Source organism: Electrona antarctica (genome assembly GCF_951216825.1).
Source record: "Electrona antarctica genome assembly, chromosome: 4".
Classification (NCBI taxonomy): Eukaryota; Metazoa; Chordata; class Actinopteri; order Myctophiformes; family Myctophidae; genus Electrona; species Electrona antarctica.
The window spans coordinates 38,123,255-38,177,357 of record NC_136809.1 but is presented as its reverse complement, the minus strand read 5'-3'; the positions used below and the strand labels follow the sequence as shown (position 1 = coordinate 38,177,357).

Here is a 54,103-nt window from a genome sequence, read left to right as displayed (position 1 = left end):
CTCAGCAATGTAGAAATACTCTGTTGCAAGTAGAAGTCTGGAATTCAAACTTGACTTGTAAAGTTAGCCTATTAAAGTACAAAATTATTGGTATGAAAATGTAGTTTGAAGTAAGTACGTGCCAAAGTAGAAGGTAGGCTACTCATTGTGCAGAATGTCCCATTTCACAAGTTTTCAAATGAAGGCCTATAATAAAATGTATAAAAACCTTTTGCGACACATTGTGATTGTAGATCTGCTATTCTCAAATGGCCAAAATGTATACACAGGCTGAAATGGTTACTGTGTTTTGTCATAATAATCTAGTAGCCTGTAGTGGAGTAAAAGTACAATATTTTACTCTAATATATGTAGTGGACTAGAAGTACATTTACTGACATTTTACTTCTACTCCAATTTTGAGGTATTTCTACTTTACTGGAGTATACAGTAAAGTAAAAAATCACACCTGTGTGAAGTGAGGTGCGCTCTTATCATCATACATCATCTCATTCCGGCCAATCACAATTTGCGTCCTCACCTTCGACTTCAACGCAATGATTGTGTACACAAACACTCAAAGCTGGCCATTCATTGTCAATGGCATTCAATGTTTGTGTTAAAACAATGTTGCTATGGACATATACTGTAGGAGGGGCTATAGCGCCCCTCACAAATACCTCGTTTTTTTAGTAGCTTACTTGAGTACTTTACACCATTGTAGCACGCAGTCTCTCTCCATACTAGTGTTACATTTAGCTCTACCCTATCTCTGGTCCTAGCATTAGGAGTTCTCCTTGTGCTGCTGCTGGCGTGGTATAGCTCCATGTGACATTCAAAGTTGAACGAAAGTTGCTCTATATGGTAGAATAGGTCAACAAATGACTCTAGTTTTGTGGATTAATTTAATTTATTTATTTATTTTTAATGAGTGGCCCCCAGGCCCCCACCAAATGACAGGAACTATTATATTCATTAAAACCAGACCAGAACTCCCACCATGCACGGGACACAAGCAATCAATTAATACCTTTACAACCACTATAAGTAAGTATATGGCAAGTATTTCCTACAGCTTTAATTCCAAAAATCTGAACTAACCCTTGAACTGAGAAAACAAACAAAAAATAAATGTGGGAGCAGTTTCAGAAATGATTCTCTCGAGGTGACCTTTCCATTATATTTGCATGGCTCCTAGGTTGAGAAACCACCTTCCCCCGGCCCCAACCCTTCTGGGATTCATTGAGGTGTCGTTAGCATGTCTTTTAGAGTGTCAGATTTTATTTTCTATTTTTTTCCCTTTTTTTTGGTAAAATCCCCATGGTATATACCCATAGTCATGCACCAGTCTCCGTCCCATGGCATCCTCAAAGACACACCGAAACATAGGGCAATCCATAGAGTGAAGGGGGTCAAGGCCAGCCATATACCGCTTGCTGACAGCTCACTATCCCCACCTGTGATCAGTCCCCCCCCCCCCCCAGAAACCCTCCCTTAGATGAACTAACAGGCCTATTTTCCTCATGAAACTGAGAAAACAGACAGCACAATAAAGGTCCTTTTCACATGGACCTCCATGGACAGTAGTGGAGGAGCCTAGCGATATTTTGCGCCAATTCGTCTAAAAGCACCACATTTTGCACAGATATAGCCCAGGGCATGCTCTAATGATTAAAGATAGGGCGCCCGAGCAAGCGACCTTTGGGGTCGCCACAGTAGGAAAATCCATATGCCCACCATTAACATCCTATATAAGGCAAACATTTCTAAATTTCATTATGCTTTAAGTAGCATGTGACGTGTCAAACTAGGGAGTTGTCATGATTCTGAATCCATTGCAAGCATTAGTTTTGCACGAAAAGCACTCCTTCGGCTTAAAACGGCTATAGCCGTCATCACAAATGTGATAAGGTCATCACATTTGGGCACCCTTTGGAATGGATTCAGAATCATGAAAAACCCCTAGTTTGACACGTCACATGCTACTTAAAGCATAATGAAATTTTGAAATGTTTGCCTTATTTAGGATGTTAATGGTGGGCATATGGATTTTCCCACTGTGGCGACCCCAAAGGTCGCCGGCTCGCACACCCTATAGCTTTAATCATTAGAGCATGCCCTGGGCTATATGTGTGCAAAATTTGGCGCTTTTAGACGAATTAGCACAAAATCACCCTTATCTCTCTCAAGATACCCATGTACCTGTCTAAATACTTCTTTAATGTCAACGAAGTCCACACCCACAACACCAGAGGGAGTTCAACAAACCATGTGCAACCCAGATTCGACACAAACAAGGGACTAAATTAATTTCGCTCCTATGCCACCAAAATGTGGAACGCCCTACCAACAGTCATTAAGATGTGTGAATCCCTTGACTCCTTCAAAACCACTCTCAAAGGGCACCTACGCTCGGCTGCAATTCAAAACTGGCCCCCTTTTCCCCCTTAATGAATATGTTTCCCCCCCCTTTTTACCTCCTCTATGATTTCCTGTTTTTGGCTATATAGAAGTGTATATTTGTACGTCTCTAAATGTTATGATGAATTGAACATGGCGGACCCTAATTTGTATTGTATTGTATAGTCTTGTATTGAGTTGTACTTATAATGTACTGTAATTCTCCAAACTGTTAATAAATACTTCAATCAATCAATCAAGCTCCTACACTACAGAGAAACGGACGTGACTCAACCTAACAGCGTTGCTCTGTCTGAGAGGTAAATAAAACTATGTGAAAAGGACATTTTATTGTGTGCTGTCTGTTTTCGCAGTTGTATGACATTGTTGAACCATGTACAACAATGACAGTGTTGTGGGCATTCTTGCTTTGTCCTATTTCCTTTGTGGGCTATCTAGAGGGTGGGCTACAAGCTGTAGAAAGCCGACAGACGCTCCTTCAGCACAGGGGGGAAATGCTCAGAGAACTGCTGCCAGGTCTCCTGGCCCATGTGGTCCTTGAAACCGTGCAGGATCTTATGAAACACGTCTCTCAGGTCATCTTTGGGGTCGACATAGAAAGCCACCGCATCGCAGAAGAAGATATAATCCTGCACGACTCCTCCAGGGTTGCGCTCGATCATCATGCAGATTCCTCTGAATGCTGAATCCTTCTCCTCCTCTTCTCGGATGTTCCTCATCGACATGCACCACGGTCTGATGAATTGCTGCAGCTGCGGTGCCACTTCCTGGGGACAGACGTAACCCAGCCTGCCAATGGTAATAGCCGTGTTATCCAACAAGGCCTTGTGGGTATCGGGCCGGTTGATGATCTCCACCAGGTGTGGCAAAACCGTGCTCACATAGGGTTCCATCTCCGCGCCCATCTGTAAGGAGATCTCGCCCATTGCCCATGTGGCATTGTTACACACGTGAATACACTCTGGGTCAAGGTTGCGTCCCAGGATGGTCATGAACTCGGCAATGCAGGACTTGACGTGAGGAAAGCAGGCCTTGGTTAGATCCCCCAGCAGTGCAAAGGAGCTCTGTCTCACCTCAGGCATGGTGTCCTGCATGCACTGGAAGAGCAGGGTCATGATGTTGGACTGAGCCACCAGTTGCTCCATGTGGCCCCTGAGGCCCTCTGCCAAGCTGCTCAGCAGGTCCAGGGCCATGATCATGAAGTCCTTGTCGAGAGCCTCGTACTCGTCTGGGTGCTGGTTGTACATATGAGCCTGGGCAAGTGTCTTCTGAACTATGGTGGTGCAGCGCTGGAACACAGGCTCGCAGTAAGGCAGAAAGCCACTCGCCAGGGCTGTAACTACCGACGAAAGACAGTCCAGTAGAGGGAAGTGATCCTTGTCTCCATCCTTCAGCTCATCCCACTTGGCGATGAGGGGAGGCATCAACTTCTGGATATGCTCAGGCTGGTTTAGATGGTGTCCCACAGAGTTAGCCAGGGTACCTATGACGTCGTACAGCCTGAGTAGGTTCTTGTGCTGGTATTTCCCAAAGGCAAAGACCAATGTGTCCAGGATGAAGCTCAAATAGGGGACCAGCTCTGTGCATGCTTTCTCCTCCAGGGTGGCAAATGCGCAGCAGGCAGCCTCCTGCACACTCTTGTTGCCGTCCAGGATGCGTTTCAGCAGATTGGTCACTAGGGGCTTGAGGTGGGAGTCGGGGGGCTGTGACACCACCCAGTGGGCATAGCGACCCAGGGTCCAGCAGGCGATGGAACGCACCAGGGCCTTCTTGTCACACAGACACTGGACGAGGTGGGGTATTAGCTCAGGCAGGTAGGGAACCATGCCCTGCATGCAGCCTTCTGCGATTGCTCCCAGCACTAGGATCCCAGACTCCTTGATGACCCAGTCGGGGTGGAAGAGTAGATCTTTGAGCTGGGGCAGGAGGTGGAGCAGTAGATCGTCATGGAACACGTTGGCCAGCACATCCAAGGCTTCTGCCGAACACTTACGGACACTCCAGTCGGACAACATGTCATCATCGTCTATGTCCTCGGCTTCCCCACCATCCTCCAACTCATGCTGGAATGTGACGGTGCGTGAATTGTGGAAAGTTGGCTTGATGTCCTGTTCGCTGTCCGGCACGGCATCATCCTCTTCCATGTCACCCTTGAGCATGATGTCAATCTCTGAATACTTGGTCCCATTTACCAGGATAGGAATCAGTTGCATCAGGTGTTCAGAAAGCACCTCCTTACAAATAGGTTGCTTTGCCAGGGTCATCCAGAACTCACAGGCCTCCAGCGCCACATCGTCATCCGGATCATGAGTCCGCTGCAGCATATGCTGGATAATGGGGTGCATGTAGGGGATGATGCGGTCAACGCGGACCTCTAGCAACATGACCAAAGCCCTACACACATTCTTCCTCACCTCTGAATCCTCGTCTGCCGCTAGTGCAAACAGACTCTCTATGAAGGTTTCCATGTTGTCCATCAGGGCCTGATGTCTGCCAACGATGAACTGGTTCACACAGGCTATGGCATAAGACCTGATCTTGGGGCTGCCATTCTTGAAGAACTGGAGAAACCTGGGGATCAACACATTGAGCGGTCTGTTCAGAGCATCGCTGTCCAGCAGTTCTGACGAGTCCTCGCAGATCTTCAGCAGGGCACTAAACGAGCCCTCGCAGGTGTTGTAGTCCTCCGAACCTAGCAGACCGCAGAGCCGGGGCAGCAGTTCGGGCCACGCCTGCAGCTGCCCTTTGGAGGCGATAGTCGTGATCAGGATGCCAACTGTGGAGTGGACAAGAGGGTCGCCGACGTTGTCGAGACATTCCCGCTTGATAAAGTCGGCCACGGTCGGCGGGAAGTCTTGGTATTGGGTCGCAATGTTGTTCTTCAGGATCAGACCACTCAGAGAGCGGGTGGGCACGTCTTCTGTTTTCAGTCGCGTGAGGACAAAAATTAGATAGTTGTTGAAGTCTGGGAACTGGTTGAGCTGTTGGAGTTTCTGTCGGACAGCTCTCTGTGTGGCTGTGTTGGCCGACTGGGAGTCCTTGAGGAGTTGGACAACCTGCTGGAGACCCTGCTCATCTGGCTGCCACTCCATCAGTGCAGTTTCTGTGTAGTTCAAAGTTATCTTTGACGGAGCCACATACTCTTATTGTGCTCCTCTATGACATCAGTCGTCTATGGCGTCAGTGATGTCATGTCAAGAATAACGGAACAGTTATTTGAAGTAGCAAATATATCTAAAATATGCTTTGGTGTTTTACAGTAAATCATAAGACCACTGAAGGAGTGCTCAGTCCTTGGAATCACAATCAACTGTATTTGTTACCATACAAGAATTACTTAAAAGTAGTTAACTGAGCGAGGGGGACTGGCCCTTCCTATAGGGGGTAGCACGGGTCCGCCCAGAACCGAATACCCGAGCCCCAAAATATTCAATGGATCTGTATGGACCAGTGAGGACCCGACAACAATCTTTTTAATCTTCTTACCGGTAACTCATCATTTTAGAGATTGTGTCCTCAAATATATGAGGACGAAATTTGAGGATGGAATGCATCCAGATATTGTGCGCTGTGATTGGCTGGAAGGTGTGTCAGTCTGAGCTGTGACTGGCTGAGCATCACATAAGAGAAGATTTGGGATTATATGACTACACGGTTATTTGTTTTATAAAAAGGTCTATAAGGCAATTCCCACAATGCAACGATGGCAACACAGCTGTTACTAATCTGCAATAATTAAACAAGAGAGTGCATTATAGGCCTAACATGTGAGGGGAAAGTTTGGTTGTTGGCTTGATGTAATCATGGTGTGTTGTTTCCTGCTTTTAGTTTTTTGCTATAAAACATTAAACTTTATTTGAGGTAAAAAACTTGAAATGTCGCACGTCACAAGTCTTTCTCAGGTTCTGACAGTCTAATCTAATTAGACTCTAATAACATTAGTTGATTGCACTTAAATTAGTGCTTCAAACCACTTTGACACCACAATGCAAGTAGATATACACAATATTGAACGGGTGGACGGATGTATAGACCTAGTAGTGATTCTACGAGGGGAATGCCTGTGTTTCACAACATGACAGTTGTGAAACACAGCACAGATACAGCTAGGCATAAAGATGATGTGATAATATAATTAATAAGAATAAAGAATAAACAGATAATTTTAGGCATACTACAGTATTCTGGGCCCTCTGCAATTGGGCCAACTGGGATCTGCGTGTGAGCTATATTAACAGGTTATATAAATGTAGTTAAAGTGTACTAACAGTATATTAACAGTATTAACAGTGGTATTAACCAGTATAGTCAATACGTAGCCTACATGTACAGTAAAAATAATTGTTTCACAGTAGCCTATGTAAGCTAGAGGTATACATACATTTAATTACTACCTATATTCTTATATACATGTTTAATTAACCCATTAAAGCCGGGAAAGCATCTGTCATTTTAGACTTTGGCCACACACGGCGGTTGAAGATGGATGGATGGATGCCGACAGAAACAATATACATGTTATATGGCCAATCTTGTTGCGGTTGGAACAGACACGCAGAAATGGATCCCTGAAGAATTGCAAGGAATCTGTGAGCCGTTCAACAGTACCATGACATCATATTGTTGACATTAGGAAATTAATTAGGGATTTATGTGGACATACAGACGGAGAGATAGAGAGATCACCATACATGGACATGATAGGGACACATTGGGTACAGCAGGTTACTTTCCACCTAGGTGTGGGGTACGGAACCGGAGGAACAAAGGAAACAGGATAGAACATTGAGGAACTGGAAATTGGTTTCTGGAACAGGTTTCATCACACTGTCGGAGCCTGGTATGTCCCCTTAACATCTGCTATGCAATTACAATACCTGTGGTTCTCAAACTTTATTTTCAAGGACCACCATAACAGACCTTACAGGGGCCATTTGGAACACCGTATAGGATAGGAATTTTAGACCAGTTAAGGAATCGGATTGTTAAAAGGGAATCGTTAAGGAACCAGAATTGTTAAAATCCTAAAGGATCCCAAACCTATTCACCACTGGACAGGGTTAGCCACTGTACCAGTCCAAGAAAAGGAGACAGAGCGAGCACATGACCAGGAAGAAGAGGATCCACAGGCGCAAGCCGCCGTTGTTTCGGATGGCCTCTCGTATGCCTTCGTTACCTTCTTTGACATTCTCTGTGGTGCCCACGACTAGCTGGTGGATGCTGTCGATCTCCATCTCCTGCTGAAGGACCTTCTCGGAGAAGATCTCCTGGAGCCGGGAGATCTCCACAACATTCTCCTCGATGTGTCTGCACTCGTCCGCCATGCCGCTCATCTCGCTCACCAACCTCTGGTTCTCCTGCTCATACGTCTGGATCTCCTCGGGAGAGAGCTCGTCCTCCACGCCGCCCTCCTCCTCCCCCCACGGGTTGGCGCTGGGGGGAGACAGAGACGATCCCTTTTCTCTGGCTCCCTCTCCCGCCAATCTCGCCGTCATATGGCACTTCTCCGTCTTACTGCGGTGCTCTGGTTGCAGTCTCGACAGTCTCCTCTTGTCCACCACTCTCTTGTACCTGATCGCTCTTTGCTCCGAGTACAACTTGCACACTCCTTTCAGATACGTCTCGACCATGTCCAGGACAGCTCCCTTGTGCTCCTTCAGCTGTGCTGACGTCACCTGCTTCTCAGATTGAGTGCGTAGCCGTTTGATCGCTTCGGAGCAGGTTCTCATGAAGATCTGAGCGTCTCGGTCGATCTTGTCTCGTTCGCTGTCCGTCATGCCGGTGAGGTCCGACGATGAGATGAGGCTTCTGGCATTCACGTAGTCTTTCCTGTGCTGCAGGAGGAAGTCTTTCAGTTTGGTGATGTTTGCGATCACCACTTTTGCCTCGGGAGAGAATCCACTCTCAGGTCTGCTGCTGCTACGATTCGAAATGTCATCTTTGGGAGAATGATAGCTGACCCCTATCGCCTTATTTAGGACTTTAACCGTTTTTACGCTGGCTTTGAACAGTAACGTTATATCGAGAACCATTTTGTGCGGAGTAGAAACACTAAATAAAACTGTAGACAAAGTTACACATTTCCTGGTGGCACTTCCTTTTATACATTAACAGGCGGCACCATTCATATTGCGTCATAATGTGTCAGTCATGAATAAGCCTGAGCCATCCCAGAGTCTGGGATGGCTCAGGGTTGGGTCTGGGACCCCGACTGGCAAAATGTGTTGGAAATAGGTGGATCATAGGGAGATTAGTGCGACTAGACCCAGTCTAATGACTCCAGACTAGCTCACTCACCGCCAGGAACGTCTTCGGATGTCTTTTTCCCAAAGGCACTCGGCACCAAGATCGTCTTTTGACGATTTGTATTGATTCAGAAAGGTCTCTGATATCCACTGCATAGCAGAGTCCACATCGCTAGGCAATGCTGGGCTCGGCCTAGGTGCCCTGACCATGAAAGATGGCCGCGGCCATAGACTCCTATAATGGCCACGTGGTGGCAGATACGTTTCAGCACCTGACTCAAAGGTGGCAGTCAATGAGTTCTAACAGCACACCACTAGTCTATCCTTTTTAGTCATCTATGATGTCACAACTATGACTATCAGCACTATGAAGTCATCTCCATGTTTGGGCACGGTTTCAGTCCAATCCGACCTCCCCACCACCGGAGTATAAAATTTTAATTCTAACCAGGACTTTGTGCAGAAGTCGACATGGGAGCTCAACAATCAGATGTCCCCGATGAGCTTTTCAATGTGAAGAATGCGTATTACATTGGCGATTATCAACAATGTATCAAAGAGGCTCAGAGGGTGAAGCCTTCAACCCCAGAGAAGGAGATCGAGAGAGACATGTTCTTGTATAGAGCGTACATCGCCCAGAGGAAGTATACCGTGGTCCTGGAAGACATCAAGCCAGGCTTCGCACCCGAGCTGCAGGCCGTGCGGATGTTTGCCGAATATCTGTCCCGGGAAAGCAAGAGGGACGCCATCGTCGCTGATCTGGACGGAGCGATGGCAAAGAGCGAGTACGCGGCCAACACTGCCTTCCTCCTCGCGGCCGCCTCCATCTATTACAAGGAGAGGAACACGGACGCCGCTCTCAGGATGCTCCGGCAGATTTCGGCTGCTCCCTGGTGCGGCGTCGCGGAGGAGTGTGCGGCGATGACCATTCAGGTCCTGCTGAGCCTGGACCGCGTGGACCTGGCAAGGACAGAGCTGAAGCGAATGCGGGAGCGCAATGAAGACGCCACACTGACGCTGTTGGCCACGGCGTGGGTCAACGTCGCCGCGGGCGGAGCAGAGAAGCTTCAGGACGCCTTCTACATCTTCCAGGAGATATCGAACAAGTACGCGTCCACCGTGTCGCTTCTCAACGGGCAGGCAGTCTGTCGCATGGCGCAGGGCAAGTGGGAGGAGGCCGAGGGGGTTCTACAGGAGGCGTTGGACAAGGACGGCAGCCACCCTGACACCCTGGTCAATCTCATAGTGCTGACCCAGCACCTGGGCAGAGCTGCTGAGGTGACCAGTCGGTACCTCTCGCAGTTGAAGGACGCCCACATAGGCCACCCTTTCCTGAGAGACTATTTAGCCATGGAGGATGAGTTTGACAGACTAACACTGCAGTATGCTCCCGCTTCCACGGTATAACAAGCCCATCATGTCTTTGCTGGAATCTCAAAACAATGGGGGTCCACTACTTTACGCGCGGGCGCACACACTGCATCGTTCTCAAAACCTTTCATGCCAAGGACCCCCAAATTGATATATAATTTGGCTGCGGACCCCCATCTGAAAACGTTTTGTGCCCCAGAAGAGAAGATTTAGGTTGAAGATTTAGGTTAAACGAAATGTCTGACATTTTCGATATTTTATTAAAAATAGCAGATATACAAGCTCACATCCCGGCACAAACTGTCGTGCTGAGAGCCTGTAGAATGTAGATGATCTGCTATTTTGAGGGCCGCTAGCCCCTCCTATGCCCAGTTTTCCAGGTTTGTGTGAACACAAACATTGGCTTGTGTTTGGCTGTTCACCCCATAGCGATGATTTGATGGGCTGAGCAAAGTACATGTTGAAGATAAAAGTGAGGGCAGAAAAGTGAAGTGGCCGGAATGACATTTGTGATGATTTGATTGGTTGAGCACGGAATGCGATGTATGATGATGTATGATGATAAGAGTGCCCGTCATTTCACACAGATTTTTTAATAGCCAAAAATGAATTCTCAAATCTGGATGAAATGATTGTGAGCATCCCCCCCAGACGGGTCCATTCGGAACCCCCTAGGAACCGTTATGATCGAGGGAATCGTTAAGAAACCTGAATCGTTACAATCCAAAAGGATCCCAACCGTAGACAGGCCGTAGACAGATATAGTATAATAGTGGGTACTAAGTTGAGCTGGCAGCATGTCAAGTCCAATTGTTTCCACTTTGCCAGATTGAATAGTCAAACTAAAGTGTCTTAAATTTGCAGCTCTGCTGTGAGTTCTGAATGCAAGACCTGCCCACTGTGTACAATGCTGGAACCGTGATTTTAACCCCACATCACATCAGATCAGATCAGACTTCAACCTCCAACGTGCTTTGTCCCGGATACTAATAGAAATCTTACAATGAATGTGTGAAATCTCTGTCCGTCTGTGTGCAGTTCGGGTTCGTATATCTCAAGAACAACCTGTCCGACCGATTTCAAACTAGGCGTGTGTGTCACAGCGACCTGAGGGAGGGCCGTGCTTGGCGTCAAGGCAGTTGTGGTTGTCCGGAACCGGCGGTCCAAACTCCAAACGACACCAAACTCCTCCATATAGTCATATATGAAGATGGGTAGTCCAGAACTCCCGATGCGGCGATGCCTGATGGATCTCCATATGTGCATAAAATGGACACAGGCAGGCAGGCAGGCAGTCAGACAGATACTGAGATCTGGGCATAAAAGGTACACAAAGAAAGGAAAAGAAGCAAGCACTCAGTTGAGTAGTTCAAAGTAATAATGTGACGGGTGCACTGCATAGTTCTGGTAGATACAATCCATCCATAAGAATACCAGCACTCACGTTATATATTTTCCAGTTTTCCCCCAGCAGCAAGCAACACATGGACGTTTCAGCCCGGAGGCCTTCCTCAGCATAACGCCCAAATATGAAGGTCCATGATGTCAGGCTATAGCCCTAGACATAGGTCTACTGTTCATATGAGGTGACCATGGCAACCTGAAATCATCATAAAATAGTGATGCACAGACCGTGTGCCTTATTGGTACCCATTGTAACCATCTGTTTACCCTTTATGCCCATATATGGAGATCTCTGTCTGTCTGTCCGTGCATAGTCTGGATTTTCGGTGGTTAGGTGACCACCGAACTACAACATGACGTCACGAGCCGCGGTGGTTTGCCACCGCCACCGCTCCAGCCCTTTTCTCTGTTTTTACTCACCACCGCTCAACGTTATTTCAGCTCCGGTGGTCACCTCACCACCGAAAATCCAGACTATGAATAGGCCTTAAGGGTCACGGACAGACCGAGATCTCCATATATGGGCATAAAAGGTAAACAAACAGATGGTAGAATGGGTACTGCATCACTCTGTCTTTGTTTGATGATTTCCGGTTGCCATGGTCACCTGATGTAGTAGGGAGTATAGGCTATAGGCTGACATCACGGACCTTCCTATTTGGGTGAGACTCACATGGAACTCCATATTTGGGCATGACTGACATCATATTCACATCCACATCATAGTGACATCACAGTGATGATGATGATGTGAGCACAGTCAGCTCAGCTTTAAAAGCAGTATTGAGAGATATCAGTGACCCTGAAATCACCAGCGTTCATATAATAAACATATTTTTGCAACATACGCTATGCCAGCAATTACGAGAAAGTTGGTGGTAGTGGGAGATGGAGGCTGTGGGAAGACGTGTCTACTCATTGTGTTCAGTAAGAACATCTTCCCAGAGTTCTATGTGCCTACAGTGTTCGAGACCTACATGGCTAACATCGAAGTGAAAAAAAAACAGGTCGAGCTGGCACTCTGGGACACAGCCGGCCAAGAGGACTATGACAGACTACGTCCTCTTTCTTACTCAGATACCGACGTCGTCCTCATGTGCTACTCCATCGACAATCCAGGAAGTCTTGAGAACATCCTTACCAAGTGGGCCCCGGAGGTCAAATACTTCTGCCCTACTGTTCCCGTCATCTTGGTGGGGAATAAAAAGGACCTGCTTGACGACGAGTACACCCGCACTGAGCTGGCCAAAATGAAGCAGAAACCTGTGACGGCGGAGCAGGGGCGTGACGTAGCAGACAGAATCGGCGCCTTTGGACACATGGAGTGCTCTCCCAAAACAAAGGAGGGAGTGAGGGAGGTTTTTGAGATGGCCGCCAGGGCGGCGCTAGAATCTAGAAAAAGGAAAAACAAAACGTGTCGTCTACTGTAAATGGACACGCGAGACCTGCTTCCAAACAAAATAGCCAACAGATTTTAATCTTATATTGTAACTGTATACGTTTATTTCATTGTATGTAACATATTTTTGTATATATTTTTGTATATTTGTGTTTATTTTGTATAATAAGAAATAATAATATTGGAAATGATTGCAACCATTGTCTTTTGTTGTCTTTAAAGATGTTTTTAAATACAGTATGTGCACTGCCATTTGTGTGTAAAGAGGAGGTTAGATTGAAAAAATAATAAACGTAAATATCATGTAAAAAGAAAATCAGTATATGCCTGTGTATGCGTATGTCAGGTTTGTGTGTGTGTGTGATTGATTGATTGATTGATTGATTGAAATATTTATTAACAGTTTGCAGAATTACAGTACATTTCAAGCACAAACTCAATACAAAGACTGTTAACTGTGAGTGGACGACCCAATTAAGCATTACACTTGTTTACAAGAGGGTCCACCTTGTTCAATTCATCAAAACATTTAGAGACGTACAAATATACACATCTATATAGTCAAAGAACAGTGTGTTAAGTGATATAACATTTTAATATTAGTCAATAAGCTACTACTTTAGACTGAAGTAATTAAAGCGGGTCATGTTTGCATGTTTGGAATTGTAAGAGCTATAATCAATAATATATCAGTATTCTGAGATTAACCTGCTGAGGGCCACATTAAGTGAAACTGGGGTCCGCCAGTTGCCCATGTATGCTCACAGTGTGCTCATTTTTATTATCCCATTAAGACCCGAGGATTCTACCAATCATTAGCCTCATAGCAGTGTTGATGCAGATCTATAAGCTCACGAGTTTCAGACAGACACATTTGTAGTGTAAATAAAATCAGCCATTAATTACGATGACCCGCAAAAATAAGTTTTAGTATCTAAATCTAAGTGTAAAGTCGACTAAAATCGTATATTTGGTTGACTAAAACTTCTCAGATGTCAAAAACTATGCTGTCTGAAGTAGTACAGAACCTGTCTAGGTGTCTCTCTGTAAAGCCCAAACTGAACCATTGATTCGCCATGCAACTCAATGGCAGTTGCAAGGAGTTGCATTGGTGCATGTAAGCCATATGATGTCTATTGATTTTAGCAGTCATTTGATGATGTCACAATGAAGGGCATGGCCAAGGCGCCACGGTATTTAATGGGTCCCTAATCAAGAAGCAGGTGTTGTATCCTGTGCGTCTGACACTGTTTATTTATGTATTTATGCTGAGGTGACAGATCAGCTATGATTATTGTTTATTTATGAATTCAACAGTTTTGGCTAGGACAACCTCCTAGCCGTCAGTAACCACGTGGTGCCAAAGTATTGGACTTGGGCACTATAGTGCGGTTGACCTTGTTTTGTTGCGAGTTGCGACCAGTTGCATTGGTGCAACTGGTCGCAACGTTTGGGCTTAACGGTGAACAATAGCACACAACTCGATGAAATGAATACACAGGACCTTAATGGAATCCTATGTCCAGCTTTTGGTGTATGTGCACAAACTTTGTCCTACACAAACATTCCCATTGACAATGAGCTGTCTATTTTACATCATGATGATGTACGATGATATTTAAGACCGCCCCTCACGGGTGTGATATTTCTTTTGCAAACTGCAAACAATGATGGACCACCATGACAGACAAAGTATTCAAAAACAGTTTTAAGTTGTTTATTACAACAATATTCACATACAGTACTGTACACTATAGACAGAAATGAGAGGGGGTCAACATTTTAAACATATTGCAGACAAATTTCTAAATAATTTCGTTTCAACCCATTATTCAGTCCTCTCTCAGTGCAGTTCTGAAATTGGGGCGTGGCCAATTAAAGTGGGACTCTTTTGGCAATTGGTTCATACCGATCGTCCCCATCCCATTTAATTGGGGCCGGTTAGATTTTCAACAGAGAAAACCCCGCCTTCGACAGCGTCACCTGCCCCTGCCTAGCGATTCAGGGTTTTTTGGATGTAGTCCAAAATGTTAGACGCAAAAAGACGTGGTGAAATGAAAAATATATATTTTTGTGTAATACTGTCTACATATTGGATTTTGTATTACTTCCTGTAAACGCAAACACGATGACATAGACCTTAAACGTAGGCGACGTTTAGACTACAATGTAAGTTCAGGGGTGCCTCAGACTTTGATAATATTTGGAATTTATCAATGTCACTTCAGTTTAAACACTTAGAGCCCTCTATAGTATACGATTAGTAAAATGGACCCGAGTTAAACTGTACTCTTGGTGCGTTCTTTTTCAGCCTACAACTTCACCAAAAATAGCAGATCTACAAGCTCACAACAGAGCTTGTGATTTTTGGTGAATGTGGGGCGTTTCCTGCGTTTGGAAACGCAAAGAAGTGAAATCCCCTTCCAGACTGGAAATCTTAGAAACCGCTCCGCCTCGCATATCCATGTACTGTAAACAGGCAATACGGGGGAAACGGCAAAACGCATGACGCCATGGCTCAGCGTATGCTATTACGGTGTAAACAAACAGCTGTGATAGGAAGTAGCACGGAAGTGGTTCTACGCATGAGTGACTGGTGTATCTGGCAGCGCATCTACAGGGTTTTCAATCACTGTTGTGTACACAGCAGTGTGTGTGTGAATGCAGAACAAAAAGTGAGAACGCAACAACACTTTCTCGTTTGCTGTTCTGACCGTTACAGAGTAAACCAAGCCCCCGGAATGGCTGGGTAACGTTGAAGTCGTCTCCCTACTGGTCAAACCCTGGTGCTGCAGGCGGGCTGGGCCCACTTTAACTTATGAATGAATCGTGACGTAGGACATGACATAGAGGTACCACAAGAACAGCGCAAAGGGTACTATGATTGGAGCCAACCAATCATATCAACGCTCAAGGGGGTACTACCCTGAAGACTTCGTCAAGCAACTTCCATTGAAGTGAATAGCGGGGGGCGGGGCTATCGCTCCTCAATCCGCTCTCTAGATATAATATATTATAACTCTATGGTGTAAACGTGGCCTTAAACAGTGCAGAAAAATATGTATCTGAAAACATTTGAGACAAACGGCTTTATTACAAACGGATCTTTATTAGATCCCATAGTCCGAGTGGACGGGGTATTGCATCTGTGATTGGTTGACCAGTGGTTTTCATTTAGCAAATTAGCTGGCCATTTTTTCCATTACTTTAAAACATGTTGCAGACAAACACTTGTCATATCAGTCCAAACTTGTCGTAAACAAACTTGTTCAGTAACAGCCGACCCCCCCCCCCCACACACACATACACACACACACACACACACACACACACACACACACACACACACACACACACACACACACACACACACACACACACACACACACACACACACACACACACACACACACACACACACACACACACACACACACACACACACACACACACACACACACACACACACACTGTTGTTTCCCAAAGGACCTGAGGCCTGAGGCCTACCATTGCGTGGCACATCTATGCACGAAATGTCTATGTTCACAGGCTTCTGTGTGCGGCCTAGAGGGCATCTGAGCATGTGCAACACTACAAGTATTACACCATATGCGTTTGGGAAACCCGGCCATTGTCATCATGGTGTGACGCTGTAGTATTATCAAGTAGGGCGCTAATTTACGACAAAAAAAGTTGAAATATCCTTAAAGTTGAATTACCCCTGAGGTCAAAGGTTTATACACAACTCAGCCCTGGACTGGTGCTGCTGCTTATCGTATCGTTATCTCGGTATGAACATGTGCAGTATCTTTTCAAAATAACCGTGAAACTGAACTGACTTACTATTATTATTTATTTTGAAGAATGCTTAGTTTTCATTGTTGCTACACTTAGAAATAAGTGTGGGAATCCAATAGCACTTACAATTATGAGTGATATTGACTTTTTTAAATTATGCCGTTTTTTGAATAATGCTTAGTTTTCAATTTTGCAACACTCTAATTTTTGTACGCTCTAATTTCACACACTTGTGAGCTTGTGGATTGGCTATTTTTAGAATAGGGATCCTGGGGGTTCAAGTGGTTGACAAAAGTGCAATTTGAAGTATTTTCAAAGTATTTTGGCAACTATATTTGTCACAATGATCGTGACATGTAATTTTCCATATGGTCCCATCGCTAGTCACGGTCATGGTGCTATCTTATCCTAGCGGTGGGGGGCGGGGCCTGGGCCACGCGGCTCTGGAACAGTGTGATGCGATCCAGCAGAGTGAGGGGGATGTCTCTGATGACCAGAGGCAGGTCTTCGTGCTGCAGCGGATAGATGACCACGCTGAGAGCTGCCCGCTCCGCTGAGAACCTGCAGGCAGAGACAGGAACAAACAGAGACCTCAATAGCCCCTAGGAGTGCTTCCACTGCAAATTAATTGGTTCAGAACCCTAAAAGTTGGTTTGGAACTGGAACCAAAACAATTATAATAATACTTGTTCTTGCCATGAACTGGAAAACAAAGTGGGCGTGTCACTATTCTACAGGATGGAAGATGTGGATGTGATATAAACAATGGCAAAAGCAAGTGAAAAATCATCATTAAAAAAAAGAAGAGAATCTGTAACTGCCATTGATGATCGAAATTCCCCCGTGAAATATTCACTTTGAGCGGTCATATTGGACACATTGCTGGCCAGGTCTGGAATCGAACCTGAAACAACTGGAGATTCCTACTCCCCAGGCAGGCCCTCTAACCATTCAGCTATGCCGCCCCAATTACAATGGTTCTGCTTAATAGACACATTTCCAGACAACGTCACACCGTGCAAAGGTGTTGCAGAATGGCAGAGAACATGTGAGCTTGTATGTCAGCTGTTCTCGGCGTGCAATACTGTTGGCAGGGTGAAGTATATATCTGTCTCACTAGGGTGCGTCTCTGCGTCTCACCATCCAACACACAAGAGGAGGTTGAATGAACTGAAACCAGTGCTCCCCAAAACAACAGATTTGGGGATTGTTGATTACATGAAACCGGCACCTGCGTGTGCAGCCTCAATGTTTGTATACAAGAAACCCATCAGTGGAAACACAGGCCGGTTCGTGGCTGGTTCCATGAAAGCACCAACATTAAAAGAAGTACCAACGTTATTTTTGGTGGAAAAGGGGCCACACACACACACTGACCTGTCCAGTAATACTCTCTGTAGTGTGCGACATGCTGCCAGGGTTCCACCCATGAACATGTGGCACACGGTGACGGCGTGGCAGTGCGACATGAAGGTCTCCGTGGCGATGGGGTCAAACGTGCCGCTGCGTGACACCACACAGACGCGCTGCAGCTGGGGGCAACACGAGAGGGCTTCGAAGAACGACGCGTTGGCATTCAGGTGCGGCTGCTCCAACCTGCACATAAACACACATGTTTGTATTACTATACTCGTAAGGACATGTACATTATAGGATGGAGATTTTATGGATGCTATCTTTATTTGTATTATTTGTGTACTTCCGTAAATGTACTAGTCGAGATAATCAAAGGGGCTCATTACTACACTCAAATCTGACTACATCATCAAATTGGACCGTCGCCCACAGCCACGATACTAGAGGGTTACTTATCACTTATCACTTATCACTTATCACTTATCACCGCTTGTGGCAGCGGTGGCCGAACGGATTGCGGAGCGGTCTTGATACCGGAAGGTCGCCAGTTCGAATCAGCGGTCCGACACGTTAAAATTACCACCGCTGAAGTGCCCTTGAGCAAGGCATTGAACCACTACCATGAAATGTTCTATGAGCAGGGCCTGGCTGGAAACAAGTTCTTGAGCTTAGCCCAGATACCCTGGGTAAATATAGTAGCTTTGCTTTACTCGAATGAAATTGAGCCAGCAGGCTCACCTGGAGCCTACAGCATAATGGCTGCGAGTAGGAAACAGAGAGTGAAATTACTGCAGCCGAAGCGAAAACATTGTGAAACAGACTTCCATGGCCAGTTAAGACTGATATGACTTTAGGGGACTTACGTGGCCGGTTAAGACTGAGGTTAGGGTTAGACTTAGTGTTAGTAATAGTCCGACAACGCAACCAACGCCACGTCGGAGGTATCTGTGTTTCCTAATCACATAAGTAACAAGTAAGTGATAAGTAACCTAATGGTGATTATAGGTTGATTGTCATACGAATCCGTTGAGAGGGAGCGACAACAATGCTCTGGTAACACGCACCTATAGAACAAACATGGGTAAATTATCTTTCTACTGCACTGCCACCAAAGTGTGGAATGCCCTGACACCATGCCTTCAAAGATTTGGATCACTGGCTTCCTTCAAAACAGGCCTGAAAATCCATCTTTCCAAATTGGGAGGAAAATCTCACTTCTCTCATAGAAAGGTGATGGCATTCACTGCCTAGAATGTGCATAATACACAGTGATGAAGCCATGCAAAAACATACCAGAACAAGGTCTTTTTTTATCTCACCACAAATGAAAGTGTCTGGCTGCGATCTAGCTGCACTCTAGCTGTGATCTGACTGTGATCTTGCTGTAGTCTTGCTGTGATCTGGCTGTGATCTGGCTGCAATCTGGCTGCAGTCTGGCTGCGATCTGGCTGCAATCTGGCTGCAGTCTGGCTGCAATCTGGCTGCAATCTGGCTGCAGTCTGGCTGCAGTCTGGCTGCAGTCTGGCTGCAGTCTGGCTGCAGTCTGGCTGCGATCTCGCTGCAATCTGGCTGCGATTTGGCTGTGATCTGGCTGTAATCTGGCTGCGATCTGGCTGCACTATGGCTGCGATCTGGCTGCACTATGGCTGTGATCTGCCTGCACTCTGGCTGTGATCTGGCTGCACTCTGGCTGCCATCTGGCTGTACTCTGGCTGTGATCTGGCTGCGATCTGGCTGCACTCTGGCTGCACTCTGGCTGCACTCTGGCTGCACTCTGGCTGCACTCTGGCTGCACTCTGGCTGCACTCTGGCTGCACTCTGGCTGCACTCTGGCTGCACTCTGGCTGCACTCTGGCTGCACTCTGGCTGCGATCTGGCTGTATTGTCTGGCTGCGATCTGGCTGCACTCTGGCTGCGTTCTGGCTGCACTCTGGCTGCACTCTGGCTGCACTCTGGCTGCACTCTGGCTGCACTCTGGCTGCACTCTGGCTGCGATCTGGCTGCACTCTGGCTGCAATCTGGCTGCAATCTGGCTGCAATCTGGCTGCAATCTGGCTGCAATCTGGCTGCAATCTGGCTGCAGTCTGGCTGCAGTCTGGCTGCAGTCTGGCTGCGATCTGGCTGCGATCTGGCTGCAGTCTGGCTGCGATCTGGCTGCAATCTGGCTGCGATTTGGCTGTGATCTGGCTGTAATCTGGCTGCGATCTGGCTGCACTATGGCTGCGATCTGGCTGCACTATGGCTGTGATCTGCCTGCACTCTGGCTGTGATCTGGCTGCACTCTGGCTGCCATCTGGCTGTACTCTGGCTGCGATCTGGCTGCACTCTGGCTGCACTCTGGCTGCACTCTGGCTGCACTCTGGCTGCACTCTGGCTGCACTCTGGCTGCACTCTGGCTGCACTCTGGCTGCACTCTGGCTGCACTCTGGCTGCACTCTGGCTGTAATCTGGCTGCGATCTGGCTGTATTGTCTGGCTGCGATCTGGCTGCACTCTGGCTGCGTTCTGGCTGCGTTCTGGCTGCACTCTGGCTGCACTCTGGCTGCACTCTGGCTGCACTCTGGCTGCACTCTGGCTGCACTCTGGCTGCACTCTGGCTGCACTCTGGCTGCACTCTGGCTGTGAGTTTCTTGCGATCTGGCTGCGATTTAGCAGCAATCTGGCAGCACTCTGGCTGCACTCTGGCTGCACTCTGGCTGCACTCTGGCTGCACTCTGGCTGCGATCTGGCTGTGATCTGGCTGTGAGTTTCTTGCGATCTGGCTGCGATTTGGCTGTGATCTGGCTATAGTCCGGCTGTTATGTGGCTGTGATCTGGCTGCGATCTGGCTGCACTCTGGCTGCACTCTGGCTGCACTCTGGCTGCACTCTGGCTGCGATCTGGCTGTGATCTGGCTGTGCTTTTGTTCAAATAGTGAATCAAGTGCATTCTAACCTGAGCTCCCGCAGTTGTGTGCAGTGTCTGAGTGTGTCCAGCAGTGCGGCGTTGTAGCCCATGGCCTTTAGGGAGCCCAGGTTGGCGAGGGATAATGTGCGTAGGTCCTTGCAGCCCATAGCCAGCTGTAGCAGCCCTGTCCCTTTAAGTATCCCCGGCAGACCCGCCAGTGTCAGGCGACGCAAGCGGGGCAACGCCTCCAGCGCTGCGACATGCACGTCCCCGACTCCTCTGGCCCACGTGCACACGCCACGCGGCTCGGTGCACGCGCGCGTGCACGGCTCAAGGCGCGGCAGGACGGAGACAAAACCGGGGCAGATGATCTCCAGGGTCTCCAGCGAAGGGCAGCCGCTTACGAGCTGCACCAGGCCCGAGGAGGTGCCGTCACTGGCTAAGGAGGCGTCCAACTCTGGCCTGTAAGTAGATTCCATTTCTTACTTCCCCATACTGATAACCCAAAACTTGGGTTATCTTTCTTGGGTTACTTGGGTTAAAACAAGTTACATCAAATATAATGTAAAGAGTACAGTAAGAGTATAAACAGCAGTGCAACATCAACTGAAGCATTACAAAATATTACAGTAAATTAAATATCAGCATGCGATTAATTATGTGGTATCAGAATGACACGGACATGCTGATCCCAGCATTTTAGGCAGTAGTATCGGCAGCTTTTCCTATGCCGGTATCGGTTTTGGGACAACTCTACCTGTAAGTCTGGACTCCCACGCGGGCCGGCTTCTTCAACCCCAGCAGCAGCGAAGAGGGCGAGGTAGCGTGTGTGGGGTGGGGGTGGGCGTTGGAGCCGTCGGACACGGCGCAGGCGGGCAGCGCCAGCGAGCGCAGGTGTCTCAGTCTGGACAGGCTGGCACATAGGTGCGTTTCTCCGCCAAGTCCAGGTGTGCCATTGTCGTGGTGGTAGTGTGTGTGCATGAGGTTGAGGTGTCGGAGGTTGCAACAGTTAAGTGCCAGGCGGCTCACGGTCCCAGCAGACAGCTGATCCTCCCCACCCCCGCGCATTCCTCCGCCGCCGCTGCTGCACTCTGGGTAAGGGCTGTGGCTTATCCCACTCAGGTTGAGGCTGACCAGTCTCGTGGCGTCCTTGACCCCGCCCTCCAGCAGCGATTGTAAGAGCTGTGCGCGTAGCGCCGGGGAGCGACTGAAGCTCAGGTGCTTCGGGCTGTTGCCCTGTTAACAGAAAATAAATTTTCTGATTTAAAAAAAAAAAGAAAATTCAGGAGAAAGTACCCATTTCTCAGCTTCAATGTTCAATTTTGTCTGCTCATTTCTTTGTATCATCACTTGCAATTCCATCCTGACTGAGTTCTCTATCCTGATTGGATAAAATTGGTATCCCGATCTGAAAAAATCATTTTCTTTTTCTTTATGAAAGAGCTGGAGAGACATGTTGGCTCCTGTGAGTCCTGTTACTGAACAAACACTATAGACACATTCAGAGATACATTCCTGGTCGCAGCCAACGTATTTCCTGTAAGCGGGGACAAGATATCTGCGGGGTACACAGTCAGCTCTTCTACTACATTGAATGGGAAAGTGACTGATGTTAGTCTGCTCAAACGTTACTCTTTCACCTGCTTTTTACTAACACTAACTTTACAAAGATGGCCAGAACATCGTGATGTAGTTTATGGCTGCTCCAACAGTAGTGGTAGAATTCATCTCAGCCACCACGGGGCCACTGAGCGGTGCCACAGATATCTTGTCTTTCCTACAGGAAATAGGTTGGCTGCGACCAGAGGACCCGTCTCTGAATGTGTCTAATAGAGTTTAATGATTACTATCACAATATAGATAGTAATATAGAAAACAAAGAAAAAACATTTATTGCGCTGTTTTGTAGCAAAGGTTTGCTAAATCTAACGTGGGAAAACATATGGGAAAGGCCTTTTTTTGTACGGTTTGTGGAAAAAGCTTTTAACATTGTTTTTGCCTTGATCCGAAATGCCTCCCTCTCTTCTTCCCTTTCTTTTTTTTCTTGGAATAACGACACGATTCTTCTATTTTTTTCCCCACGATTTTGCAACCCATTTTGTCAATTATCTAATATAATCCTGGGCGCTACACTTCCTCTGCCAACCTGGGGGGGGCAGCGGGCTGACCTTATGCTTCCTTCTATGCATGAGGAGTCCAAGACCACCACTAGAGGTCTGAGGTTGGGACCCACCACTAGAGGTCTGAGGTTCGGGACCCACCACTAGAGGCTGAGGTTCGGGACCCACCACTAGAGGTGGTCTGAGGTTCGGGACCCACCACTAGAGGTGGTCTGAGGTTCGGGACCCACCACTAGAGGTGGTCTGAGGTTCGGGACCCACCACTAGAGGTCTGAGGTTCGGGACCCACCACTAGAGGTCTGAGGTTGGGATCCACCACTAGAGGTCTGAGGTTCGGGACCCACCACTAGAGGTCTGAGGTTCGGGACCCACCACTAGAGGTCTGAGGTTCGGGACCCACCACTAGAGGTCTGAGGTTCGGGACCCACCACTAGAGGTGGTCTGAGGTTCGGGACCCACCACTAGAGGTCTGAGGTTCGGGACCCACCACTAGAGGTGGTCTGAGGTTGGGACCCACCACTAGAGGTGGTCTGAAGTTCGGGATCCACCACTAGAGGTGGTCTGAGGTTCGGGACCCACCACTAGAGGTCTGAGGTTGGGACCCACCACTAGAGGTGGTCTGAGGTTGGGACCCACCACTAGAGGTCTGAGGTTCGGGACCCACCACTAGAGGTCTGAGGTTCGGGACCCACCACTAGAGGTCTGAGGTTCGGGACCCACCACTAGAGGTCTGAGGTTCGGGACCCACCACTAGAGGTCTGAGGTTCGGGACCCACCACTAGAGGTCTGAGGTTCGGGACCCACCACTAGAGGTCTGAGGTTGGGATCCACCACTAGAGGTCTGAGGTTCGAAACCCACCACTAGAGGTCTGAGGTTCGGGACCCACCACTAGAGGTCTGAGGTTGGGATCCACCACTAGAGGAGGTCTGAGGTTGGGACCCACCACTAGAGGTCTGAGGTTCGGGACCCACCACTAGAGGCTGAGGTTCGGGACCCACCACTAGAGGTCTGAGGTTCCGGACCCACCACTAGAGGTGGTCTGAGGTTCGGGATCCACCACTAGAGGTGGTCTGAGGTTGGGACCCACCACTAGAGGTGGTCTGAAGTTCGGGATCCACCACTAGAGGTGGTCTGAGGTTCGGGACCCACCACTAGAGGTCTGAGGTTGGGACCCACCACTAGAGGTGGTCTGAGGTTCGGGACCCACCACTAGAGGTCTGAGGTTCGGGACCCACCACTAGAGGTGGTCTGAGGTTCGGGACCCACCACTAGAGGTGGTCTGAGGTTCGGGACCCACCACTAGAGGTCTGAGGTTGGGATCCACCACTAGAGGTCTGAGGTTCGGGACCCACCACTAGAGGTGGTCTGAGGTTCGGGACCCACCACTAGAGGTGGTCTGAGGTTCGGGACCCACCACTAGAGGTCTGAGGTTCGGGACCCACCACTAGAGGTGGTCTGAGGTTCGGGACCCACCACTACAGGTCTGAGGTTGGGATCCACCACTAGAGGTCTGAGGTTCGGGACCCACCACTAGAGGTGGTCTGAGGTTCGGGACCCACCACTAGAGGTGGTCTGAGGTTCGGGACCCACCACTAGAGGTCTGAGGTTCGGGACCCACCACTAGAGGTCTGAGGTTCGGGACCCATCACTAGAGGTCTGAGGTTCGGGACCCACCACTAGAGGTCTGAGGTTTGGGACCCACCACTAGAGGTGGTCTGAGGTTCGGGACCCACCACTAGAGGTGGTCTGAGGTTCGGGACCCACCACTAGAGGTCTGAGGTTCGGGACCCACAACTAGAGGTGGTCTGAGGTTCAAATTCACAATCAGATATTGTTGCAATTATCTCAAATGATTGTGATCACAGGGGATTATGTTGACCCACTAAAACCAGGAAAGCATCCGTGTCATTTTCGATTTTATTTTTCAGAAACCTCTTGGGATTTAGAACATTGGTTTAGAACAGTTGTTCAAAAAAATAGCAGATATACAAACTCACAGTGTGTCAGTTCGTGCCACGCTGCGAGCTTGTACATCTGCTATCTTTGAACATTTTTAACACAAATCATCTGTTCTGGGGGTCCCTGGCACAAATCATTTTCAGATGGGGTGGTCGACCGTAGCCATCCACGGCCATATATACATTTGGGGGTCCTTGGTACGAAAGGGTTTGAGAACCACTGGTTTAGCACTGCAGGCATTTTGTAGAATCGATTCAATCTGCCTCAGATTAAAAACGGGAAAGCATCCGTGTCATTTTAGATTTTTGCGTTGGCTATTCAAAAACACAAGATATAAAAGCTCAGCGAGCTTGTAGATCTATTATTTTAGAAACATCTTAAACATGTACAAATCCTTGAATATCCAATCTTTGCTTCTGGGGGTCCCTGGAACAAAATATTTTGAGATGGGGGAGTCGGTAGCCAAATACTTCGGGGTCCTTGACATGAAAAGGTTTGAGAACACTTACATAGAAACATGTTTTTCAGAAAGCTTTTAGGATTTAGAAGACATTTAGTCAGCCTCAGGTTTTTAAGGGGTTAATTATACAGGTCTCCTACCTCTAGGGCGCGCTCTAGGGACCGAGGGTCCAACCAGGTGCGAGGAAGCTGCAAGGCCTCCAGGTCACCATGGTGCCCCAGGCTCTGGGCCAATGAGGCGGAGGCAGACCAGTGGGCGGGGTTGGGACCAGGGATGGACACCAGGAAGACCCGGAGGTGCTCCGGAACACGGACACTGAACACAGCCAGGTAGAGGAGCAGCAACGTCTGGTTGACCTGGCAACAGGAAATAACAAGTTACACACGTCAGTGTTGATTTTGACAGTGTTTATTTAGTTCTAGTCTAGTCTTTAGAATAAAATGTAATTCAGTTTGTCATATTCTAGTCATCTGAATTTTTGTGAAGAAGTCCTATAATCCTATTACGGCTTGGTTTTGTTTTGATCACGTTTTTTTCCGGTTGTCCTCTGATCCGGAAGCCCAAATAAACTCACAGGTTCCGGAAGAGCGCCCTCTATCGCAAACCACTGAAAACACTGATTGATCCATTGTCCTCAATGGCAGTGAAGCGTTGGATTTTCAATTAGGTCTATAGACGTCAATGGCAGTCAATGAGTTGAGCAAAATACTTCACACCACCTATGAGGCTACCTGGCTCCTCTTCCAACATCATGTCCCCTCCCACTTACAGTACCTCAGGTCTGGTGACGACATCCACCTTGAGGTCCCAAAGACGAAAGAATACCAAAACGCTCGCCCCAAACACAGTCGCCTCGGCGCAAATCAGTCACCCTTATTCCTAACCTTAACATCAGTAAAACTCTGCCTAAACCTAACCTTATTCCTAACGTTAACATCAGTAAAACTCAGCCTAAACCAACACTATTCCTAACCGTAACCACAGTAAAACTTTGCTTAACCCTGAACTTATTTGTAATCTTATCCTCAGTAAAACAAATACAAGAATACAAGAGCCGCCCCAGCGTGCAGTCGGCGGGAACAAATGTAGGTCGAGTGTGTTTTGGGGTGAGCCTTACGGTTACCAGACCAAGTATCGTACCTAGTATCTCAAAACCCACCTCTTCAATATGGCTTTTGCCAGCTCCTAATAAAGTTGTTTTTCTTTTGTTGTTTTCTCCTCCACCCCCATGTAAAGTGTCTTTGTGTACTTAGAAAAGCACTATATACATTTGAGATATTATTATTATTATTGTTATAAATCACCTCTCCTGGGGCCAATCTAGCACTGAACTCCTCCAACTGTTGGTAATGTGGCACGCTACTCTGGCCCACCATCAACTGGCAGCACACGCTGGCACCCTCTCTGGTCACCTCTGGTATATCAAACTGCAGGGCCAGCCTATGAGCAGAAATACACAACAAGGGAGACACATCACTGAAGAATACGAGATACACACGCAGCGTCAGCAGACAGTGAACAAAAATAAAAATAAACTCTCATTAAAAGCCAAACAGACATACAGTAGATCACAGAACTCTCAAACGGAATTAAAAATAAAGTCTTGAGGGGAGAATACATTGTTCAGAAGATGCTTCTGAACAATGTATTGTATTCTATATTGCTAGTGAATTTGATTACTTCAAATACTTAAATCTTTATATAACCAATGACTGAAAACTGTCGATCTACAATCTCACAGCGTGACGCGTTGAGCGCTTGTAGATCGTCTATTTTCGGTGGCCGACATTCTGGCCTCTATGGAATCCAAATGACTGAAATCAGTCATGGGCGACTGAATGACTGAGAACGTTTAACTCCACGAGGTCACCTGCGTAGTTGGGCACAGCATGGCACCACGCCGTAGCTGGGCGTGAGGAGGGTCTGCCGCAGGTCCGACAGGCGACTCAGCGAGTCGACTGCCTCGGAGCCCAGCTGCGCGGCGTTGAAGCCCGGCGCCACGTCGAAGGCCAGCGACTTGAGGAGGCTCAGGGAGGAGAGGAGGCGCGAGAGGCGCAGGGAGGTGAGGCGGCAGCCGCCCAGGTCCAGGCGCGTCACCGCCCGACAACGGACCAGATGCTCCATGGTGGAGCCCGACAGCCAATAGCAGCCGTTCAGGCTGAGGGACTGCACGTGATTGGCCAGCTGCTTCAATATCTGCCGCACAGACAGGTCACTGGCCTGGAGGGGGGAGGAAAATAATAATGTTAGTTTCAATTGTGGTGAAAATAGGGCTGACACAATCATGACATTTTGATTAACAATTAGCTGTCATTACAAATAACTGCAATATGTGATTATTTGATTAACGTCTATGAGTTTGATGAATTCTCACAATATGTATCTGTGGAACAGAGTCAAACAACATGTAATGCCTCAACTCCTACAATTCCAAGTGCTTGTCATTATGATTATTTTGGGATGTCACGGTCTGAAAAGTTTGGGAACCCTTTATGGAGATGAATGGAAATGATTCAGATAATTATGCAAAGTAATTGAGGTCGGGTGACTGTGACAGGAGGCCTATAAGGTGTTGGTTATTTCACTGTGCAAGTGTGCAGTGACAGGAGGTCTAGGAAGTGTCATTTATGCTACCGTGTAGTGCTCAGACAGACAGACGTGCGTCAGCAGGGTCTTGTCGCGACAGAGCGAGTGCAGCTTGCGGCAGACGCGCGCCACGTTGAGCAGCAGGTCTCCCACGGGGACGTGATGCAGGATGCACAGCAGGATCTCATCGGACAAACCCGACATTCCCACTGAGGCCGAGGCCATCACGTCCTCGTCACCCACAGCCTGGCGGGGGGGGGGGGGGCAGAGATAACATAACACATACAAAGCAAAGGTAAGTAATAATACACACAATTAGATGTACCGATACCATTTCTTTCCTTCCCGATGCAGATTCCGATATCTACAACTTGCGTATGGGTCGATACAGAGTACCGATCCGATACCATATCAGTGTGTAATTGAAACGAATCTAGGACAAGTGGTTCTCAAAGTGGGGTTCAGCGACAATCTGGATTTGCTGAGGGGGTTCCAAATGGACCCTTACAGGTCTGTAACTCTCAAGTTATGTGGGTCATTGAAATTAAAAGGTTTGAGAACCACTGATCTAGGAATTAATACAAATTTCATTAGTAATTGCTAAAGTTAGTAAAACAATAATGTAAATAATGTAAATAGCACAGTAATGCAACATCAACTGAAGCATTCAAAATATGACTGTAAATGAAATCATGTGATAAATGACATGGTATCGTAATGGCATAGGCAGGCATACTCGCCGATACCAACAGGCAGTATCGGCAGCTTTTCCGATAGTGGTAATAACACTTTGATTAATTGATTGATAGAATACTTTTTTATTTAGACTCGCTTTCCACATCAAATTCAAATCCCCCTTTCTGCCTTTTCATTTTAATGTTTACTAGTCTTATAGCTTTTAACTAGCTATAACTAGCTTTTAACTAGCTATAACTAGCTTTTAACTATCTTAATGAAGTTGTTTATTTTATTTCTTCGGTTATTTTGGCCTGTTTTTTCAGGCCAGTTTTGAAAGAAACCAGTGATACATCCTTTAATTCAGTGGTTCCCAAACATTTTCATGTCCATGACCCCCAAATTGACAATAATGAGCATGCGGACCCCCATTTGAAAAGATATGCCAGAGACCCCCATAAGAGAAGATATTTACGGCTCTAGCAGTGATTCTCAACGCGTTTAATTTCAAGGACCCCCGGTTTGACACATTAGTCTACGGACCCCCATTTAAATGGCATTTCTATCTCATATTTATATTGTAAAATCAATGTTAAAGAGTGTACAAATGGAACCAAATCCATTTGGTTCCATTTGTACACTCTACTGGCCTTGTGACCGTTGAGCAAGGCACCCTATGATTTCCCTAACCCCTTTCGGAACCCTCGGTTACCTTTTCTGAATTTTGTACGGCGGTACCCTAGGGTCCCTCGTAGCTTATTCCACCCTCCATAGGACGCAGATTTACCCACTGTCTTTTCACGGAGACCTGCTCGGTCGCTTGAGTGTTTGTGAGATGTTTCAAAGATGCATACAACAGCTTTAGGAGACCGCCACAACTTTTTTTGAAGTTTTGCTTCGCTGAAATTCTCTCTCCTCTCTCTTCCTTGACTTCCTTATTGACTTCGCATTGTACCGCCTCCCGAGCGGCGACTGGCAAGCTGCACGTCCTAGCTACTGCCTCTGATTGGCCAACCGCATGCATGCAGGATGTTTATAATGCTGTTGTGTCGTGGGAGGCGGGACATGGGAAGTGAGGAAGAGAGAATTTCAGTGAAGCAAAACTTTAAAAAAAGATTAAAAATACTTAACGGCAACGGCGGTTAATGCCGTTTCGCACACGTTGCGGCGGTCTCCTAAAGCTGTTGTATGCATCTTTGAACCATCTCACCAACACTCAAGCGACCGAGCAGATCTCCGTGAACAGACAGTGGGTAAATCTGCGTCCTATGGAGGGTGGAATAAGCTACGAGGGACCCTAGGGTACCGCCGTACAAAATTCAGAAAAGGTAACCGAGGGTTCCAAAAGGGGCTATGATTTCCCCTACATTGTTGGTTTTGTTTTCCCTTTATTTGTATTATAAATAATGCTAATGTATGTTAACATAATATATTGCTTTGCATTAAAGGCAGGGTAAGTGATTTTCTTTTGTTAAAATAAGTGTTAAATAGCTCTATATTCTGATCGTACTGATTACTATAGACTATGGAGTCTCCATGTCTCTCCAGACTGAACTTTTGTCAGCTACCTGAAAATGTATTTTCTGTTTAGCAAAGAGAAACATGGAGACTCCTGTTACTGAACAAACACTATAGCAATGACTATCAGAATATAGTGCTTAGTTCAACCTTTGAACAAAAACGTTTTGTTTTATCCAAAAATATCACTTATTCTACCTTTATATGTGTTTTATAAATAAACAAAGCTGTGGCATGATACTTGTGTGCAGCACAGCCTGCACACAGCCTAATTTGGTTGAATGGGGACAATATACAGTACCAAAGCATCAATTTGTTAATTAAACACGTACAATAATCACACTTTTCATTAAACTCTTGCCATACAATTTTCATAGGCTGTCATCATAATAACTAGGTCTAGCTAAAATAGCTACAGTTTACAGTTAGCTAAACAAAGGTAGCTGGGGAACACAACGTTATAAGTCAATTTAATGTGGTCTAACCTGTTCAATTTGATAGTCCATGTCCTCTACTATTCCTGCTATAGATGTACTCATAGTTGTTAATGTTTTAAAGTTCTATGTGAGGCTACAGTTATGATGACAGGAGAAAAGCTGCATTGATCTTCAACTGAAACAGCTTTCTACTGGGAGGAAATAGGAATCCAATCGGCACTCAGCCACGGAACACCACCGGAACTATTTGCCAGACGGACACGTTTCCTGTTACAGTGCAAGGATAGTCTAAGAAGGATAAGACGCGAAGACCGTACGGCCGACGCCATGTTGCTTTGGAAGGAAAGAAACATGCGCAGTTGAGACCAAGGAAGCTGAACGCGGAAGTGTTGGCTGCATATAGCCCATTGCGCATGTTTCTTTCCTTCCAAAGCAACATGGCGTCGGCCGTACGGTCTTCGCGTCTTATCCTTCTTAGACTATCCTTGTTACAGTGTTGCCAGATTTTGGTTGAGAGCATAGAGTATATATATAATAGAGACTGAACTGGCGCGAAGCTCCGCCCCCCCAGCTATTCATGTCAGTGGAAGTTGCTCAGTGGCGTTTTGAAGCACCCGGAAGACTGCCGGAAGTCCCTCCCAGGACCTCAACTTTGAGGTCCTGAGTGACGTAGGGCAACTGAGCGCTCAACGTTAAAGCCCAGCTGCACGGGGTTTCCCGGTCATGAATCCACGGGTCCGCCTGTAGTCCCTCCTCCTACCACTAGGAACCAGAGCTTCAACGTTGGAAAGTCTGCCTGCCCCCTTGGTTGAGAGAGATCTAGATGACTTTGGTTGAGATAAGCAGCACTTTAATATGAAGTTACATTCGTGTCTTTAAAATAAAATAAAATGATCTGAGAGAGAAAAATATAAACAAAAAATAAGCAAAAAAAATTATCATCAATGCTATGTTTATTTTGCTTGCTGTTCTAATCTGTTTTCATTCAACATTTTCGGCTTTTGATTGATTGATTGAAGAATTTATTAACAGTTTGCAGAATTACAGTACATTTCAAACACAAACTCAATACAAAGGCTGTTAACTGTGAGTGGACGACCCAATTAAGCATTACACTTGTTTCCAATAGGGTCCACCATGTTCAAATCATTAAAAACATTTAGAGACGTACAAATAGACGTACAAATAGACACTTCTATATAGACAGAACAGGAATTCATCATAAAGGAGGTAAAAAGGGAAAAGAAACATACAGTGAGGGAAAAAAAGGGGGTGGGCGGTGGGGGGGATTCACGTTCAGCTCCGTTAATTTGTTTGTTTTCCTTGGAGGAGCTGCGTTGGGTCCCCAAGTCGGCTCCGTGGCCGTACCTTGAGTTGGCTGTGTGGCCGTGACCGCCTCTTGTGTTGGGTCCCCAAATCGGCTCCGTGTCTGATTTTACGGAGGCCAGTTTTGAATTGCAGCCGTCCGTAGGTGCCCTTTGAGAGCAGTTTTGAAGGAGTCAAGGGATTCGCATGCCTTAATGACTGTTGGTAGGGCGTTCCACATTTTGGTGGCATAGGAACGAAATGAATTTAGTCCCTTGTTTGTGCCGAATCTGGGTTGCACATGGTTTGTTGAACTCCCTCTGGTGTTGTGGGTGTGTACTTCGTTGACATTAAGGAAGTACTTAGACAAATGGGTATCTTGGTGGTGTAGCGAATCTTGTGGACCAGACCCATTGCAAGGTGCTGTACTCTGTCGTCAACCCTAAGCCATTCCAGCCTGTCAAAGTGGGCAGGGGTGAGGTGGGTTCGGGGAGTGAGGTCAAGTAGTAGCCTGACCAGTTTGTTGGAAGTCTGGAGCCTTGTTTTAAGGGCCTTAGAGGTGCTGTGGTAGGAGGTGCAAGCGTAGTCGAAGAAACCTTGTACGAGGGCTCCTGTCTTCTAGGTGTTTTTGTTGACCAGTGAGGAGATCCTGTATACGAATCTTGTTCTTTGGTTGACCTTTTTGATTACATTGGTGGCTATTTTATCACCAGAAAGCCATTTTCCATCCTCCAGGATGGAACCTAGGTAGGCTAGGTAATTTCATCTTTTCGTGTGATAATATTGTCACCCACTCTAAACAAGAAGCCATCTGCCTTGCTGAGATTACTATTTGATCCAAATAGAATTGATTCAGTTTTTCCCAGGTGTAAAGATAGTTTGTTATCAGCAAGCCAGGTGCAGATTCTACCAAGTTCAGAGCTGAGGGCCTTTTCAACCTGCAGTTTGTTCTTGTCCGAGACCAGCAGTGCCGAGTCATCTGCGAACAGGAACAAACTGCAGTCACAAGCTGATGTCATGTCGTTTACATATATTAGGAACAGTAAAGATCCTAGTATGCTTCCTTGTGGAACACCACAGCTCACTTTTGTTTGATTTTGTTTGTTCAGAACGATTTAAGAAAGTAGTGAGTTATTGGGTAATGGGTGGTGTCACGTGTCAGGCCCAGGGCATTCCACATTTTGGTGCCTGGTGGCAGAGCATAATAGAATTGAAAATAGTGTGGAGTAGGAAATCTGGTAGTTTTTATTGGCCCAATATTGTCTATAGTGAAAAAAAGTGTTTTATCCAAATATATCACTTATTCTACCTTTATAATTTATGTAAGTTTATAAACGTATTGAATACTGTGCCAATCAAAACAAGCTGTGGCATGATACTTGTGTGCAGCACAATAGCCTAATTTGGTTGAACTGGGGACAATACACCAAAGCATCAATTTGTTAATTACACGCATTCATTAAATACATTCATGAATCCACTTGCTGTCGGTATAGAGCTTTTTAATATATGTGACGAATGTCAATTTGGAATGGATTCAGAATCATGAAAACCTCATGCAGGAGGGTTTGTAAAGTCCGAGCAGACTTGATATGGGGTGACATACCTTTGGTTGCTTTGAAGGCCAGCAGCAAGAGTATTGTACTCAGGGCAGGAAGAGAGGGAGCGGAAATGTTTGGCTGTGGTCTGGTTTAATTTGGAGAGGCTTAAGTGTGCATGTCGGTAGACCATTAAGGAGTTAACGTTATTTTGCAATGTCTTTTGAGTCTAAGGTTTGGGATCCCCTGCCACAGAATGACTCGTGTGGTTTAGGTGATCAGGGTTTGCCCTGTACTCCCCAGCCTCTACAACATCATTGGCAATTTCATTTCTGTTGTGGCATGAAAACCCAGAATGACTTACTATGGTACACTGAAAAATGAGAACCTCAAGGTCTCTTGATGGATGCCACATGAGGTGGACAACAACTTTGACCAAGACATGCATGTCAAGAGAACAGGTGTAGTACAATAGTATCAGGATTCAAGGAAAGAAATTCGTTTTCAGACATGTGCACTTTTATTGGGCTCTTACAGGTCAGTGTAGACTAGAGAGGGCAACAAGCCCCCACAAACAAACCTTTTACACCTTCATACAAAAAAGGCAAAAGCTCATCTTTTTGCATAATGACAAAACAAACAGGACCCCAAGTATATATCATTTAAGGCTGAAAGTACAAAAACAAGTTTCAGATAATTTACACATTAAGCAATACTACAGATGTCTGTTGGGCAGCACACCCACCAGTGAATACACCTTCATAGAGGCAAATAAGGTGGTGAACAAACAGACAGACATCTGGAATGACCTACACAAACAAATGACATGTTTCACACAAACCACCCGGTTCACTCCGGCCAGTTAACTTCTGCAAAAGTTCCCACCATCATGGGTGGGGGTCATGGTACCATAGCCGTAGTGGTGAGGGGAGGGTGAGGAAGAGGAGTGTTGTACAGGCTCTGCACACGCCAGTGTTGTTGGTGGTGTGCCAAGGTTATGTGTGCAGACGCAGAGCTGTATCAAGATTTGTAGAGGGGTGCAAGGGTTTTTGTTTAACAGTCCGTTTAGAAGCACTTCCTGTGGACGATGCTGGGGCCAGACTCGTCATACTCCTGCTTGCTGATCCACATCTGCTGGAAGGTGGACAGAGAGGCCAGGATGGAGCCTCCGATCCAGACAGAGTATTTCCTCTCTGGGGGAGCGATGATCTGGAAAAAGGAGAGATGGATCATGAGTCAATTTGTTAAATACAGTTTTGAATTAAGGGTTCCCAAACTTCTCAGCACCAAAAAACCCCAAAAGTAGGCATTATGATCAGTTATTTCACAAAGTTTGCCTCTTGGTATTAAAAAGGTGAAGTCATTCAATTGTGACTTGGAAATGTGCAAATACCATACTATGTTGTTTATAATCTAGTGAGAACAATGTTTCACATTAAGCCAATCGGGGAGCTGCCAAAATTTGGGAAAGCCCCAGTTGGGAAACACTGGACAGTGCACTACAAGCCATACTGTAAGTTTCAGAAATGAAGACTGGCTCTACTGCTGCATTGACTTGTGGTGGCAGGTGGCAGCAGTTGTCAAAGCTTTTGCCACACTCCACAGGGCACCATGTAATGATATAAGGACAAGGTTTTACCTTTATCTTCATGGTGGTGGGGGCCAGGGATGTGATCTCCTTCTGCATACGGTCAGCGATGCCAGGGTACATGGTGGTACCACCGGAGAGCACTGTGTTGGCATAGAGGTCCTTACGGATGTCCACGTCGCACTTCATGATGCTGTTGAAGGTCGTCTCATGGATACCACAAGATTCCATGCCTACATATAGGAAGAGACAAGTGTCAATTCCATGATTTTATTTGTCCATGCAGTTAATTTAGATACCAATTACAAGAAATGCATATACTAGAAGCAGTCAACATTTGGTGACAGAAGACATGCTGGTTTCTATGAAATCCAAATGACGGAATCAGACCGTTTTCCCTGAGGTGACTCACCAAGGAATGAGGGCTGGAAGAGGGCCTCTGGACAACGGAACCTCTCGTTGCCGATGGTGATGACCTGTCCGTCGGGCAGCTCGTAGCTCTTCTCCAGAGAGGACGACGAGGCCGCGGTTCCCATTTCCTGCTCAAAGTCCAGTCCAACATAGCACAGTTTCTCCTTGATGTCACGCACAATCTCACGCTCGGCTGTTGGGAAGAGAATTGAGATTAGTCAAAAGTATACACACAATTCATATTTTTTAAGTTACCCAAGGTGTTTGCTGGTTTCAATGTGTGGATGAGGATTTGCTAGTCAAGGGATTTGTACTGACCGGTGGTGGTGAAGCTGTAGCCCCTCTCGGTAAGGATCTTCATGAGGTAGTCTGTGAGGTCGCGTCCAGCCAGGTCCAACCTGAGGATGGCGTGGGGCAGGGCATAGCCCTCGTAGATGGGCACTGTGTGGGTCACACCGTCACCGGAGTCCATGACGATACCGGTGGTACGACCAGAGGCGTACAGGGACAGCACAGCCTGGATGGCCACGTACATGGCAGGGGTGTTGAAGGTCTCAAACATGATCTGAATGAAAACAGGGTTGGATGGGTTAGATTATGTGTCACTTTATCACAATGAAAGAACATTGCACTAGGCCAGTGGTTCTCAAGACCCTGATAACTAAGTGTACATAAATGGAACGACCTATCAGAATTACTCTTGTAAAGGCTCAATTTGGGGGTGGACCACCCCCACTTCGAGAACCACTGCTCTAGATAACACCACAAAAATAACCTGAGGTCAATCATGCAGAATTGAATCACAGTAGTTTGTTTTAGCTTGTTCAGTTTTGAACACAACACCTGTCATGCCAGAAGAGCAGTCAAGTGCCCTTGAAACTGATTTTAGTAGTTCACATCAATTCTTTTGTCTTGTTACATAACACTGGTGCAGTTACCAGCCAACTGCTACTCGAGTGGCTTATCAAACATGACCTATATCTACTGGCTACAACAGCCCATGCTCCAACCAGCAATCTTTTACTACAGTCTAAGTGCACACAGAGGAGGCAGAGACCTGAAGCTTCCATAAAAAGGAGGGAAAATCAGCTTGGGAAAGAAGAGACCTGGAGTGTGATAAACAGGAGGAAAAGAGGACAGATTGAGGAACAAAACTAGACCTGGCCTTTGAGCTGGTCATCATAATCATTTCCATTTTCCAGAAATGGCAGAGCTACAAGCTTAGAAAGTTGTAAACTTTCCAATAGTCAGGTTTCAAAACACTTTGTTCATTACCCAGCCTGTGATTTTATTTCTTACCTGGGTCATCTTCTCCCTGTTGGCCTTGGGGTTGAGGGGGGCCTCCGTGAGCAGGACGGGGTGCTCCTCGGGGGCCACACGCAGCTCATTGTAGAAGGTGTGATGCCAGATCTTCTCCATGTCGTCCCAGTTGGTGACGATGCCATGCTCGATGGGGTACTTCAAAGTCAGGATACCCCTCTTACTCTGGGCCTCATCACCCACATAGCTGTCCTTCTGCCCCATGCCCACCATCACACCCTGGAGGAGGAAGGAAGATTTAATTTAACAAACGCCATATTTTAACTTTTGTCAATTCATGGCATGCCCTACGTGAGCATACTACAGCATCACAAAAGCAGACCGACAAGTAAAAAAGAAAAAAAAAAAAAAAACAAGCTTGCTGATCCGCTAAATTGCCAAGTTAATTCAAATAGCCGATCTACAAGCCCACATGTCACCCCTACGACGAGTTCTGAGCTTGTAGGTCGATTTTAGACATTTGGCACAAGACCAAGTATATAGGCTTAAGTACAAATTCACATTATGAAATGTGGCAAAGAATAATAAGACTTTAATGGTCAAGTACATAAGATTTTTCTAGCCATCCAAATTTTACTCATTAGTATAGTGTTGTGTACCTGATGTCTGGGACGTCCAACGATGGAGGGGAACACAGCACGGGGTGCATCATCTCCTGCAAAGCCAGCTTTGCACATACCAGATCCGTTGTCAACAACGAGGGCAGCGATTTCATCTTCCATGATGTCTGCATAACATAGGGAGAGAACAGGGAAAATAGTTAAACAGAATAATTGACAAAAACGTAAAGTGTTCTGCCTGCGCTGTGTTAAACACATCTAAAAACATTGTGATTCTCATCCCATCTGTAATAAAGTAAACCCCTCCTTGCAGTTACAGAGACGGGACACTGGGTGTCGCAGTTGCGCAAGTTCCAGTGTGGAAATCTATAGCTTTGAAACAAAGGCATTCTCTCTTCTCTGTCTCGCCATGACCATATAAGGCAATAGTGAGTGCAGCTTAGGGATGATGACGGCTGCCCGGGCCGGCACGACACGGTCCGGTGTGGTGAGAACAACACAGGACTGTCAAACAGACAGCCACTCCCTCCTTTAACTAGACTAACGTAATTAAGCTGCCACGGCGCGTCAGGACTCGGCGATTAAACAGCAGCCAACAAGAGGGATGAAAGAAAGACAACTTTTAAGGCAAGGCTACTTGCTACTTAACTACAGTCTAAAAGTCAGAATAAGTTATGACGTGTTGCGTTGCATGAATAAGCCTAGTTGAGTAGGATTAAGGATTGCACATTTAATTTATAGTAATATCAAAATGATTCAGTGAAACCTGAGAAAACTAGGTTTGTACAACGAGACAGGACTTTTAGATCATTTACAAATCGTGCTGCAGACTAAAAGCTGCTAGTTCGCATCATGAGACACCTGAGATGCAGTCAACAACCATCAGCTGATTCCATTCATTGAATCATTCATTAACCAGAGGTTGCCAAATTGGAAAAATGTAGCAACCAGGCCTAGAACAACAAGCTCTAAAGAAGCTACATTATTAAACCTATACATGATCGGCCATTTGAATACAGGTTTTAGTTCTTTCAACCTCACAACGCGTAGGATGATCCAAAAAGCCGCAACTACAAATACAGGAGACTACAGAAAAGCAAGCCCAAAGTCGCTTCTAATAGGCAGACATGGCAACGCCGATTCATTCACCACAAGCCTCAAAACTGAAGACAGTTTGTTTGCAGCAAGTAAAAGGATGTCTTCACATAACTGATGATATTGACTCATCGCAACGGCACGACTGAAGTTACTTTAATACATCTTAGAACGGTAGCCTAGCGAGAGAGAAAAAAAAAGTAGGCAGCACAAACTAAAAGATCTATTCTAATTTCTAAATGTTCTCATTTGAAACGAACATTGATGGCATGTGTAATACTGCTCCCTCAAATCTTCAGTTCTTAGTATCTTACCTGTGTGGAGGGTTATCGGCTCAGGTAGAACGGTGGTGTTGGTCAGTGCAATAAGTCCGCCTGCGTGCTGATCGGATGTCAGAGTAGAAGTGACTGCTAACTCTAAACCGGTGAGGACGGAGGTTTTATTGGCGCTGCGTGCCTGTATGCCGCAACCCCCCATTCCATAAAAGGACATCTTTCCTCACAGCGCCACCCCATTGGTCCGGTGGCATCCACAAGGTGTGGCCAATACCCAACCCACACCCCACCATGCATTCAGATTGTGTATCTGTGTCTGGCTGGCTATGCTAACTAACAAGATGCAATCATTATACAAAGCCAGGGATTCTTAATTTCAACCTTTTGTTATTTAATTTCAAGGACCTTTAGTTTGATATGCCCAGTGGTGGTAGGGTACAGTAAATGTTTAAAATAACTACTTGGGTAAAAATACAAAGGTATCAGCATCAAAATATACTTAAGTACAGAAATAGGCCTACTCATTGAAACTTTTGAAAATAGTCAATCTACAAGCTCACCATACATTGCAGTAAAGTAAAAATAATACCTACAATCTGTACAAAATAAGTACAGTATTTAGGTAGTTTAGCTTTCCACCATGCAAGATATGCCATCATCATAATAAGGCAGGGATTATTAACCTTGTTTCATTTAAAGGATAACACTGAGGGCCCCATTATTTGATTGCCATATTTCTTCTTTTGTTTAATCTCAGTTGTCCCTGGCATAAAATCTATTTAGGTGGGGGGTCTGTGGCCAAATTCATATCAATTTGGGGGTCCATGACTTGAAAACGTTTGAGAACCACTGCATCACAGACACAGTAGGCCTATACACTCTCTGAAGAGTACTGGGGATTTTCTACTGTGTAGCACTAGCAACACTGCTGCCTTAAATGCACTCATGACTGGAAGATGTCAGCAGTAAAGCAATGGCCTAATGAGAAAACGTTGATGGAAAACTTGGGGGCATTCGTCACGGGACTTAATGGGATTAATTCCTGGCATTGTACTTAATTATTTTGTGTGCAGGGCCTATAAAGCCTGCTGAGCTGGCTCACTCAGTTATACATAAACCGCTTATACACACAGTCATAGTTGATGCATATAAGACCAATGATGTCTGATTTTATATCCTAAGCTATTCTGTAAGGCAGTGGTTCTCAAACTTTTTCATGATCAAGGACCCCCCTACGCATCCCCATCTGAAAATAATTAGTGCCAGCCAGTGAACCCCATACGAGATTTGTGTTTAAATGTTTCAAAAATATAATATAACCTATATCCTAACCCTAGGCTGTGTTCTTTTTAAAGTGGCAGATTTGCACGTGCGACGCGTTGTGATCTTGTAGCTCAGCATTTTCTTAAATAGCCGGTGTATACAGTAGGGGTTAAAGTGAGTTTAACTTATTTATTTTTTATTAACACATTTTTATAGGGACCCCCTTTACCCCCATGAATGTCCACTGAGGGAACCAATTCTGAAAAGAAGATCTCTATAGGCCTACACATTAACCAATCGTCTAAAAAGGAGTAGTTCACCCTCAAACATACTTCTTTTCAATTACACACCCCATAAGCCTTGATTTCATGGAGATTGTTTTGTTTTTTGCCACATTCCTGAGCCAATCATTTGATGACCGGGTCACTCAGTATGAGACTGTTTGAGTCTCCTATACTGAATTGAATTCAAGGCTTCATGCAGTGTGTAATTGATAGCAAATTAGTAATGTTTGGGGTGAACTACTCCTTTAAGCCCTGATCCTAGTATGTACTTATAGTGAAAATAGGCAAAAGCAGGCCCTTGTAGATCGGATATTTTCATTATACGTGCCCGATGGCTGTTGGGAAGAATGGGAACGCATGCATGCACCTCTGGTTATGCAGTAGCCTACCGGTGTACCGGTTATTATCAGACAAAGTACCTGTGGTACCCATTTCTCAGAGCTACTTACTGTAATGCAGTATCACTCCCTCGGGACCAGCTTAGTGATACTATAGTTTGAAGTCGATCGGTCAGATGGTTCTGGGTTTTATTACCATACAACTGAGGGAGATCTAATGTATAGCCTATAAAACAATTAGAATTGTGCATTTGCTGTCAGAAATAGTTGGACTATATACACATAGGAAAGGTTAACTTGGGGCAAGCTTTTGCAAAGTTGTGCGCAAATAGTTGTTTTTCAAAAGTCTTGCTGCTGTGTTTTCTGTGTTTACACATTGTTGTACTTCTCCCAGCAGATATGGGATTTCTTTTGTCATTAGTCACGTTTTCAAACTCTCCTTGGGTGATTGTAATCTGTGGGAATTATGTCTTGTCTCTGATGTCTTTATACAGTAGACTGGCGGTTAGGAAATGTAGTACAGTTTCCACTTAATTTTGAGTGCAGTGGGTGCATAGTCTGTCTTCTCAAGGGAGCAAGACTGTGCTCACTGAATCTGTACCTATACAGTAGTCAAGATCTTTCTTTGTTTTGGGTCAGTCACAGTGCTCAGGTATTCTGCCACGGTGTATTCTCTGCATTCTAGTTTGCTCTGCTTTTGGGTTGGTTCTTTCAAATGTGTCAGATAGCTTTCCTTTTGTTGTTTTATAGTTTGGTTTAGTCCAGTGAGTTCTATCTGGCGGCTCTACTTGTGTTTGTACACCCGCACAGACACACATGCACGCACGCACGCACGCACGCACGCACGCACGCGCGCACGCGCGCACACACAAACAGTTTGAAAACTACTGATTTAGAAGACATATGTAAACTCGGCCTCAGGTCTTAATAGGTTCAACAATATTAGGAAGCAAGTCCAAATAAACAATTACCCAAAAAACCACAACCCACAAAGTATCAATATTATAAGCAACTTTACAGAAGAATGAACAAGCCCAAAGTCGCTTATAATAAGCAGACATGGCAACACTGTTTGTGGGGGTAAATCCATGTGTGTGATGAAAGGCAGGTTTACAGTAATCAGAAGCTCATTATGTGTGCAGTCTGTCAGATATGAGGTGATGATTATTACAGTCCTGTTATCTTGCCCGCTGAGAGAGAGCAGTGTGTTAACACATTCACACCTCCCCTCTCTGCATACCAGCCAGCCAAGACACGCATGCGTCGCACCCCCCCCCCCCCCCCACACACACACACACACACACACACTGCACACACACACACACACACACACACACACACACACACACACACACACACACACACACACACACACACACACACATTGGTATGTGCCAGTCAAGCTCGCTGGCCTGAGGTTACAGTTACAGCCAACTTTTTACCAGGCTGTAAACCTCACTGCCGTCAACACCTATATCGTCTGATTGTGGGTCTCAAACCTTTCAGGCTGTGACCCCCCAACATAATTTGAACTGGGTACACCCTCAAAATAATCATATTTGAACTAGGGACCCCCCAAAATAATCATATTCTACAGGTACAGTACATGCTCACACTTTCTTTGCAGGTAATATTTGACAATTTGGCCAGTGTTTGACAATTTGTTATAGCCTGTCCTGTTTATTGTTGAGTGAGAAAACAATTAAAGCTAATCACCAATGACTTATGGGATTTGTTAATTTGCCTGTTGTTGGTGTCGATGAAAGACAGAGATATGTGGTTGGCTCAGCAGCACTGAAGTTGGATGAGGCAGACGAGGATGTGCGTTATGTTGCATTAGTGCATTAGTTCTTCTTTGTTCTAGGAAGATGTGGCGACATAATAACACAGTGACAGGTGTGTCACTTTAACAGAACATATTTGGTGTCAAAAAATAAAACCTGTTGTTGGCCTAAGTGTGTCACTGACTGACTGGCTGGTTTTGTTGCTTTACAGTTTACAGAAAATAATACACGTTTATGAACTCGCCTGACCTGGCCTGGTTCGTCACTTCACCCTTTTCTCTTTTGTAGATATAGTATTTGTTGTTGATGACATGTATTGTGTTAATTTCGTATGCTATGTTGATTAATTGAATACATACTGAATACCACAATGGAAACAAGTTCCCAGGACCATATCGTTTAGCCTTAATCCATTAAAGGGATATTTCACTTTAAAAAAACATTTGGTCATTTTATCATCTATTCGGGCTTATGTGAACACCACAGACAGTTTTTAAGTTGCTTGATTCAGTATTTAGATATTTGATATTAATTTTAGCCCCCTTCCTATACAAACCCATTGTAGCTTCAAACTCCATTTTAACCATGTTAGATTCATCGAAACACCCATCCTTTTTTTGGTGACTGATACCAGTTGCCCTCCTAATATGGGGGCGTGTATTCCCATTTACTTTTTTCATTTATTTTTAATCATGTTTTGCACTCACACAATGCACCCAGAGGGCATGAATGAACTGACTAGACTAGAGGATTAATTAATGATAATTCAGTCCAGTCAATTAACATTCTCTGTCTGTCTGTCTGTCTGTCTGTCTGTCTGTCTGTCACACGCACGCACGCACGCACGCACGCACGCACGCACGCACGCACGCACGCACGCACACACACACACACACACACACACACACACACACACACACACCTGTGACAGATTATGTGAAGCCATCAACAGGACGGTTAGTTTACCTGTGTGTCTTGATGTGCTGACATCCTCATCACACAGTGCTGGTGACAGGTGTGTCTTTAGCAGAACATAATGTCTATATTTGGTGTCAAACTGAGTCCTGCCTGTCTCCCATTGGCTCCCTGCCTTTACAAGGTAGTTGTTTACAAACCAGTTCCTCTCACCTGGTGCGCGTGCACATACACACGCACACACACACACACACGCATACACACACGCACACACACACACACACACACACACACACACACACACACACACACACACACACACACACACACACACATACACACGCCATTTTTTACACTAACCCTTAAAGCCGAAAATAGTACATCTAAGCTCACACACAATGCTGCCTTGATGCGTTGTGAGGTTGGTGCATGACACCTAAACCAGGCATAAATTTAACCCTAACCCCAACCTGAAACCTTTCCTATAACCCTGATTCCCTATAAAAACAACAATTTCTCTAGTGAGGAAATTAGATTTCTCAAATTCTACTACACTTAAAGTTGTTCTGCACAAGCATGCAGCACGCACAAGCTTGTCTCCACGCGCACGCACACGCACAGTCGCACACACACGCACGCACGCACGCACGCACGCACGCACGCACGCACGCACACACACACACACACACACACACACACACACACGCACACACACACACACACCAAAACTGTTACTTCAGGATTCAAATTCAAAAGCATCAAAAGTAGCAGATGTACAAGCTCGACAAGCTTGTGGATCTGCTACTTTTGGTGCTTAAGTGTGACGCCCGCCGTAGTATGATTTTCGAAGGACCCCAATAGAAACAAGCCATATGTACTCGCCGGTCCTTGTCTTTGCATTTCATTAATTCAATTAATCACAATGATCAAATAGGTTGTTGATTTACAGTACGAATTTACAGTACGAATTTACACACACACACACACACACACACACACACACACACACACACACACACACACACACACACACACAGACACACACACACAGACACACAGAGAGAATGTGTCACCATCAGACCACCACACCCATTAAGGTCTGTAGGGAGGAGATAAGCATTCCATCCTGAGACAGCGCTGATGTTTATCACTTGATGAGGTCTGATAATGCGTCTCAATGTGATGTGGGGTCTGCTCTGGGGGACCCTCCATTGGGGGTCATTGAGGGGGTCCCAGGGGGTTCGCAGCTACAGTAAATTAGTTTAACCACTTAAACCCTCCAAATCGCTTTGCCAAAAATAGCTGATCTACAGGCTCACAATGCATGTAAATTGTAGGCAATATTGTTGGCTAATTTTGGCTCCCCGCAGAATATTGATGCTGGAGTACAGGTATATTTTTAAGCACTTTAACCCCATATACAGTACATTGGCTATTGAAAATAGTCAAACTACCAGCTCACATTTGCTGTTTGTTTTGTTTTTTATCTTGGAGAAAATGTAAAAGGTTTGGAATAACTAATATCCAAAAACTGTTACTTCTCAGGATTCAAATTCCAAAACAGCGAAAGTAGCAGATCTACAAGCTCAAAACGCATCGCTTCGTGCCACGTTGCGAGCTTGTGGATCTGCTACTTTTGATACTTTTGTGTAGCATGATCAACTATAGGGCGTTCATTTACAAAAGTTTAAATCTGGAGATAAGAGGCTTCTGCCCCGACAGCAACAATATATTAAAGTCCTTGACATGAAAAGGTTTGAGAACCACTGTGATATACGGATAGTCTTCCATGACTCGAGTCTGAACTGGACCAAGAAGACCTGCTAAAAATCTCCCAGTTGAGGAATGCTGGCTGGTGTGTGATCCAAATAAGGCTATATGGAGACCTTCATGCAGCTCACCGGGAGACAAAAGGAAGTAGGTCTCATGTGGCCTCTCCCTGCTGATTGTTGCACACAGGAAGTTAGTGTCGCAGGTACTTATGGTGCAAGAGGAGAGATCACACAAGGACACTAGACAATAGAGGGACATGAATGAACAGGCTTGCTTAACCCATTAAGACCTCAGGCCCATTCTACACATGCCCTCTAAAATCAAGTAGTTCTCACACTTTTTTATGCCAGGATATTTTCAAGATTGTATTCATTCATGTATTTATTACAAAAATAGAAGACGTACAAGCTCGCAGCGCGACACGCACACACACACACACACACACACACACACACACACACACACACACACACACACACACACACACACACACACACACACACACACACACACACACACACACACACACACACACACACACACACACACACTGTAGTGTAGGCTTGGGGCAGCATGATGACAGCCATCCCTTTATAAGAGTTCCTTTGGATGACGTCCATATAAGGAAACATTGCAGTGAGTCACATGGGGGGGTAGAATGTACCTCCTAGCTGGGTCATGTGACCAGTGCAGAGGAAATTAATGGATCTTGGTTTTTAAGGTGTGTGTGTGTGTGTGTGTGTGTGTGTGTGTGTGTGTGTGTGTGTGTGTGTGTGTGTGTGTGTGTGTGTGTGTGTGTGTGTGTGTGTGTGTGTGTGTGTGTGTGTGTGTGTGTGTGTGTGTGTGTGTGTATGTGTGTGTGTGTGTCTGGGTGCATGCAGATGTTTTTCAGTATGACACTTTAAGACAAGTTTGATTCCCACGTCATTAAGCCGCCAACACGGACAGATGTTTGTACTGAGCGTGTGTGAGAGAGAGAGGGGGGGAGGGTTGGCAATTGCTATAGTTTCCTAAGATGAAATATAACACTTTTATGTATTCCTGTATAATTGTACATAAATTGTTTTGTTTGTTTTGTTCCATTTTTTGCTTTGGCAATGTAAAAAAACGAATGTTTTCTCATGCCAATAAAGCTCCTTTGAATAGAATTGAGAGAGAGAGAGAGAGAGAGAGAGAGAAATCTGTAGTACACTACAGATTCAAGTAGCCTATACACAAGTGATTCCTATTCTTGACTTTCTGCCATTTAAAAAAAATGTTGATGCTTTGTATGGTCCAGTTAATAAATGTGACGCTTTTTCCGCTGAAAGATGCATCAGTCCTCATGATGAGGGGAATAATCATTAAACGTGCTTTTAAATGTGATGGTTGCTATTTGCAGAAGTGTGTGTGTGTGTGTGTGTGTGTGTGTGCGCGCGTGCGTGCGCGCGTGCGTGCGTGCGTGCGTGCGTGCGTGCGTGTGTGCACGTGCGTGGTCAGCGGTGCCAGGAGGGGGTTTAGGTTCAGATGTAACTTGCATTTCATAACTCCTCCTCCTCCTCACAGGGATGATTTCTCAAGGCATGTCTTTCAACATGATCCACGGTTTCACTTCATCATCATCACTATCATCAGTACTGATCATTGTTATCTCTACACTGGTGTACTGATGTGTGCTCCCCCCCCCCCATGCATTGCTCACTTATACAGTCAGAGAAACTCACAGCTCTGGCGTTCAGCTCTGACAAAGACCATATATGGAAAAAGCTACCAGGTAGCTTCTGTATAGTATTCCTCATCTCTCCTCCCCTCCTCTCTCTCTCTCTGTCTCACAGTGCCTCTCTCTCTCTCTCTGCCTCCTTCTGTCTCACTGCCTCTCTCTCTCTCTGTCTCACTGCCTCTCCCTCACTCTCTGCCTCTTTCTGTCTCACTGCCCCTCTCTCTCTCTCTCTCTCTCTCTCTCACTGCCTCTCCCTCACTCTCTGCCTCTTTCTGTCTCACTGCCTCTCTCTCTCTCTCTCTCTCTCTCTCTCTCTCTCTATCTCTCTCTCTCTCTCTCTCTCTGCCTCTTTCTGTCTCACTGCCTCTCTCTCTCTCTCTCTCTCTCTCTCTCTCTCTCTCTATCTCTCTCTATCTCTCTCTCTCTCTGCCTCTCTCTGTCTCACTGCCTCTCCCTCACTCTCTCTCTGCTCACTTTCTGCCTCTTATGCACCCACTCTCTCTGTCTGTCTCGCTCTCTCCCACTGACTGTCACCGTCTCTCTCTCTCCTCACACACACACACACACACACACACACACACACACACACACACACACACACACACACACACACACACACACACACACACACACACACACACACACACACACACACACACACACACACACACACACACACACACACACACACACACACACACACACCCCATTCTAATCTCTATGGGGTTTTCCTACATACAGTACAGTAGTGGCACTGCTAGGATATTGCATCACGAGGACTCTGTACTGTACTGTACATATTTGACCGTGTTTCTGTGAGTCATGTCCTCTCAAGTCATTTATGGAATCACAGTTCAAATTCCAGAGGTGTGCCCTACTGTGTGTGTGTGTATGCTTTCGATATCCACCTCTGACATCACTCTGACTCAGACATAACCATAAACAAACCCAATACGCCCATACTGTATATAGGCAGGACCACAGCCACGTCACTCTGACTCAGCTCAGACACCATCACAATCTAACTATTTAACTTGAATGTACCGTTAACCACATTAACCCTCGCAACCCTATTTTGAGGGAGGGCGAAATGTTTGAAGTACATATGGCATAAATATGTGTGTGTGTGTGTGTGTGTGTGTGTGTGTGTGTGTGTGTGTGTGTGTGTGTGTGTGTGTGTGTGTGTGTGTGTGTGTGTGTGTGTGTGTGTGTGTGTGTGTGTGTGTGTCGAACGAAAAGAAAAGAAAAAAGCTTACGATGCATTTTAATGGCAGTCGCATGATTGTAGAAGTGTAGGCTTAGCTTGCGAGCTAGTTAGCCAGATATAGTGGAGTGGGTCACATGCACACGTGACCATTTATTATGTTGGGTGTTTGTTTAACTGTGACGTGTCAAGCAGCTCAGCTGACTAATTTAGCGGTTTATTTAAGCTCAGCGCATTCCACTGCTGCTCCTCTTGTCATATTTGTCTCTGTCGGGTGGAAACCTCATATGTCCAAACTGTGACTTTTCAGGATTGAAATTCTTCCAGATCTTCTACTTTTGGTGCTTTTGTGTGACGCCGTAGTATGATAGGGTGTTAATGTACAAAGTTAAAATATACTATATATTATGATCAAGTATGGCATTAATTTACGGAAAAAACACAAAAAGTTTAAAATTGAAATTTCTGGATGGAGGTTTCTGCCCGACACTGTCAAGCAGAAACCTTCACACATATTTGAACATTTCTATGGTGAATAAACGCCTTGGTGTTGCTGAAAAGTAGCAACAATAGCAGTTCTAAACATAGTACAAGCACATTGCGATGTGACGTGCTGTGACCTGTGAGCTTGCAGACATAAGTTTTTAACAAATCTAGAAAATGGTGGATTTTTCAGCCAATGACACGCCCAAAGCAGGAATGCCAGATGTGTGTGTGTGTGTGTGTGTGTGTGTGTGTGTGTGTGTGTGTGTGTGTGTGTGTGTGTGTGTGCGCAAGTGAGGGAGAGAGAGAGACGGTGACACAAGCTTTCCTCCCCAACAGCAGTGACAATATACACTATTTACATCACCTTTATTTCATGTCTGATATGGTACAATTTGGTTGCACCTGTCCTGCATAATCCCTAATCATCAAGTCATGGTTACGTTATCATCATATTGTTGCTGTCGGGGCAGAAACCTCTTATCTGCATATTCTAACTTTGCGTTTTCTTACTTGATCATACTACAGAGGTCACACAAAGTAGCAGATTGGCCTGGGCGGCTGGCGTAGCTGTCTGGGCACCTTGGCTGGTAATCCAGTCAGGCAGTGTGCCGCAGGTTCGACTCCCGATCCCGACAGACTTTACTGTGTGTCACCGCCACATCACTCTCCCCATTTCATGTCAGCCTACGTTCATCTATCCCTCTATCAATAAAAAGAAAAAAGGCGAAAGCCAAAAAAAAAAGTAGCAGATCAGAAAAGTAGCTCGAACACAGTGTAAATCGACACATTTTGAGTTTTTAGATCTGCTACTTTTGCTTTTTGAATTTGAATCCTGAAAGTAACAATTTTGGACATATGCGGTTTCAACCCGACAGAAATGATATCACTCAGTACTCTATGGGTATGGCCTATAAGTAACAACGTCTCATATGTGGCGGCTACCAATTATAGCAGAGAAAGCACAATACCTTTCCAGCCTTTTTGTCTCCATATTGAGCATCTCAAGTTGTTGAATCCCTCTAACAACCAGTCTGTGTGTATGTCCTATATGCCAACTATAAAACAAATACCAGTAGTCTGCACCTATAGCCCAGCTCTGAAGAGTGGTTGGACATATGGGTTTCCACCCAACAGAGACTATATGAAACAATCCTTTATAAACAGCCAAGAAGACAAATATTGTGCTCCGTTAAATGTGGACATAAAGTAAACATACCATGCATTCATGAGTGTGTCATAGTAGTAGCCTAGTGTCACTCCAGGACAGACACACACCCCTGTGACTACACTGTGGCATGTTTTCACAACTGCAAAATATGCAGTGATACTAATTAGCGGGAAGACTAGTTGATCTAATGACATTCCTACAATGGGTGGCATTCCCTTTTAGCCTCCAGCACTCCGTAAGGAATGTGGGAGGTACATTGGATAAGGATATGTTCTTAAAAAAAAGCCCACACATTTTTAAGGCTGGATTATTGCAATTCCTTATAGTCAGCCTGCCCCCAAACAACACTCTCTCCAGCTGGTCCAGAATGCTGCTGCAGGTGTTCTGACAATTGCTAGAAAAAAGATAAAGTAAATATTATCTTCTCTGCGAAATCCAGTAGAGAATGTAACTATCTCTCCTACAAAGCCCTTAATGGTCAGGCTCCTATATCAAATTGTGGGGATCTGTATGCTCACCAAGGTTTTAAAACAACTCAGGGGTACCAATGTGGTCAATTTTAATGTAGTTTGCAGGTCATTCCATGTATTAGGGCCACAGAAGCCAAAAGCAGATCTATCAAGTTCAGGGTTAACTTTTGGTACCTTTTATTTGGGGAAATGACTTGATCTGGTGTGGTAGGGTTCAGAGTCCCATTTCAGAAATGAGATGTATTTAGGACAATCTCCAAGCATGGCTTTATACAAGAAAAGGTGCCAATGCAGTTGTCGTCTCTCTGTCAGGGAGGACCATCCAACCTTGTTATATAAGATACAATGGTGAGTATCATAGCTTTCACCTGTAATAAATTGAATCGATGAATGATAAATGTGATAAATATGGTCTATACCGCTCCTGCTCCGGCTGATCTCATTCTCTGCTCCGTCCTCCCCTCACTCATGAACAAGACCCTGAGATACTTAAACTCCTTCATCTGCTGGGGCAAAGTCTTGTTCCCTACACAGAGGAAAAAAATGTCAGGGTGGACATCACTCTGACAATACCATAAAGAAACCATAGGCATAATTATGTGGAGACAGTTGTCCAAGGCAGATACGAGTCCGACATACGTGGGCATATACAATGGATACAGGTAGACAGACAGAGATCTCCAAATGGGCTCAAAGGGGACACAGACGGACAGGTACAACGGATACTCTGAGGCCTCATACACACATAAAGAACAACTGTGCTGTGCTCTGCCTGTGTTTCATGGTCCAATGGAAGTCACATGGTTTGAGGCTTCGTACAGACATATCAGACGAACATGCTCTGTGCTGTCCATGTTTCAATGCTTTTGTACGAAGCCTGAGGCTTCGTACGCACATATCAGACCAACATGCTCTGTGCTGTCCGTGTTTCATGGCCGCCCCAATGCTTTTCTAATGGAAGTCATGTGGTTTGACCAAACACTTGTGTTTGATTGCCCCCCCTCCCCCCATCACACACAACTGTTTGGTCAAACCATGTGACTTCCATTGGAAAAGCATTGAGGCGGCACAGAGCATGTTCGTCTGATGTGTGTGTACGAAGCCTGGCAAAGCCCCCAACAAGACGAGTCAGACATATTGGTCGGATCGACATTGTGGCGTAGGTATGAGGGCTGCGTAACAGCACGTAGTCTAGATGTTAACGGCCAAGTAGCAGCCTGAACCTGATGCGTTAATACCGTTCGAGAGTTATCAGATAGTCTAATAAACAGGCTGTAAACATAAGTCATGGAATCATACATTTAATGATTGCCCGGCATACTTATCCCAAAATGAATGGTCATGTGATGCATATGAACAGCAAAGGCATAGATGATAGCAAATACGACCATCACGAATCAGATTCGATCATATCAGTCTGTTGATCGGGGCACCCCTGAAAGCAGGAACGGCCAAGTAGCAGCCTGAACCTCTAGTAAATTAAACAAGAGCTCATTGTACCCTATTATCCCAGTAGAACACTGAACTCCCAGAATGCAAGACTTGCAACAGAGTGGCTCAGAGGCTGTGCCTGAAGACCCAAAGTGAAATATCTCCCCCAGCCAAGGGACGATTCCCTCCTAACTAATGCTTAAGATGTTTAGCTTAGTGTCCCTTATAGGTTTAAAACTTTCCTTTTGATAAAGCTTATAGTCATGGCTGGCTCAGGCTTGCCTGGGATCAGGCTCCTAAAGTTTAAACTAAAGTTTATATTCACTGTCTCCTAATCTCCATCTGTACATATTCATCATGTCCCATCAATGCATGTTACTAACTCCACTTCTTATGTTTGATAGTCTTTAATATAGTACCTGGGGTCTCTCTCAGACTGTGCTAGTTCTGAGTATCACACACATAATAACCCAAGGTTCTGGGTTCGATACAGACAGGGCACTGCCAACTTAGTGCAGACTGGGAGCAGGTGTGGTGCTAGTGCTCCATCTCAGCTATCTCTCTCTCTGGTCTAGCACCGGTTGCTCCACTGATACTCAACAATAAGCCTCTTTGACATACTTACCAACATACTCATCTTGACCATTGGCCAGATTATGTCGTTGGAACTAACCAGCCATTTCCTTTAAGCCAACCGGGAAAGCATTTGTGCCATTTTAGCTAGCAACACAAGTTATTTTGAAAACTCTCAGGATTTACAACAGTGGTTTAGAACAGTGGTTCTTAAAATAGTAGATCTACAAGCTCACATCGCGGCCGTACTGACTTACAGCATGTTGAAATTGAAACTGTGTGGGTTGAATTAATTTTCAAAAATGCGAAATCAGTACTAGTTGGCACAGTCTACAGACCTCCTGACCAGCAAGGCTTTTATGATATTCTTGAGGGATGCTTAGCTGAGGAGGAGGGTGCAGAGAAAATCCTGATGGGCGATCTGAATACAGACGTACAGCGTAAAGAGGCGCCTGTTTTCAAATCATTTAGTAGGTTTTGTAATCTGCATAGTATTAGCCAGCTTATTACCCAACCCACTAGAGTGTGTGTTTCTACTCAAACTGTCATTGATCTCATTCTGACCTCGGACAAATCCAGAATCTCCAAGAAAGGTGTTATTGTATGCGGGCTTAGTGATCATTTCATGATATTCTGTACCCGCAAAAAACAAAAAACAAAGTCTGGCTGCCACAAATCAGTCATATCAAGGGACCTCAAAACCTACTCTAGTGAGGTCTTTAACCAAGAATTGGAGAGTCTGGATTGGTCCGATGAGCTTAAAAGCACACTTGTCGAAGAAGCTTGGCTTGGCTTCAAAACCAAATTTACATCAGTACTGAACAACATGGCTCCTCTGAGAACCATCAGGGTCAAAACCCGCTCGGAGCCATGGATGAATTTGGACATACTGACTGCAACGAATGCCAGAGACAAAAAATGCTCTGAATTTCTAAAATGCAAGTCAAAGCTTGCCAAGTGCTTCAACAGGGATCTCCAAGCTCAGCTGAACAACCTAAAAACCCAACGAAACAGGCTAAGAAATATTGTTACTGCCATGACCAAATCCGCCAAAAGTAACTTTATTAATAATAAAGCTGAGGAAAACAAAAACAATCCTCGAGAGCTCTGGAAGCTACTCAACAACCAACTAGGCTGCGGTCAGAAACTGAAAACCAGGTTTTCAAACATAAACATTAAAGCGAACGACACTCTCATCACTGACAAGCTTGATGTGGCCAACTACTTGAACATCTTCTTTACAAACATAGCAACAACGCTGGTTAACAATCTGCCCTCCCACTCTGGGCTCTTTGGTGTAGAGCACATTAAAACCTTCTACAGAAACCTAGGTGTTTGTAAAGACGATTTTAAACTAGTTATGGTAACAACTGATGAGGTACTTAAGAAACTGAGTGCCCTCCAACCCCACAAGGCCACTGTCCATGACAATATTCGAATATTCGAAAATGATGGAAAAAATATTCTATGAACAGGTTGAAAAGTATCTTGCCACTAATAAATTATTGTACGAGTTCCAATCTGGCTTCAGAACATCCCACTCCACTGACACATGCCTTCTCTATTTGAGCGACCACATCAAACAAGAGGTGGATGCTGGCAAATACTGCGGCATGGTCATGCTGGACCTCCAAAAGGCTTTTGACACCGTGAACCACTCCATACTGGTTAACAAGCTAAAAGCAATTGGTTTCGATAGCACATCAGTGAGCTGGATGCAATCATACCTGGAGGGGAGAGAACAGATGGTGGAAGTGAACGGAACACTGCCCCCCCCCCTCCCAGTGAGGAACCCACCTCACCCCTGCCCACTTTGACAGACTGGCATGGCTTAGGGTCGGCGACAGAGTACAGCTTCTTGCAATGGGTCTGGTCCACAAGATTCGATACTCCACCAAGATACCCATGTACCTGTCTAGATACTTCCTTAATGTTAACGAAGTCCACACCCACAACACCAGAGGGAGTGCAACGAACCATGTACAACCCAGATTCGGCACAAACAAGGG

The 54,103-nt window shown here is 45.6% G+C and overlaps 6 protein-coding genes across 6 annotated transcripts; 2 read left to right on the top strand and 4 right to left on the bottom strand.

Moving 5' to 3' along the window:
* Positions 1 to 2,846: 2,846 nt before the first annotated feature.
* Positions 2,847 to 5,492, bottom strand: LOC306921313 (transportin-2-like; the record flags this gene model as incomplete). The annotated part of the gene is made up of 1 exon (XM_079498422.1): positions 2,847 to 5,492. The coding sequence occupies one exon, from the start codon at positions 5,490 to 5,492 to the stop codon at positions 2,847 to 2,849; it is 2,646 nt and encodes an 881-aa protein (XP_079354548.1).
* A 1,968-nt stretch (positions 5,493 to 7,460) lies between these two features.
* On the bottom strand, positions 7,461 to 8,432 carry LOC306921557 (syntaxin-18-like; the record flags this gene model as incomplete). Its single annotated transcript, XM_079498732.1, has 1 exon — positions 7,461 to 8,432. The coding sequence occupies one exon, from the start codon at positions 8,430 to 8,432 to the stop codon at positions 7,461 to 7,463; it is 972 nt and encodes a 323-aa protein (XP_079354858.1).
* Positions 8,433 to 9,116: 684 nt separating this feature from the next.
* Positions 9,117 to 10,052, top strand: LOC306922573 (coatomer subunit epsilon-like; the record flags this gene model as incomplete). The annotated part of the gene is made up of 1 exon (XM_079500262.1): positions 9,117 to 10,052. One exon carries the CDS (start codon positions 9,117 to 9,119, stop codon positions 10,050 to 10,052), a length of 936 nt encoding a protein of 311 aa, XP_079356388.1.
* Positions 10,053 to 12,271: 2,219 nt separating this feature from the next.
* LOC306921636 (rho-related GTP-binding protein RhoA-B-like) lies at positions 12,272 to 12,850 on the top strand (the record flags this gene model as incomplete). Its single annotated transcript, XM_079498857.1, has 1 exon — positions 12,272 to 12,850. The coding sequence occupies one exon, from the start codon at positions 12,272 to 12,274 to the stop codon at positions 12,848 to 12,850; it is 579 nt and encodes a 192-aa protein (XP_079354983.1).
* Positions 12,851 to 16,291: 3,441 nt separating this feature from the next.
* fbxl18 (F-box and leucine-rich repeat protein 18) lies at positions 16,292 to 30,793 on the bottom strand. The gene is made up of 9 exons (XM_079498214.1): positions 30,663 to 30,793; positions 28,033 to 28,230; positions 27,269 to 27,618; positions 26,703 to 26,838; positions 25,539 to 25,754; positions 21,616 to 22,094; positions 20,907 to 21,320; positions 17,995 to 18,213; positions 16,292 to 17,178 (listed from the first exon to the last, which is right to left on the bottom strand). The coding sequence occupies exons 1-9, from the start codon at positions 30,714 to 30,716 to the stop codon at positions 17,016 to 17,018; spliced, it is 2,229 nt and encodes a 742-aa protein (XP_079354340.1). The 5' UTR covers positions 30,717 to 30,793; the 3' UTR covers positions 16,292 to 17,015.
* A 3,161-nt stretch (positions 30,794 to 33,954) lies between these two features.
* Positions 33,955 to 38,766, bottom strand: actb1 (actin, beta 1). Its single transcript, XM_079499043.1, has 7 exons — positions 38,746 to 38,766; positions 37,376 to 37,503; positions 36,756 to 36,995; positions 35,775 to 36,021; positions 35,458 to 35,649; positions 35,097 to 35,278; positions 33,955 to 34,666 (listed from the first exon to the last, which is right to left on the bottom strand). Exons 2-7 carry the CDS (start codon positions 37,496 to 37,498, stop codon positions 34,523 to 34,525), a joined length of 1,128 nt encoding a protein of 375 aa, XP_079355169.1. The 5' UTR covers positions 37,499 to 37,503; positions 38,746 to 38,766; the 3' UTR covers positions 33,955 to 34,522.
* Between the last annotated feature and the right edge of the window lie 15,337 nt (positions 38,767 to 54,103).

What these genes read in the sequence shown, in the direction of transcription:
- actb1 (XM_079499043.1), bottom strand. Translation starts at nt 37,498, where the DNA reads ATGGAAGATGAAATCGCTGCCCTCGTTGTTGACAACGGATCTGGTATG. An exon ending in TTGGACGTCCCAGACATCAG is followed by an intron (nt 36,996 to 37,375) that starts GTACACAACACT and finishes TTCCTCCTCCAG; the next exon opens with GGTGTGATGGTGGGCATGGG. An exon ending in CTTCCAGCCCTCATTCCTTG is followed by an intron (nt 35,279 to 35,457) that starts GTGAGTCACCTC and finishes TCCTATATGTAG; the next exon opens with GCATGGAATCTTGTGGTATC.
- fbxl18 (XM_079498214.1), bottom strand. Translation starts at nt 30,716, where the DNA reads ATGAGTACATCTATAGCAGGAATAGTAGAGGACATGGACTATCAAATT. An exon ending in GTCTGTCTGAGCACTACACG is followed by an intron (nt 27,619 to 28,032) that starts GTAGCATAAATG and finishes TCCCCCCTCCAG; the next exon opens with GCCAGTGACCTGTCTGTGCG. An exon ending in CAGAGAGTATTACTGGACAG is followed by an intron (nt 17,179 to 17,994) that starts GTCAGTGTGTGT and finishes CTCTGCCTGCAG; the next exon opens with GTTCTCAGCGGAGCGGGCAG.